General features: G+C 39.3%; 1 protein-coding gene and 1 pseudogene across 2 annotated transcripts; one reads left to right on the top strand and one right to left on the bottom strand.

Moving 5' to 3' along the window:
* The first annotated feature begins 223 nt into the window (after nucleotides 1–223).
* TENT4B (terminal nucleotidyltransferase 4B) lies at nucleotides 224–60,540 on the top strand. Of its 2 annotated transcripts, none has more exons than XM_061172653.1 (12): nucleotides 224–956; nucleotides 46,226–46,349; nucleotides 48,049–48,095; nucleotides 49,520–49,640; nucleotides 50,751–50,858; nucleotides 53,482–53,610; nucleotides 54,363–54,576; nucleotides 56,098–56,224; nucleotides 56,326–56,429; nucleotides 56,666–56,712; nucleotides 58,407–58,571; nucleotides 59,732–60,540. In XM_061172653.1, exons 1-12 carry the CDS (start codon nucleotides 328–330, stop codon nucleotides 59,906–59,908), a joined length of 1,992 nt encoding a protein of 663 aa, XP_061028636.1. In that variant the 5' UTR covers nucleotides 224–327; the 3' UTR covers nucleotides 59,909–60,540. The 2 variants fall into 2 exon arrangements, with proteins under 2 accessions (XP_061028636.1, XP_061028635.1); XM_061172652.1 differs by having other exon boundaries at nucleotides 56,525–56,712.
* Nucleotides 29,788–30,266, bottom strand: LOC133078403 (large ribosomal subunit protein eL21-like; annotated as a pseudogene).
* Nucleotides 60,541–60,948: the final 408 nt, after the last annotated feature.

Here is a 60,948-nt window from a genome sequence, read left to right as displayed (position 1 = left end):
CGATCGCCTTTCTCCAGAGCCGCCGCTGCAGCCGCCATTTGCACGGGGACCCCGGTGACAGGGGCTCGGCAGAGGGGCGGAGGGAGGGGGGGAGGGCCCGCGGAGCCCCCGAGGGCGGGAGCGACGCCGCCGGCGCCGGCCGGGCTCACAGCGCGACCGCGCCGCCCGTGGCGGGCCGGGAGCAGCAGCAGCAGCAGCAGCAACAGCAGCAGCAGCAGCAGCAGCAGCAGCAGCCGCCGAGGCCGGGCGTGCGCCTGAGGCGCGGCGGCGGCGGCGGCGGCCCTGCGGGCAGCCAGGAGGGGCGGGGGCAGCGGCCGCCGCCGTTTGATGGATCCGAGGATCGCCTGGTTCCAGCCAGAGCAGCTCGGACCGTCCAACAGTCTGTGGATGCAGATCTGGGAGACGACCCAGGGACTGAGGAACCTCTACTTCAACCACCACTGTCACAGCAGCGGCGGCGCGAGCGGCGGCGGCGGCGGCAGCAGCACGGCCACCGGCGGGAGCGGCAGCAGCACCGGCAGCCCGGGCGGCGCGGCCCCGGCCCCGGCCCCGGCCGGCATGTACCGTTCCGGGGAGCGCCTGCTGGGCGTCCACGCGCTGCCGGCAGAGCAGCGGGACTTCCTGCCCCTGGAGACGATCAACAACAACAACCACCACCACCAGCCCGCGGCCTGGGCCCGCCGGGCTGCCGCGGGCCCCTCGGCGTCCCCGGCCCCCTCGGCGTCCTCGTCCCCGCACTCCTCGGCCGCCGTCCCCGCCGCGGAACCCGCCGACCCAGCTTCGGGCAGCAGCAACAAGAGGAAGCGCGACAATAAGGCCAGCACCTACGGACTCAACTACAGCCTGCTGCAGCCCAGCGGAGGGCGGGCCGCGGGAGGCGGCCGGGCCGACGGCAGCGGGGGCTTGTACAGCGGGACCCCTTGGAAGCGGAGGAACTACAACCAGGGAGTCGTGGGGTGAGTGGTGGCCCTGCGGCCTGGCGGCCTGGCCCTTGCACACGCGCAGCCGGGCACACGCCCACAGAAGGGGGATTGGGGGGGGAGCCTGGGTGAGGCCACCCCCCTCTGCTTGCCTTCGTTACTGGTCCTCAGGGGGCTGATGGCTATCCCTCCATCCCTCCGCCATCCATACCTTCTCCCAACCTTCGTTAGCGGTCCACAGCCTTCCCCCCTCCCCCTCAGCTCCACGCCTTTTCTGGACATCCCCTCAGCCATCCACACCCTCCCCTCACCTCCCTTAGTCATCCACATCCTCCTTACCTTCCCTGGACCCCCCGTTATCCATCCACTCTTTCCTCCCATCCCCCCTAGTCAAGCACACCTTCCCTCTATTCCCTCTCCAGCCCTCTAGCCCTCCCCACCCTGCTCCCCATCATCACACCCCAAAATGAAGTCGCTTAGCACAGGCAAATCATTCATTCCCTGAGAACGTTCCTGTGTTAATGCCTTTTGACGGTACAGGACTTGGAGGTGCTTTCCTTGCCAAGAATAGAAACATCCAGAAAGCTCCTCCCCCTCCCCCAATCCCAAACAGGAATCGTGTCAGCCCTGAAAGGCTTTGCCTGCTATTGACCCTTTGGCCCATCTCTTTATTTTTTATTTTTAAAACTTTCCTATATTAGCGATGCCTTGCTCTGTGGGGAGTGAGGAATGGGGTGACAGTTAAGTTTAGGCTGATGGAGATGGTGAGCTCTTCTTCTCAGGCGGATAGAACTTTCTAGGAGTTCATGGTCCTTGGCCCCAGTTTCTCCCTGTAAAGTTGTCATCCTGGCAGAGACAGCCAGTGCTTTTCATTCTAGGGGGTAACTTTATGCTAATGAATGAATGTTGCACCACTAATGACTTTCTGTTTAAAGTTCAGCTGTTACAAAATGGAATCTTACCTGACCCCTAGTGAATTATGTACATAAACAGGGACTGTTTCCAGCTAGATTTCCCTTCTGGAAGAGCCCCTGTGCTGGAATAGATTATAGAGTCTTTTCAAAAAATTTTTGTAAAATAAAGCTTTTGGGCCGTGTGTGTGTGTGTGTGTGTGTGTGTGTGTGTGTGTTTAGCTTGAGTATGGAGGATGAGCTTTAAAATTGCTTTTCATTTTTCAGATCCTATTTTACATTGTGGGCTACAGTAGGCAAATGAAATCACCATTAGTAGTCCCTTGTGAAACCTTTTCTTAGATTCATCCATTCAGATCTACCCTGCTTTTTGGCAAGCAGAGAGAGTTCTGTGTACCTTTTTGAAGGTCTGGGTAAAATGAGTTGGTGGGTTCCATCTGCTTCTAGTGGGCTGGTGTCTGCTGTATGCTACTATTACAACTCCCACCTTTTATGGAAAATGCAGTCAAGCATTTTAGGACTGGCATTGGGGTACATATAAACCTGTCCTCACTTTCCAGAGGGGACCCTTTTTGGGTTTAGTCCTCTGTTGCTAAGCTTCAAGGGCGCTCTCCATGGTCATCTCGTTTTAATAAAAGGCTCATGGTTCCATCCTGTTAGCATTTCCAAGATGAAGCATAAACCTGTGGTTTAGTGACAAGCAAATTGATATTGAGGGATTCTGGTAGTTTCATTTCACAGGAATAAGCTCCAGTTAAGTAATCACTGTCAACTAAAATCTTGAAGTTTCCTAATTTCATTTTACTGAAGCTTCTGCATATGTATGTAGCAATGATACGTTATAAATCCAAAATGCTGGCTGCCTCTCTTTTCGATAGATTAGAAATTCTCCTCTCTTTTACTTGCTATTTAATGTTGAGGATACTGTAAAAGGCTCACATTTGAACTTAGGTAGAAGCAAGATGTTCTTGTTCCTGTTTCAAATATTATATTGTCCTCAAAGGGATTAAGGAGAGGAATTTCCATTTCCCAGAGGAATTACTGTTTAAAAACTGATTGTAAACCTGTCTTAAAACTGCTTATCACTTCATCAGACTTTCCATTCTTTTGCCTCCTTCTTTAGAGGATGTCAGCAGTTAAATTTTTTAAATTTTATTAAGCGGTTCCTAAGAGTGTTTTTGTAAAAGTGTCTGGGTGCTTAAAAATTCTTGTTGTGATTTATGGATCCCTATTTCTTGACTTTTACAAAAGTTTTGCTTTTTTTAATACAGGTATTTAAAAAAATCTGAGTTCAGAGTGCACCTCAATGTTACGCTATTCTGAGATTAAATACAGTAAAACTATTCCGAGTTCTTGGGATGACTGACATTTAGCTAACAGATTAACAAATCGTGGTGGTCCCTGGCCTCTGAACTGACATGACTGTCCAGATAGGGAGAGGAAGAAAAAGCACATGAACAGTGGTCTGGAACTGTGGGACAGCTGTATACACACTCTGTCTCACATGTTTGATCTCTCTGTGTTCTTTGTTTTGGCCAGACTGGTTGACTTAGTCCCTGAACACTCCAAGATCCAGTTCAAAATCCTGACTTCGTTGCCCAGGTTCATGATTTTTTTGGTTCTTCCTCTGAAATCTTGTAGTGCTTGTTTCATGCTCTTGGTATAGCTTGCTTATGTTTAATTTTCCTTTTATGTATATGTTTTCTCTTACCCACTAGATCACTAGTTAAGATGAAATTTCTTTCTTTCTTTTTTTTTTAAATTGAGGTAAGATGGAAATTTCTTAAATGTAGAGTAAGATGTTTGGATTTCATCCTGAAGTCTCCATAGTCCTCTTTCAAAATTAAAACTCACCTGGGCTTACCATCTCAGCCTTCTCTGTGTACCCCAGATCCAGGGAGTTTGTTTGCTTTTCTTTTTTTCTTTATAAAGTTGCTTTCACTTATTGTTTCTTGGAATTCATTCCCTTTCAGTGCTGGCTATGGTGCTCCTCCTGGTTGTCCATGAAAATGAGCTTTAAGCCCTTTTCTTTTCAGAGATTTAATTGTTGATCAAAATGGAGAAAGAGGAGATGCCAAAAGGTAGCAAACATGGGAAACTTTTGGAGATTCAGAGTCCTTGGTCCTGAGCCCAGGTGTCCAGAAACTTCTTGTGGAAGGTGCTTGGTGCTTGTCCAAGCTCATGAGGATAGGCTTGTGTTGGCTGCACTGCCAAATCTGTAGATATTTTTTCAAGGCTTGGATGACTTGTTCAGAACAACGTTTTAGAGTATGAATTTGACCGTGGGACATCAAGAAGTCCCTGCTGGGAAACTTGGGTTTAAGGAATAATTTCTTGAACTGGGATGATGGGTATGGGAATGGGAGGGAGTGAATGTGAGAGGTACCACAGAGTAAGAATGGAAAAGATTCTGACTCCCTTCATGGATTTAATAACAGCTTTGAATTTGAGTGACTAGGGTAATGTTAGTGTTATTGTTGAAAATAAGGGTTATGACTTGGTTTGGAGCAAAAGGTATGGTGATGTTTAGATAGAACTGTCTAGCAGGGAGATGAAATTTTGGGGCTGAGATACAGTCATCTTTACTGCAGTGGGGCAGTGTTCTTTCTTATGTGTGTTGTACACTGTATCATAGTAAGTCCAAGATGTTGACGCTATTCTTCGGCACTGGCCTTATGGCCTCTTTCTGACTGTTTCTACACAATATGATCAGTGGGATTGGTGTTAGTGCTGGGCTCCAAAGCGATCAGGCAGATTAACATGAAAGAATTTAGAGGCCTTATTCCAAGGGTTTGCTCTAAGTATAATTTCTGTGCATTTGCAAATGTAGCCCACAGTAATTCTTCAGTGAACTAGGACCTTCAGGTTATTGAATTTTACTGCATTTGGGTGCTTAAATGTACTTTCAAGAAGACATTAGGTTTTCTGCAGTGTAGATTCTACACTAACAACGTAATTCATATTTGAGAATTTCAAATCTAGTATACTGTGTTCTAGCTGTGAACTAAGCTGCTTCCATGCCACAACTCATCTTCTGTCTAAAATCTGTGACAATGAACACTGTCACACCGTCAGAATCATTGGCATTTTAGCGTGTGGAATTTTCTTCGACACCCATTAAGTTTTTTTTTTAAATATTTATTTATTTATTTATTTGTTTTTGGCTGTGTTGGGTCTTTGTTTCTGTGCGAGGGCTTTCTCTAGTTGTGGCAAGCGGGGGCCACTCTTCATCGCGGTGCGCGGGCCTCTCACTATCGCGGCCTCTCTTATTGCGGAGCACAGGCTCCAGACGCGCAGGCTCAGTAGTTGTGGCTCATGGGCCTAGTTGCTCCGCGGCATGTGGGATCTTCCCAGACCAGGACTCGAACCCGTGTCCCCTGCATTGGCAGGCAGAGAATCATTGGCATTTTAGCGTGTGGAATTTTCTTCGACACCCATTAAGTTTTTAGGTGCCGAAAGGCAGAAAGAAACAATGACTAGAGCTTTTTGGAATCTACCGTGGGGTCACACAGAAGGTTTAGTTTTTTTCTGGAAAGGAACCATGGGAAAGGGATACTAGGAAAGTCTAAGGTAGGGAGGAGGAGAGAGTGTGGGTTACAGCAGTTCTGGTCCTGGTGTGGTAGATGGCCTTACATCCCAACTTCTTCCATGAAACCGCTACCGGTAAATCCTAGTGTTAGGAGTCCAGAAGGGTCCATGGGAAGAAAATTTCAAGGGCTCCCTTGCTGGTATTGGACTGGTCAGACAGTTGCGATTAGGTATTCTTATACCTGAGAAAAATTTAAGCCACTTTTCTATGGAAAGTAGAAAAGCAAGATGTTGTATGATTTTACTCAGCTTTCTTTTTGTCCTTTAGAGTAAAATTTAGTGGAGGAAACTATTTCAGGATCACACCCACTGCACTGGAGACTGTATGTATTAATCATTTATACACACATAGGTATGGAGTAGTCTTGAAGGGGCTGTAGGCCAAAGAGGATGCTCATTTGAAGAATTAGGGTCCAGTTCCCAGCAGCTGGTCTGAGACTCCTATTTTGACTCTTTCCTACAGAGCTGGCTGGACGGCTCAGCCTACTTCAGGGATTCAGAGGATGGCCAGTAGAGTGTTCTTCCTAACCCTCTGAATATTTGTTAGGGACTCAGCTGCTACAGAACACCAAAAAGACTTTAAATTCATTTTTACCATTTTTAACATGACAGGAAATTATTTTTTTCTAAGAGAATATTTATCGAAGTTGAGGATGCCCTTGAACTAGGCTTTTCATTAATTTGAACCCAAACAGCAGGTGTTAATTTATTTCCATCTTATAAGTTACTTGATGATATTATGATATTAGAGACTTTTTTTATACTAAGGGCTTTGGGTTATGTGGAAATTTGAGTTAAAGATTTTGGGAAAAAGCTGAATGTGGAGCTGGTTTTGTTGTGTACTGGCTCCTTAATCACTTGAACGGTTTCAGAGTATGGAAAAGAATCTTGCCGTGTGCATAAGAGATTTCATGTAGTATCTGGTAACTGAACTCTGGAATTCTAGCTCAAGTCATGCTTTCTGCTGAAATAGTTTGAATAGTATACAGAAACCTGTGTTTTCAACTTAGTTGCTTTATTAAAAGTGCTCTATAAAATAAAAGTGCTCATGGAGCCTTTTTACCATGTTCCATATGCTCTGTTAAACCTTTTGTATTTCTTATATTAACCTTCTCATGCATAGCCCCATCTGATTTTTTAAAACTTTTTATTTTGAAATATAGATTCACAGAAAGTTGCAAAAAGTAGTACAGAAAGATCCCATGTTCCCTTCACCTAGTTTCGTGCTGTGGTAACATCTTACATAACTATAGTTTAATATCAAAACCAGGCAATCAACATTGTTATAATCCATAGCCTTATTCAGATTTCACCAGTCTTATGTGCACTCATTTGTGTAGTGTGTGTGTGTTTAGTTCTGTGCAATTTTACACGTGTAGGTTTGTGTAACCACCACCACCGTCTTTAAGATGCAGAACTATACCATCACCTCAAAGATCCCTCATGCTGTCCCTTTATTTTCATGCACACACCCCCTCATCTCTAACCTCGAACAACCACTGATCTGCTCTCCATGTTTATAATTTTTTCATTTCGAAAATGTTATATAAATGGAATCATGTAGTACTTTACTTTGACTTTTTTCCATTTACCATAATTCCTTTGAGTTCTTTCCAAATTGTTGCATGTTTAATAGTTCCTTCCATTTTAATGCTGAGTAGTGTTCCAAAATTTGGGTGTACCACAGTTTGTTTAACAATTTACCTGGTGAAGGACATTCCGGAAGAGTTTATATGGTTTTTGGCTATTGCAAATAAAGCTGCTATAAACGTTCATGTAGTACACATTTTTATGTGAATGTAAGTTTTCACTTTGGGGGGAATAAATGCCCAAAAGTGCTGAGTCATTTGGTAAGCACATGAAACTGCTAAACTCTCTTCTAGAGTCGCTGTATCACATTACATTCCTACCAGCAATGTATGCGAGATCTGGTTTCTCTGCATCCTCGCCAGCATTTGGTATTATTACTGTTTTTTATTTTAGCTGTTCTCATATGAATAGCAATAGTTTATTATGCTTTTATCATATTAACCTTCTCATAAATAACTCCACCTAATTTTAACTTTAATTTTTATTTTAAAAACTTCTTGACAGTATTGAGAATGTCTGCAATTAAAAATCTCTAAATAAAATTGACTTAAAAGGGCCTTACTTTTCGATTTGCTTTGCTTTTATGCTTAGCAATATCACTTTAACTCTTTTATCGTTGAATTACTTTACAGTGTTTCCTTTACATGTTGCTTTTTCTTAGAAACTAGTATGAAGTAGAGCTTTATTTTCATTTTCTAAAAACATATAAAAGGATAACTGCAGAGTTGATTTCAAAATTTAGAGTCCTTCCTTTCATATGCTATGAATAAACTTTATTTTCTGTTGGCTTGGCTATATTTTGGGGAGTAAACCCTGTGGTTAGGGGTGATTTTTTTTTTTTTAATTAATTTATTTTTTGGCTGTGTTGGGTCTTTTTGTTGCTGCACGCGGGCTTTCTCTAGCGGCGAGAGGGGCTACTCTGTTGCAGTGCACGGTCTTCTCACTGCAGTGGCTTCTCTTTGTTGCATGACATGGGCTCTAGGCGCGAGGGCTTCAGTAGTTGTGGCGCGCGAGCTCAGTAGTTGTGGCGCACGGGCTTAGCTGCTCTGTGGCATGTGGGATCTTCCTGGATCAGGGCTCGAACCCATGTCCCCTGCATTGGCAGGTGGATTCTTAACTACTGTGCCACCAGGGAAGTCCCTAGTGGTGATTTTTTTTGTTGGTGGTGGTAGTAAGGTTTTTTTTTTACAGTATTTTTACATCTGAACAGTGCCTTCAGACTGTATAGAATAAATATATTATCTTCATATCTATGCTAGAATAAACCATGTTTCATTGGAACCATTTTCTGGGCTGAGAATTAGGACCTGGTCTCTTATATTTCCCTTACCAGCCCCTTGAAGTCACTGTTTTGATTTTGTCAAAATAACATAACTTTTAGCACTGTCAAGTTTGTATTATAAATCGTAAATTTATTGTATTGTAAATTTCTGCCAAAGCAAGAGTAAGGATGCATTAGGATTGTGGTTGTGGAGTTTTAAAAGTTGTCTTCTAGTAATTTGGATTTAATAAAGTGTTAGGTCTGTGATGAGGTTTTAAATTTGATGTCTTTATTCTTTTTTTTTTTAATAACAAGATGCTTATTTATTTATTTATTTAAAATATTTATTTATTTATTTATGGCTGTGTTGGGTCTTCGTTTCTGTGCAAGGGCTTTCTCTAGTTGCGGCAAGTGGGGGCCACTCTTCATCGCGGTGCGCGGGCCCCTCTCACTGTCGCGGCCTCTCTTGTTGAGGAGCACAGGCTCCAGACGCGCAGGCTCAGTAGTTGTGGCTCACGTGCCTAGGCGCTCCGCGGCATGTGGGATCTTCCGAGACCAGGGCTCGAAGCCGTGTCCCCTGCATTGGCAGGCAGATTCTCAACCACTGCGCCGCCAGGGAAGCCCAATGTCTTTATTCTTAAATTTAGTTATTCACCCTTGGTTTTCTTCTTTGTTTGAGGTGTTAATACCACTGTTCCTTAGAATACTTGTTTTTTGGCCGTGTTGGGTCTTTGTTGCTGCGCGCGGGCTTTCTCTAGTTGCAGGGAGCGGGGGCTACTCTTCGTTGCGGTGCGAGGGCTTCTCATTGCGGTGGCTTCTCTTGTTGCGGAGTTTGGGCTCTAGGTGCGCGGGCTTCAGTAGTTGCAGCAAACGGGCTCAGTAGTTGTGGTACGTGGGCTCAGTTGCTCCGCGGCATGTGGGATCTTCCCCGACCAGGGATTGAACCCGTGTCCCCTGCATTGGCAGGAGGATTCTTAACCACTGCGCCACCAGGGAAGTCCCAGAATACTTGTTTTTAAAATCAACATATGTTTTATATACTACTACTAAGTGCTAATTGTCAAAAAGTTAGAAAATACAGCTAAACCAAAGGAAGAAAAAATAGCCCCTATAATACTACTACCAGAACATAACTATTGTTAGCATATTTTGGTGTAGATATTTTTATAATTTTATAATTATTAAATATATTTAATATACTTACTGTATTTCCTTTTTTCTGTCTATCAATATGGACTCCACTATGGGTATACTTAAAATTTTTTTCCAATTTAAAGAAAAAAAAATTTTTTTTTTTTAAATTAATTTATTTTTTTAGGCTGTGGTGGGTCTTCGTTTCTGTGCGAGGGCTTTCTCCAGTTGCGGCGAGCGGGGGCCACTCTTCATCACGGTGCGCGGGCCTCTCACTAGCGTGGCCTCTCTTGTTGCGGAGCACAGGCTCCAGACGCGCGGGCTCAGCAGTTGTGGCTCACGGGCCTAGCCGCTCCGCGGCACGTGGGATCTTCCCGGACCGGGGCGCGAACCCGTGTGCCCTGTATTGGCAGGCGGACTCTTAACCACTGCGCCACCAGGGAAGCCCGAAAAAATTTTTTTGAATAATAGAAATTTATTCTCTCACAATCTGGAGGCCAGACCTTAGAACTGGCTTTTATCTTAAGATTGTTTTCTACTTTGGGAGAAGGGTATCAGACTACTGTGGGCATACTTTTTTGACTTAAAAAACTGTATTAATATGACAAATATCTTGCATATGAAATACATTTCTACAGCATTTAAAAATACCCCATTACCTTTAGTATGACTCTGTGTACCTACTGTGTGTGGACATGGTATTCCAGTGATTGAATGCACCTTAATTTATTTCACCAATCCCTAGTTGAACATTTAGTTTGTTTCCAATATTTTGTTTTTTAAAAGACATGTTTTTAGCTGAGCCTGTGTCACAGTGAGGATTATTTCTTCTATTTTTCTACTTATTTTTACTGAGATAAAATTCATATGCTATCATATTCACCCTTTTAAAGTGTACAGTTCAATGGTTTTAGAACATTACAAGATTGTGCAACCATCACAGCTATCTAATTCCAGAACATTTTCATCACCACAGAAAGAAACCCTGTACCCATTATCACTCCACTATCCCCTTCCCCTTCAGATCCTGGAAGCCTCATACAGACTTTCTGTCTCTGTGGATTTATGATTCTGGACATTTCATAAGAATGGAATCATATAACATGTGGCCTTTTGTGTCTGGCTTCTTTCACTTAGCATGTTTTCAGAGTTCATTCGTGTTGTAGCATGTATCAGTACTTCATTCCTTTTTATGCCTAAATATTCCAGTGTATGAATATACCACATTTTGTTTACCCATTTATTAGCTGATGGACATTTGGGTTGTTTCCACTTTTTGGCTATTATAAATAATGAACATTCATGTACAGATTTTTTTTGTGGACATGTGTTTTCATTTTTCTTGGGTAAATAACGTGGAGTGGAATTGCTGGGTCATATAAAGTGGCTATAATATTTTTCATTCCCACCAGCAATGTCTGAGGTTTCCAGTTTATCCATGTTCTTGTAAATACTTTTCATTAACTGTCTTTTTGATTATAGCCATCCTAGGGAGTGTGAAGTAGTATCTCATTGTGGTTTTGATTGCATTTCCCTAACGACTAAGGGTGTTGAGCATCTTTTCATGTGCTTGTAGGCTGCGTGTATATCTTCTTTGGAGAAATGTCTATTCAAGTTGCTTGCCCATTTTTTTCTAGTGGACTTTTTATTGTTTATGGTAAGAGTTCTTTATATATTCTGGATTGTAGACCCTTATCAGATAGATGATTTGCAGATATTTTCTCCCATTTTGTGGATTGTCTTTATATTATCTTGATATTGTCCTTTGAGGTACAAAGTTTTGTTTGTTTGTTCTATTTTATAAATTCCAAGTTGTCTATTATTTTTTTTCTGTTTCTTGTGCTTTAGGTGTCATATCTAAGAAACCATTGCCAAGATCACAAAAATTGACCCCTATTTTGCCTTTTAAGAGTCTTACAGTTTTAGCTCTTAAATTTAGGTCTTTGATCCATTTTGAATTCACTTTTGCATATGGTGTGAGGTAGAGGTCCAAGTTCATTCTTTTGCCTGTGGATATGAGGTTGTCCCAGCACCATTTGTTAAAGACCATTCTTTCTCCATAAATTGTCTTGCCACATGGTTATTTCTTGAGGATAAAGTTTTAGATTGGAGAATGTTTATATCTTTTAAGGCTTTTGCCAAATTTTCCTGTGGAAAGATTGGATCAGTTTACCCTTACGTTAGCAGTGTGCAGGAGTCCGAATTTTCCCTAAACCTTCACCAATGCTACATGTTACAAATAAAAGCAAATACCAATACAAAAGAAAACATTTTTTTGCCAATTTTATAGTTAAAAAATAGTATTTTACTGATTTCATTTGCACATGCCTTCACATTAATTGGCTATTTATTTTTCTTTTCAATTTCTTATTTCCCTTGCCTATCTTTTTTTATTGGAGTATAATTGCTTTACAATGTTGTGTTAGTTTCTGCTGTACAATGAAGTGAATCAGCTATATGTATACCTATATCCTCTCCCTCTTGGACATCCCTCCCACCACCCCCCCATCCCACCCATCTAGGTTGTCACAGAGCACCGAGCTGAGCTCCCTGTGCTATACAGCAGGTTCCCACTAGCTATCTGTTTTCCATGTGGTAGTGTTTTTATGTCAAACCTAATCTCCCAATTCATTCCATCCACCCCTTTTCCCCTCTGTCCACATGTCCGTTCTCTATGTCTATGTCTCTATTCCTGCCCTACAAATAGGGCGTTTGTACCATTTTTCTAGATTCCACATATATGCGTTAATATACGATGTTTGTTTTTCTCTTTCTGGCTTACTTCACTCTGTATGACAGACTCTAGGTCCATCCACATCTCTACAAATGACCCAGTTTCGTTCCTTTCTCTTGGAGACGTTTGTCTTATTTATAAGAGCCCTTGTTCTGTCCTATTACAAATACATGTAATTTTTAATTCTAATTTTATGATTTATAAATAGTTTTTATTAGGATATAATTTATATATAATAAATTCACCCATTTAAATTGTACAGATAGGTGACTTTTGGAAATATATACAGTTGTGTGACCACAACAATCAAAATGTAGGAAGAAGATATAGAGCATTTCCATCACTCAGAAAGTACCCTCATGCCCGTTACAGTCAGTTGCTTCACCCCATCGCTTCCCCTGAGCAACCACTTTTGCCTTTTCTAGGATTTTGATTAAATGGAATTATATATGCTGGGTAGTCTTTTGTGCCTGACTTCTTTCTCTTAGCATGATGTTTTGGAGATTCATCCATATTGTGTGTAATATAGTTGTTTGTTACTTTTTAATGCCGAGTAGCATTTTTATTGTATGGATCTATCACAATATGTTCATCCATTCTTTATGACATATAGATTTTGTAAACATGTCCTCTGCTTTTGGTTCTTTATTACTTGTTGATTTTGTGACTCATCTCCAAACAGACCAGAATGATCCACACGGTTTTTTGGTTGGATAATCTACTGCTGTATGCAAGCCACTGCGCTAGGCTTTTTGTGGGAAGTAAAGACAGTAAAACATTCTCTGCCTTCTAAGAAATTATGGTCTGGTTGGATAAACTGGATAAGGTGGAGAGGTTGCTTTTGACTAGTGAGGTAAGGGCAAACTTTGAGAAGAGTAGAGATGTTTTGCTAATGTTTTGAAAGATTGGTTACGTTGTGGAGGGTTGGAAAGGAAAAATTGGTTGTATTGGTTTCATATGATAAGCCCTAAAGGGATAGGTTGGATATACAGTGGTCCCTGGGTATCCATAGGGGATTGGTTCCAGGATGGATACCAAAACACGGGGATGCTCAAATCCCTTACATAAAATGGTGTAGTGCAATGAATACAGTTGGTCCTCCGTATCTGTGGGGTTTGCATCTGCGGAATCAACCAACCTCGGATTGAGATTTTGATCTGTGGTTGGTTGATTGTTTGGATGTGAAACCCATGGATACGGAGGGCTGACTGTGTAGTATTTAGCATAATTGAGATAGATGGGGAACAGGATCTACTATGATGGACTATAATGGTTGACCTTTCTTAGAGGAATTTGAGATCTGAAATTACTCTACTTCATTTTTTAAAACATTTTTATTATGGAGAATCACAAACAGTATGAAAGTAGACAGAATAGATAATGAACTTCCACGTACTCATCACACAACTTCAACAGTCATCAACCCATGGCCAAACTCATTTCACTTGCGTGCCAGTCCATTTCCACCCCACGTTATTTTGAAGCAAATTCCAGATGTCGCACCATTTTATATAAATGTTTCTGTATGCATGCGTCTCTAGATAAGGACTTAAAAAGAAACCATAATCATGATACTATTATTACACCTGAATAAATTAACAATAATTCCTTAGTTACGTCAAATACCCAATGTTTATATTTCCCCAGTTGTGCCATAATTATTTTTTTTAACAGTTTGTTCAAACCAGAATCCAAATGAGTTTCTTGCATTGCTGTTGGTTGAAATGCCTTTTTAATCTTTTAATCAACAGCTTTCTCTGCCGTCTGTTTTCCCCCCATTAATATATTTGTTGAAGAAGCTGGGTTGTTTTTCCTATAGACTCTTCTGCTTTCTGAGTTTTGCTAATTGCATTCCTGTGGTGTCAATTTAATATGTTCTGTGTCCCCCTGTATTTTCTATAAATTTGTAATAAGATCTAGAGGCTTGTTTAGATTTGTTGTTGTTGTTTTTTGCAAGAATACTTCATAGATGGTGGTGTGTACTTTTCCAAGGAGACATATAGTATGTGAATGTCTTTATTTTTGTGATATTAGTAGCCATTAATGATCATTGCCTATAAATATTAGTTCATTATTAGAGTTGTAAACTTGGGATCTTCTTATTCTCTTGATCCTTTATCATTTATTAGTTGAAACACTCCTAAAAGGAGAAACTTTTCCTCCTCAACCATTTGGTTGTCCTGAGGGTACAGTTCTCATAGCGAAAACAGGATAAGAGTGAGAAAGGGGATATAACTTTTAACTAGCTCTGTTAATGAGCTGTCATCCCTCAGGAAAGAGAAGCAAGGTGGGCTGCAGGAAGCTGAAGTGGGCTTTGGGCCGACTAGTGCCTGGTGTGTGGAAGAGGCAGTAGTGAACTGTACGTGGCCTTTGATCGGTGGCTGGGACTGTCAGGGGAGCCCTTGGCCCACAGGCACACCTGACCTTTGCTTTCAGCTTGTGGTAGCTGAAGAAAACCATGATGGATGTAGTGGCCTGTGAGCCTCTGCTCAGGAGAGAGAATTCTCACAGCCTTAACTTGACAACCAGAGTAATACATTTATTTTTCCTTTAAATTAAACTTGGATTATGTTTCTTCTTTTTGTGCTAATATTCTTTAACCTTAGGCTAAAGAATGCTGTAACCCATACAGCATTATAGGAAGGATTCCTACCAGGTGTAAATGTTTAACACTTTACCTCCAATCAAACACTTATTTTAAAGGTTACTATTTACGTATAAAAACCATGTAGCAAGGTGTGTAAAGGAAGGGCAGTATGACCTCTGTAAAGGAAGGCTCCAAGAAGATGACCTGAATCGAGCCTCTAGATCATGGTTTGGCTTCAGCTTCCTTAGGAGTTTGTGGTCGCCCCTTCTGGGGAGTCAGTAGGCAGGGAAAACTGTGAGACCTGGGCAAAGTGGAGATATTCATGGACATTTCTGTTCTGAAGTAGCTGGTTCCTCTTTCCTTCCCCAATGTGTGTGTGTGTGTGTGTGTGTGTGTGTGTGTGTGTGTGTGTGTGTGTGTTTTATGTATATATGTGTGTGTATTTGATTTTTTCTTGAGCAGTTTTACGTTTACAGAAAAATTGGACAGAAAGTACAGAGTTCTCATATACTCCCTCACTTCCCCACTCCCACCCCAGTTCCTCTATAATGAATATATTGTACTTGTTGTATTTGTTACAATTGATGGGCCATATATTGATACATTATGACTAATTAAAGTCCATAGTTTACGTTAGGTTTCACTGTTTGTGTTGTACATTCTGTGGATTTGGCAAATGTATATAATGACTTGTATCCATCATTATACAGAATGATATCACACAGAATAGTTTCACTGCCCTAAAAATCCCGTGTTCTACCTGTTCATCTCTCTCTCCCCCTGAGCCCCTGGCAACCACTGATCTTTTTATTGTCTCCGTTGTTTTGTGTTTTCCAGAATGTAATATAGTTGGAATCATACAGTATGTGACCATTTCAGATTGTCTACTTTCACTTAGCAGTATGCATTTAAGGTTCCTCTGTATCTTTTCCTGGCTTGATAGCTCATTTTTATTGCTGAATAGTACTCCATTGTATGGATGTACCACAGCTTATTTATCCACTTACCTGTTGAAGGACATCTTGGTTATTCCAAGTTTGGGCAGTTATGAATAAAGCTGTTATAAACATCTGTATGCAGGTTTTTGTGTGAACAGAAGTTTTCAGCTCCTTTGGGTTAATACCAAGGAGTGTGAGATTCCTGGATGGATGGTAAGAGTATATTAAGTTCTGTAAGAAACTGCCAAACTGTCTTCCAAAGTGGCTGTACTACTTTGCATTCCTACCAGCAATGAATAAGAATTCTTGTTGCTCCACATCCTCTCCAGCATTTGGTGTTGTCAGTGTTTTGGATTTTGGCCATTCTAATAGGTGTATAGTGGTATCTCATTGTTTTAATTTGCAGTTCCCTAATGACATATGATGTCAGGTATCTTTTCTTATACTTGTCATCTGTATTTTCTTTGGTGAGGTGTCTCCTCAGATATTTTGCTTTTTTTTTTTTTTTTTAAATTGAAGTATAGTTGACTTACAATATTGTATTAATTTCAGGTGTACCACATAGAATTTGATATTTTTATAGATGATACTCCATGTTTTGCTCATTTTTAAGTTGGGTTATTTTCTTATTGTTGAGTTTTAAATATTTTGGATACCAGTCCTTTATTAAATATGTATTTTTAAAAATTTATTTATTTATTTTATTTATTTTTGGCTGCGTGGGGTCTTAGTTGCAGCATGCGGAATCTTCATTGAAGCATACGGGATCTTTCGTTGTGGTGCGCGGGCTATTCGTTGCGGCACTCGGGCTTCTCTCTAGTTGTGGTGTATGGGTTTCCTCTTCTCTAGTTGTGGTGCACAGGCAGGCTCCAGGACACGTGGGCTCTGTAGTTTGCAGCCCACAGGCTCTCTAGTTGAGGCACGCGAGCTCATTAATTGTGGTGCGCGGTCTTAGTTGCCCTGCAGCATGTGGGATCTTAGCTCCCCGACCAGGGATTGAACCCGCATCCCCTGCATTGCAAGGTGGATTCTTTAACACTGGACCACCAGGGAAGTTCCTTAAATATGTGTTTTGTAAAAATTTTTTTCCCAGTCTACGGCTTGCCTTTTCCTTCTCTTGACAGTGTCTTTTGCAGAGCAGAAGTTTTTACTTTTAGTGAAGTCCAATTTAGCAATTTTCTTTTATGGATTGTGCTTTTGGTATTGTGTCTGAAAAGTCGTGGCCAAACTCAAGGTCACCTAAATTTTTTCTTAGGTTATCTTCTAGGAATTTTATAGTTTTGTGTTTTACATTTAGGTATATGATCCATGTTTTAGTTAATATTTATGAAAGATGGACGATCTGTGTCTAGATTCATTTTTTTGCATGTGAGTGTCCAGTTGTTCTAGCACCGTTTTCTAAAAAGACTGTCCTTGCTCCACTGAATTGCCTTTGTTCCTTTTTCAGAGATCAGTGGACCATATTTTGTGTAGGTATATTTCTGGGCTTTCTATTCTGTTCCATGTCTAGTCTTTCGCCAGTACCACACTGTCTTGATTACTTTAGCATCATAGTAAGTCTTGAAGTCAGGTATTGTCATTCCTCTGACTTTATTCTTCTTCTGTATTATTTTGGCTATTCTGGATCTTTTGCCTTTCCATATAAATTTTAGAATCAGTTTGTTGATATGTACAAAATGTCTTGCTGAATTTTGATTGGGATTTCATCAAATCTGTAGATCAAGTTGCAAAGAAATGGAATAGATCTTTGATTTCTTTCACCAGAGTTTTGTAGTTTTCTTCATATAGATCTTGATCATATGTTGTTACATTTATACCTAAGTATTTCTGTTTTGGGTTTTGTAAAATGGTATTGCATTTTAAATTTCATATTTCATTTGTTTATTGCTGGTATATAAGGAAGCAATTGACTTTTTTTTTTAACATCTTTATTGGATATAATTGCTTTACAATGGTGTGTTAGTTTCTGCTTTATAACAAAGTGAATCAGTTATACATATACATATGTTCCCATATCTCTTCCCTCTTGCGTCTCCCTCCCTCCCACCCTCCCTATCCCACCCCTCTAGGTGGTCACAAAGCACAGAGCTGATCTCCCTGTGCTATGCGGTTGCTTCCCACTAGCTATCTATTTTACAATTGGTAGTGTATATATGTCCATGCCACTCTCTCACTTTGTCACAGCTTACCCTTCCCCCTCCCCATATCCTCATGTCCATTCTCTAGTAGGTCTGTGTCTTTATTCCTGTCTTACCACTAGGTTCTTCATGACCTTTTTTTTTTTTTCCTTAGATTCCATATATATGTGTTAGCATACTGTATTTGTTTTTCTCTTTCTGACTTACTTCACTCTGTATGACAGACTCTAACTCCATCCACCTCACTACAAATAACTCAATTTCGTTTCTTTTTATGGCTGAGTAATATTCCATTGTATATATGTGCCACATCTTCTTTATCCATTCATCCGATGATGGACACTTAGGTTGCTTCCATGTCCTGGCTATTGTAAATAGAGCTGCAATGAACATTTTGGTACATGACTCTTTTTGAATTATGGTTTTCTCAAGGTATATGCCCAGTAGTGGGATTGCTGGGTCGTATGGTAGTTCTATTTTTAGTTTTTTAAGGAACCTCCATACTGTTGTCCATAGTGGCTGTATCAATTTACATTCCCACCAACAGTGCAAGAGTGTTCCCTTTTCTCCACACCCTCTCTAGCATTTAGTGTTTCTAGATTTTTTGATGATGGCCATTAGGACCAGTGTGAGATGATATCTCATTGTAGTTTTGATTTGCATTTCTCTAATGATTAATGATGTTGAGCATTCTTTCATGTGTTTGTTGGCAATCTGTGTATCTTCTTTGGAGAAATGTCTATTTAGGTCTTCTGCCCATTTTTGGATTGGATTGTTTGTTTTTTTGTTATTGAGCTGCATGAGCTGCTTGTAAATTTTGGAGATTAATCCTTTGTCCGTTGCTTCATTTGCAAATATTTTCTCCCATTCTGAGGGTTGTCTTTTGGTCTTGTTTATGGTTTCCTTTGCTGTGCAAAAGCTTTTAAGTTTCATTAGGTCCCATTTGTTTATTTTTGTTTTTATTTCCATTTCTCTAGGAGCTGGGTCAAAAAGGATCTTGCTGTGATTTATGTCATAGAGTGTTCTGCCTATGTTTTCCTCTAAGAGTTTGATAGTGTCTGACCTTACATTTAGGTCTTTAATCCATTTTGAGTTCATTTTTGTGTATGGTGTTAGGAAGTGTTCTAATTTCATACTTTTACATGTACCTGTCCAGTTTTCCCAGCACCACTTATTGAAGAGGCTGTCTTTTCTCCACTGTATATGCTTGCCTCCTTTATCAAAGATAAGGTGACCATATGTGCGTGGGTTTATCTCTGGGTGTTCTATCCTGTTCCATTGATCTATATTTCTGTTTTTGTGCCAGTACAATACTGTCTTGATTACTGTAGCTTTGTAGTATAGTCTGAAGTCTGGGAACCTGATTCCTCCAGCTCCATTTTTCGTTCTCAAGATTGCTTTGGCTATTCGGGGTCTTTTGTGTTTCCATACACATTGTGAAATTTTTTGTTCTAGTTCTGTGAAAAATGCCAGTGGTAGTTTGATAGGGATTGCATTGAATCTGTAGATTGCTTTGGGTAGTAGAGTCATTTTCACAATGTTGATTCTTCCAATCCAAGAACATGGTATATCTCTCCATCTATTTGTATCATCTTTAATTTCTTTCATCAGTGTCTTATAATTTTCTGCATACAGGTCTTTTGTCTCCTTAGGTAGGTTTATTCCTAGATATTTTATTCTTTTTGGTCCAGTGGTAAATGGGAGTGTTTTCTTAATTTCACTTTCAGATTTTTCATCATTAGTGTATAGGAATGCAAGAGATTTCTGTGCATTAATTTTGTATCCTGCTACTTTACCAAATTCATTGATTAGCTCTAGTAGTTTTCTGGTAGGATCTTTAGGATTCTCTATGTATAGTATCACGTCATCTGCAAACAGTGACAGCTTTACTTCTTCTTTTCCGATTTGGATTCCTTTTATTTCTTTTTCTTCTCTGATTGCTGTGGCTAAAACTTCCAAAACTATTTTGAATAATAGTGGTGAGAGTGGGCAACCTTGTCTTGTTCCTGATCTTAGTGGAAATGGTTTCAGTTTTTCACCATTGAGGACGATGTTGGCTGTGGGTTTGTCATATATGGCCTTTATTATGTTGAGGAAAGTTCCCTCTATGCCTACTTTCTGCAGGGCTTTTATCATAAATGGGTGTTGAATTTTGTCGAAAGCTTTCTCTGCATCTATTGAGATGATCATATGGTTTTTCTCCTTCAATTTGTTAATATGGTATATCACGTTGATTGATTTGCGTATATTGAGGAATCCTTGCATTCCTGGGATAAACCCCACTTGATCATGGTGTATGATCCTTTTAATGTGCTGTTGGATTCTGTTTGCTAGTATTTTGTTGAGGATTTTTGCATCTATGTTCATCAGTGATATTGGCCTGTAGTTTTCTTTCTTTGTGACATCTTTGTCTGGTTTTGGTATCAGGGTGATGGTGGCCTCGTAGAATGAGTTGGGGAGTGTTCCTCCCTCTGCAATATTTTGGAAGAGTTTGAGAAGGATAGGTGTTAGCTCTTCTCTAAATGTTTGATAGAATTCGCCTGTGAAGCCATCTGGTCCTGGGCTTTTGTGTGTTGGAAGATTTTTAATCACAGTTTCAATTTCAGTGCTTGTGATTTGTCTGTTCGTATTTTCTATTTCTTCCTGGTTCAGTCTCGGCAGGTTGTGCATTTCTAAGAATTTGTCCATTTCTTCCAGGTTGTCCATTTTATTGGCATAGAGTTGCTTGTAGTAATCTCTCATGATCGTTTGTATTTCTGCAGTGTCAGTTGTTACTTTTCCTTTTTCTTTTCTCATTCTATTGATTTGAGTCTTCTCCCTTTTTTTCTTGATGAGTCTGGCTAATGGTTTATCAATTTTGTTTATCTTCTCAAAGAACCAGCTTTTAGTTTTATTGATCTTTGCTATTGTTTCCTTCATTTCTTTTTCATTTATTTCTGATCTGATCTTTATGATTTCTTTCCTTCTGCTAACTTTGGGGTGTTTTTGTTCTTCTTTTTCTAATTGCTTTAGGTGCAAGGTTAGGTTGTTTATTTGAGATGTTTCCTGTTTCTTGAGGTAGGCTTGTATTGCTATAAACTTCCCTCTTAGAACTGCTTTTGCTGCATCCCATAGGTTTTGGGTCGTCGTGTCTCCATTGTCATTTGTTTCTAGGTATTTTTTGATTTCCCCTTTGATTTCTTCAGTGATCACTTCGTGTGTATTGTTTAGCCTCCATGTGTTTGTATTTTTTACAGATCTTTTCCTGTAATTGATATCTAATCTCATAACGTTGTGGTCGGAAAAGATACTTGATACGATTTCAATTTTCTTAAATTTACCAAGGCTTGATTTGTGACCCAAGATATGATCTATCCTGGAGAATGTTCCATGAGCACTTGAGAAAAATGTGTATTCTGTTGTTTTTGGGTGGAATGTCCTATAAATATCAATTAAGTCCATCTTGTTTAATGTATCATTTAAAGCTTGTGTTTCCTTATTTATTTTCATTTTTGATGATCTGTCCATTGGTGAAAGTGGGGTGTTAAAGTACCCTACTATGATTGTGTTACTGTCGATTTCCCCTTTTATGGCTGTTAGTGTTTGCCTTCGGCGTTGAGGTGCTCCTATGTTGGGTGCATAAATATTTACAATTGTTATATCTTCTTCTTGGATCGATCCCTTGATCATTATGTAGTGTCCTTCTTTGTCTCTTGTAATAGTCTTTATTTTAAAGTCTATTTTGTCTGATATGAGAATTGCTACTCCAGTTTTCTTTTGATTTCCATTTGCATGGAATATCTTTTTGCATCCCCTCACTTTCAGTCTGTATGTGTCCCCAGGTCTGAAGTGGGTCTCTTGTAGACAGCATATATACGGGTCTTGTTTTTGTATCCATTCAGCCAGTCTGTGTCTTTTGGTGAGAGCATTTAATCCATTTACATTTAAGGTAATTATTGATATGTATGTTCCTATTCCCATTTTCTTAAATGTTTTGGGTTTGTTATTGTAGGTGTTTTCCTTCTCTTGTGTTTCTTGCCTAGAGAAGTTCCTTTAGCATTTGTTGTAAAGCTGGTTTGGTGGTGCTGAACTCTCTCAGCTTTTGCTTGTCTGTAAAGGTTTTAATTTCTCCATCAAATCTGAATGAGATCCTTGCTGGGTAGAGTAATCTTGGTTGTAGGTTTTTCTCCTTCAGATCAGCTGTTAACCTTATGGGGATTCCCTTGTGTGTTATTTGTTGTTTTTCCCTTGCTGCTTTTAATATGTTTTCTTTATATTTAATTTTTGATAGTTTGATTAATATGTGTGTTGGCGTGTTTCTCCTTGGATTTATCCTGTATGGGATTCTCTGCGCTTCCAGGACTTGATTAACTATTTCCTTTCCCGTATTAGGGAAGTTTTCAACTATAATCTCTTCAAATATTTTCTCAGTCCCTTTCTTTTTCTCTTCTTCTTCTGGGACCCCTATAATTCGAATGTTGGTGCGTTTAATGTTGTCCCAGAGGTCTCTGAGACTGTCCTCAGTTCTTTTCATTCTTTTTTCTTTCTTCTGCTCTGCAGTAATTATTTCCACTATTTTATCTTCCAGGTCAGTTATCCGTTCTTCTGCCTCAGTTATTCTGCTATTGATCCCTTCTAGAGTATTTTTAATTTCATTTATTGTGTTTTTCATCGTTGCTTGGTTCCTCTTTAGTTCTTCTAGGTCCTTGTTAAATGTTTCTTGCATTTTGTCTATTCTATTTCCAAGATTTTGGATCATCTTTACTATCATTACTCTGAATTCTTTTTCAGGTAGACTGCCTATCTCCTCTTCATTTGTTAGGTCTGGTGTGTCTTTACCTTGCTCCTTCATCTGCTGTGTGTTTTTCTGTCTTCTCATTTTGCTTATCTTACTGTGTTTGGGGTCTCCTTTTCGCAGGCTGCAGGTTCGTAGTTCCCGTTGTTTTTGGTGTCTGTCCCCAGTGGCTAAGGTTGGTTCAGTGGGTTGTGTAGGCTTCCTGGTGGAGGGGACTAGTGCCTGTGTTCTGGTGGATGAGGCTGGCTCTTGTCTTTCTGGTGGGCAGGTCCACGTCTGGTGGTGTGTTTTGGGGTGTCTGTGGCCTTATTATGATTTTAGGCAGCCTCTCTGCTAATGGATGGGGCTGTGTTCCTGTCTTGCTAGCTGTTTGGCGTAGGGTGTCCAGCACTGTAGCTTGCTGGTCGTTGAGTGAAGCTGGGTCTTGGTGTTGAGATGGAGATCTCTGGGAGATTTTTGCCGTTTGGTATTTCGTGGAGCTGGGAGGTCTCTTGTGGACCAGTGTCCTGAAGTTGGCTCTCCCACCTCAGAGGCACAGCCCTGATGCCTGGCTGGAGCACCAAGAGCCTTTCATCCACACGGCTATTCGGCAGCTCCAGACCTTTTCCCGGACTCCCTCCCGGCTAGCTGTGGTGCACTAACCCCTTCAGGCTGTGTTCACGCCGCCAACCTCAGTCCTCTCCCTTTTGGGAGGTCTGACATCTTCTGTCAGCATTCAGTGGGTGTTCTATAGGAGCAGTTCCACGTGTAGATGTATTTCTGATGTATCTGTGGGGAGGAAGGTGATCTCTGCATCTTACTCTTCCGCCATCTTCTCCTCTCCTCAGCAATTGACTTTTGTTTATTAACTTTGTATCCTGTAACCTTGCTATAATGGCTTATTAGTTCCAGGAATTTTTTTGTTACTTCTTTGGGATTTTCTACGTAGATAATCATGTCAGTAGCAAACAAAGGCAATTTTATTCTTCCTTTCCAATATGTACACTTTTTATTACCTTGTTTTGTTTTATTGCATTAGGACTTCCAATATGATGCTGATTAGGAGTGGTGAGAGTGGACATCTTGCCTTGTCCCTAATCTTAGTGGGAAAGCATCTAATTTCTCACCATTAAGTAGCTGTAAGATATTTGTAATATATTCTTTATCAAGTTGAGTAACTTCCCCTCTATTTCCGGTTTGCTGAGTTTTTTTTCTTTTTTGGGGGTGGGGGGAGCTGCACCACGAGGCATGGGAGAATATTAGTTCTCCAACTAGGGATTGAACCCGTGCCCCCTGCAGTCATAACCATTGGACCACCATGGAATTCCCTTGCTGAGTGTTTTTGATTGGGTGTTAGATTTTTTCAAATGCTTTTTCTGTCTATTTGATATGATTATAGGATTTTTCTTCTTTAGCCTGTTGTTGTGATGGATTACATAAATTTATTTTTGAATGTTGACTCAGTCTTGCATACCTGGAATAAATCCCACTTGGTCATGGTGTATAATTCTTTTTGTACATTGTTGTATTTGGTTTGCTAATATTTTGTTCAAGATTTTTACATCTGTGTTCAGAGATACATCAGAGATACTGGTCTGTAGTTTTTCTTTCTTATAATGTCTTTGGTTTGGGGATTAGGGTAATTGTCTCAGAGAATGCATTAGAAACGATTTCCTCTGCTTCTATTTTCTGGAAGAGATTGTAGAAAATTAAGATAATTTCTTCCTTAGATCTTTGGTAGATTTCCGTAGTGAACCCATCTGGGGTTGTTGCTTTTTATTTTAAGAGTGTTATTAGTTACTGATTCAGTTTCTGTAATAGACATAGGCCTATTCAGATTGTTCTTTTCTTCTTGTATAAATTCTGGTAGATTGTCTCTTTCAAGGAATTGGTCTATTTTATCTAGGTTATCAATTTGTGGGTTCATAATATTCCTTTATCTTCCTGTTAATATCCATAGGATCAGTAGTGATGGCCCTTCTTTCATTTCTGATGTTAGTAATTAGTGTCTTCTCTCTTTTTTCTCAATTTGGCTAGAGGTTTATCCATTTCATTGATCTTTCCAAAGAGTCAGCTTTTGTTTCACTGATTTTTCTCTATAGATTTCTTTTTTCACTGATTTCTGCTCAAATTTTAATTATTTTTCTTGTCCTTACTTTGAACATAATTTGTTCATCTTTTTCTAGTTTCCTAAGGTAGAAACTTAGATAATTGATTTTTAGATCTCTCTTCTTTTCTTTCTTTCTTTTTTTTTTAAATAAATTTATTTATTTTATTTATTTATTTTTGGCTGCACTGGGTCTTCATTGGTGCTCGCGGGCTTTCTCTAGTTGCAGCAAGCAGGGGCTACTCTTCGTTGTGGTGCGCGGGCTTCTCATTGCGGTGGCTTCTCTTATTGCGGAGCACAGGCTCTAGGCACGCAGGCTTCCGTAGCTGTGGCATGTGGGCTCAGTAGTTGTGGCTTGCAGGCTCCAGAGCGCAGGCTCAGCAGCTGTGGCGCACGGGCCCAGCTGCTCCACGGCATGTGGGATATTTGCGGACCAGGGCTCGAACCCACATCCCCTGCATTGGCAGGCGGGCTCTCAATCACTGCGCCACCAGGGAATCCCTCTCTTTTTTTTTAATATTTGCATTCAGTGATATAAATTTTACTCTATGTACTGCTTTCCCTGCATGTCACAAGTTTTGATAAGTTATATTTTCACTTTCATTTAGTTAGGACTATCTCTTGAGACAACTTCTTTGACCCAAGTTTTATTTAATTTCCCAATTATTTAGTCTCCAAGTATTGCATATTTAATCTTCAAATATTATATTTGGGATTTTCCAGCTATTTTTAAATTACTGATTTCTAGTTTAATTCCACTGAGGTCTGAGAGTATACTTTGTATGATTTAAAATTTTTTAAGGTGTGTTTTATGGCCCAGAATGTGATCTGCTTACAGGTCTTTTTTTATCCCCCCTAGAAATGCGCTGATGTAAAGTTCTCTCATTTTTATTGTATGTGACTTCAAAGTAACATACAGTTAAAAAAAAGAAATCAGAATGAAGCAACCCAAGTGTTCATTGATGGATGGATGGGTAAACAAAATGTTGTAATATACACACAATGCAATATCATTCAGCTTTATAAAGGAAGGAAATTGACCCATGCTACGACATGGATGAAACTTAAGGACGTGCTAAGTGAAAAAAAAGCCAGTCACAAAGGACAGAATTGAATGAGATTCTACTTCTATGAGATATCTAGGGAGTAGTTAAATTCATAGAGACAGAAAGTAGAACAGTGATTGCTAGGCGTTTGGGGGCGGGGGAGAAGAGAATGGGGAGTTAGTGTTTAATGGGTACAGAGTTTCATTTGGGGAAGATTAAAAAGTTCTGGAGCACACACTGCAACTACGAAAGCCCATGTGCTTTAGGGCCTGCATGCTGCAACTACTGAGCCCGCGAGCCACAGCTACTGAAACCCGTGCGCCTAGAGTCTGTGCTCTGCAACAAGAGAAGCCACCGCAATGAGAAGCCTGAGCACCGCAACGAAGAGTAGCCCCCGCTCACCGCAACTAGAGAAAGCCCGCACACAGCAACGAAGACCCAACGCAGCCAATAAAAAGAAAAAAAACAAGTTCTGGAGCAAAGTTTCAGTTATGCAGTATAAACAAGTTTTGAAGATCTATACAGCATGGTGCCTATAACTAATAGTACTGTATTGTATACTATAATATGCTAAGAGGGTATGTCTTTTGTTACGTATTCTTACCACACACATTAAAAAAGTAAATAAAGGGGGCAGGAGGAAACTTTTGGGAGGTGTTGGATATGTTTTTGGCCTTGATGGTTGGTGATAGTTTTACAAGTATGGTTATATACATTAAATATTTTATGTGTCAGTCATACTTCAGTAAAGTGGTTTAAAAAAAAAGTTCTATAGATGGATAGTAGTGATAGTTTCACAAGATGTGTATGTCTTTTTTTGTTTTTTTACCGTCTTTATTGGAGTATAATTGCTTTACAGTGGTGTGTTAGTTTCTGCTTTATAACAAAGTGAATCAGCTATACATATTCATATATCCCCATAACTCTTCCCTCTTGCATCTCCCTCCCTCCCACCCTCCCTATCCCACCCCTCTAGGTGGTCACAAAGCACCGAGCTGATCTCCCTGTGCTATGCCGATGCTTCCCACTAGCTATTGGTTTTACATTTGGTAGTGTAAATATGTACATGCCACTCTCTCACTTTGTCCCAGCTTACCCTTCCCCCTCCCCGTGTCCTCAAATCCATCCTCTGGTAGGTCTGCGTCTTTATTCCCGTCCTGCCTCTAGGTTCTTCATGACCATTTTTTTTTTTTTTAGATTCCATATATATGTGTTAGCATAACAGTATTTGTTTTTCTCTTTCTGACTTACTTCACTCTTTATGACAGTCTCTCAGTCCATCCACCTCACTACAAATAACTCAATTTCGTTTCTTTTTACGGCTGAGTAGATGTGTATGTCTTAATGCCATAGAACTGCATACTTAAAAATGGTTAAAATGGTAAATTTTATGTATATTTTACCACAGTTTTTAAAAATGGGAAAAAATTTCTTTAAATCAGAACATTGACAAAGAAAAGGTTGAATTATTTTTAAAATTTCTTTATTCCAAATGTTTGTATTTATTTTTATAGTTTTATTTATTTATTTATATCTTTTTATTATTTTTTAAAATAGATCTTTATTGGATTATAAGTGCTTCACAATACTGTGTCAGTTTCTGTTGTACAACAAAATGAATCAGCCATATGCATACATATATCCCCATATCCCATCCCTCTTGAGCCTGCCTCCCACCCTCCCTATCCCACCCCTCTAGGTTGTTGCAAAGCACCGAGCTGATCTCCCTGTGCTATGCGGCTGCTTCCCACTAGCTAACTATTTTACATTCGGTAGTGTATATATATGTCATGCTACTCTCACTTCACCCCAGCTTCCCCCCACACCCCGCCCCGTGTGCTCAAGTCCATTCTCTATGTCTGTGTCTTTATTCCTGCCCTGCCACTAGGTTCATCAGTACCATTTTTTTTTCTTTAGATTCCATATATATGCATTAGCATATGGTATTTGTTTTTCTGTTTCTGACTTAGTTCACTCTGTATGACAGATATTGAGCTCCATGAGCTGTTTGTATATTTTGGAGATTAATCCTTTGTCTGTTTCCTTTGCAAATATTTTCTCCCATTCTGAGGGTTGTCTTTTTGTCTTGTTTATGGTTTCCTTTGCTGTGCAAAAGCTCTTAAGTTTAATTAGGTCCCATTTGTTTGTTTTTATTTTCATCACTTTAGGAGGTGGGTCAAAAAAAATCTTGCTGTGATTTATGTCAAAGAGTGTTTTTCCTATGTTTTCCTCTAAGAGTTTTATAGTGTCTGATCTTACATTTATGTCTTTAATCCATTTGGAGTTTATTTTTGTGTATGGTGTTAGGTAGTGTTCTAATTTGATTCTTTTACAAGTAGCTGTCCAGTTTTCCCAGCACCACATATTGAAGAGGCTGTCTTTTCTCCATTGTGTGTTCTTGCCTTCTTTGTCATAAAGTAGGTGACCATATGTGCGTGGGTTTATCTCTGGGCTTTCTATCCTATTCCATTGAGCTATATTTCTGTTTTTGTGCCAGTACCATACTGTCTTGATTACTATAGCTTTGTAGTATAGTTTGAAGTCGGGGAGCCTGATTCCTCCAGCTCCGTTTTTCTTTCTCAAGATTTCTTTGGATATTCGGGGTCTTTTGTGTTTCCATACGAATTGTAAAATTTTTTGTTCTAATTCTGTGAAGAATGTGATTGGTAGTTTGGTAGGGATTGCATTGAATCTGTAAATTTCTTTGGGTAGTATAGTCATTTTCACAGTATTGATTCTTCCAATCCAAGAACATGGTATATTTCTCCATCTGTTTATGTCATCTTTGATTTCTTTTATCAGTGTTTTAGTTTTCTGAGTACAAGTCTTTTGCCTCCTTAGATAGGTTTATTCCTAGGTATTTTATTCTTTTTGTTGCGATGGTAAATGGGATTGTTTCCTTAATTTCACTTTCTGAATTTGTGTTGTTAGTATATAGGAATGCCAGAGATTTCTGTGCATTAATTTCGTATCCTGCAACTTTACCAAATTCATTGATTAGCTCTAGTAGTTTTCTGGTGACATCTTTAGGATTCTCTATGTATAGTATCATGTCATCTGCAAACAGTGACAGTTTTACTTCTTCTTTTCCAATTTGTATCCCTTTTATTTCTTTTTCTTCTCTGATTGCCATGGCTAGCACTTCCAAAACTATGTTGAATAATAGGACATCCTTGTCTTGTTCCTGATCTTAGAGGAAATGCTTTCAGTTTTTCACCATTGAGAATGATGTTTGCTGTGGGTTTGTCGTATATGGCCTTTATTATGTTGAGGTAGGTTCCCTCTATGCCCATTTTCTGGAGAGTTTTTAATCATAAATGGGTGTTGAATTTTGTCAAAAGCTTTTTCTGTGTCTATTGAGATGATCATATGGTTTTTATTCCTTAATTTGTTAATATGGTGTATCACATTGATTGATTTGTGTATATTGAAGAATCTTTGCATCCCTGGGGTAAATCCCACTTGATCATGGTATATGATCCTTTTAATGTGCTGTTGGATTCTGTTTGCTAGTATTTTGTTGAGGATTTTTGCATCTATGTTCATCAGTGATATTGGCCTGTAGTTTTCTTTTTTTGTGATATCTTTTTCTGGTTTTGGTATCAGGGTGATGGTGTTTTCGTAGAATGAATTTGGGAGTGTTCCCCCCTCTGCAATCTTTTGGAAGAGTTTGAGAAGGAGCGGTGTTAGCTGTTCTCTAAATGTTTGATAAAATTCACCTGTGAAGCCATCTGGTCCTGGACTTTTGTTTGTTGGAAGATTTTTTTTTTTTTAACCTTTCATTCATTTATTTTAAATCCTTTGTTCATAGGAATTTAGAGACTATTTTCAAACTAGTACAAATATTTTATAAGTAATATCTAGCAGTTTATTAACCAGTGGAGTATACTGCACAACAAACTACCTTACATCTTTCAGGAAGAAAAAATCACTAAATTTGAAAAGTAAAAAGATGTCACCCACTGAATTCGGATACAATTAAAATGTGCTTTAAATATTTGTTTGGGGGAGGGGGGTCACACACTTCTACTCAATTAAGAGAAACATTTATACAGTCCAGGTCTTCTATTTTCTTTACACCCATCATGCCATGAATTCATAGGGAATGGGCTCCAACAGTTCAGGATCCTTTCCACTGGTTCTCACAAAGTGTGCTTCTCTGGGTGGAGCAGGCTGGCGCTTCAGTTGAACCCAAGTACCTTTCTCTTTGTCTTTCTTCTTTTTCTGATCATTTTCCTTCACCCGTTTCAGGAAGCTGTCTCAGCTGTTAGAGTGCTTAATATGCTCGATACGCACATTAATTCTCTTGGCAAGAATCTTGCCCTTAACTTGTTTGTTTACAGTGATGCCAAGAGCATGCTGGGTAACATTGTAGACTCTCCCAGTTTTGCCATGGTAACATTTCTGGGGTATTCCTTTTTGAACAGTGTCCAGATATCTACAGTATCACCTTTCTTGTAGATTCGCATGTATGTGGCCAAAGGAACAACTCCATGTTTTCAAAAAGGCCTAGAGAACAGGTAGCGGGTGCCCCTCCTCTTTCCCTTTGTGTTGGTCATTTTGGCGAATTACTGGAAGGTGGTGGTTCCGGCCGAAAAGCTGTTGGAAGATTTTTAATTACAGTTTCAATTTCATTGTTTGTGATAGGTCTGTTTATATTTTCTAATTCTTCCTGGTTCAGTCTTGGAAATTTGTACCTTTCCAAGAATTTGTCCATTTCTTCATGGTTGTCCATTTTATTGGCATATAGTTGTTTGTAGTAGTCTCTTATAATTCTTTGTAATTCTGCAGTGTCAGTTGTGATTTCTCCTTTTTCATTTCTAATTTTACTGATTTGCGTCCTCTCCCTTTTTTTCTTGATGAGTCTGGCTAAGGGTTTATCAATTTTGTTTATCTTCTCAAAGAACCAGCTTTTAGTTTTATTGATCTTTGCTATTGTTTTCTTCGTTTCTATTTCATATATTTCTGCTCTGATCTTTATGATTTCTTTCCTTCTACTGACTTCGGGGTTTTTTTGTTCTTTCTCTAGTTGCTTTAGGTGTAGGATTAGATTGTTTATTTTGATAGTTTTATTTATTTATTTATTTAATTTTTAAAGAAATATTTATTTGGTTGCATTGGGTCTTAGTTGCGGCTCGCGGGCTCCTTAGTTGCAGCTCCAGGGCTCCTTAGTTGTGGCTCACGGGCTCCTTAGTTGTGGCATGCAAACTCTTAGTTGCAGCATGCATGTGGGATCTAGTTCCCCAACCAGGGATTGAACCTGGGCCCCCTGCATTGGGAGCGTGGAGTCTTATTCACTGCGCCACCAGGGAAGTCCCTATATTTATTTTGAGACTTACGTGACTAGTTTAATTTTCATTTGTGATTGATCTGATAGAATCTAATTGTGTTCAGTTAGGATTTCTTATGGTGTGATGATGAATAGAATTTTTATGTAGATTAGCACAAAATTATATGTATGATGAATCTGATACTCGCACAAGATATTCATGCATTTATTTAAGGACACTCTGCTTATGGACTTGATTGATTTGTGGCCACGTGGTAGAATCATCATGGGGTTTGAGATCAGAGGATCTTCGGAGGTCATTTATTCCAGTCCTTTAAAAAATTGATAATTTGAACCTCAGAGAGGTTAAATGACTTTACCAAGTTTCAAGTTAGTGGAGTGGCTTTATCTTTAGTTGAAACCAGGACTTCTTACTAGCCCTAGTCTATAATTGATCTTAGTTATAGAGAATCTGGTCCTGTTAGCCTAACTCTGTGATTTCAAATAAAACTGGGGGTTGGTGTTTCACTTCCTCTGCTGGCTGCCACTGTGTTTCCTATGGCCCATGCAGATAATGGTGTTCTGCTTAATGAGCTTGATAAGAGCAACGCCTAAACCAGTTACTTCAACACAGGGTTCTCAATCTGAGGAAGTTAAAAAAGAGAATTCTGATGACTGGAACCCACTCCGCAGAGATTCTGATTTAATAGGTCTGCAGTGGGTGGTGGCTCTCACGTCATATTTAAAAAATAATAATCATATGCAGCACAGATTGAGAAGTACTGCTTAAAACCCACTTTTAGAGCATGGGTTCCCAAATCCGGTTAATTATCAGAATCCCTTGGACCCCCTTGCTATAAGAGGGATTCCTTGCTGAGGTAGGAGATGAGATGCTGGAAGTCCTCCGAAGTTATGCTCAAAATGGAATAGCTTTGCCTTCCCACTAACTTTTCTGTATTGACTAAAACCAGACCAAGTGAATGAAACAACTTCAAAGTAGTTATGTGGGCAACAGACATCATGTTAATGAGGTGAAGTTTGGCTAAGGCTTTGTAACACTATCGTTTTTGGGATGAAAAGTAAAAATGCTTATTAAGGAGTTTGAGATTATGTGTAAGAATTTTTAAAAATTTGGTCTTGTACTAAAAGCGCTTTTTTTCCTTTTTTTTTTGGCGAGGAGGGCGTCTGGGGTTGTTTTTAAGGAAGGAAACATGTTTACATTGTTGGAGAGGTGCAGAGGGAAGTGTGTTTTTGTATTTAAATGTGAAGACAGGGCACCTTCAATGCCCTTTATCAGTTAGACTCAAACCACCTGTGTTCATATAGATTTGAATTCCCTTAATGGAATATTAGATAAATCACATGCAATTTATGATCCAGAGATTTTTCTTAAATTATAATTATGGAAATAAGGCATGAATTTATTCTCTTTGTAAAAACTCAAAACATTACAGAAAAGTCAGGAGTCTCCTTTGACCACCATTCTTATTTTTAGCCCCAGCCTCTTCTTCAGAGGTAGTGATTGTTTCCAGTGTCCTGTGGATCCTCCCAGAACTTTTCCTACTGGGTGGACTGTATTTTGTAAATTTTGTTTTTTTCCAAATAATGTATCTTGGAAATTTTTTCGTGTTGGTTCACGTGCCATGTAGAATTCAACTGTATAGTTGTACCATAATTTTTAAAGCCATTTTCCTACTGGTGAACACAAATGTTGTTTCCACTGTTTCCTATTCCAGTGCTGCAGTGAACATTCTTGTGGATGCCTCTGTGTGCACATGTGCTGTGATTGCTGGGGCAAAATGCTAAATTGTCCTCCAGCCAGGTCATGCTGCAGAAGTGTTGAGGAGGGGAACTCAGGAGAATTTTCTGGACTTCATTGAATTTGCAAATATTTCAGTGAAGACACAAGAGTAGCAGAGCAATTTTTTTGTTTATAATTGTCAAAAATTTGAGGAGTGTTTTGGGTTTGCTATGCAGACCCTGAATGTCTTCATGCCCAGTGCCATTGTGCTGGCTGCTGACTTGGAAATAGTTTATAAAAAATGCTGAATTAGGTTAGTGATGTGAAGATGATTAAGAGATAATGGTAGCCAGAATAATTGTGTCAAAACAGCAAGAAATATCAAGAGAATTTGATGAGTTCTGCATTTTCTTTAGTGCTTGCCTTTCATAATAGTGTTAGAAACATTACATTGTATATTCAATAGTTTTTATTGTATATTTGATCAACTTGACTGTAAAATAACAACAAATATACCATTTCAAAGAAGCTCTTCATTAAAAATTATCGACTAATATTAGTCTCCATAAACTCTTATTTGTGTCATTGTAAAAGATCCATTTAAAAAAATACAATTTTCTTCTACTTGAAAGATCTTACTGCTTCTCCTAGTTTACATTTTGCATGGTCTTTTCCATGTATTTACATAGTCTACGATGCAATGTTTTTTGGAGAGGGTAGAACATATTTTCCTACATGACTATACCAGGGTTTACTAAAGCACGCCCCTGTTGTTGGACATCTAAGTTGCTTTTTATTTTCTGTGGTGAATAAAGCATGAGAAACATACTTATAAGTGTTGTTTACTTTTGAGCCAGTTTCTCCATCTGTGTTCCTCAAAGTAAAATTGCTGGTCTCATGTGTTAGAAAGACTGTGAAGGTTAATGGTGAATGAGGGAAACTGTTACCACTTTTCTGAAGGCTCCCAGGCTTCTACCCCCAAGTAGATTTGGGCTTTATCCGTTTACTTATTTTTGTCATGGAATAGTGGTTGTGAGATTTTTGCCCCATGGGTTTGTTGGTGTGTGTGTTTGTTTGTTGAGGTATGTGTAAATGTGTTGGCTGTATTATTATTCTACTTTGAAGTTTCTAGTGTGTTAATGTTCTGATTTTTCTCACGCGTATCACTTTCTTATCTGAAAGTGAGGTAATAGTGAACTTGGCACCACTGAATTAGAACATTGGCAGTTTGTCCTTGACCAGAAGATCATATGCCCGGGAAAGAGGTAATTACATGAGGGATTCAGCAGTTCCAGAAATGGGTGGTTGTGTCTTCCAATGGAGAATGTCAAAGAGTTATTCAGATTTATATAACTTTCCATAAAATGAGACAAGACTCCCTAAGTAATGGTAAATTTAAGGACATATAATATATGCTCATTGTTAGGGAAGTTAATGGTGAAAAGAGTTTTTGTTTTTGATTTTTTGTTTTTGACTTTCTATGGATGCTTGAGGATTATCCTGTGAAACCAGCAGTGCCCAGGAGGGAGCTGAGGTGGGCAGGCGCAGATTCATAGACTCTCTAATGACATGTGGAGGAGCTATTGGGACTCTCGGATTAGATTGATGTTGCGTTAAAAGTTCTGAATGCCTTAGATACATGTTGACCCTGGGATCCCTAGGTCCTTTTTGGGTCTTTCAGTATTTCAAAAAGCGTAACAATTTGCCTGTTACCGTGGTCCATGTGCTAAGTAAAATGTCAAGTTGTTTTGTTTTGGGTTTGTGTTAAGTCATTTACTACCTGGATATACAAGTCTTCTTTCTATTGACTTATAGACTCTCCTATTCCTCTTATTTTGCTTTATGGTAACATACAAGTTAAGGCAGAATCTTTTGGGGTCTGTCATGGCAGCTTGTCCTTTCTTTTTCTTTTTTCCCAATAATAGCCTCATTGAGATATGTACAGTTCAGATGTTTTTTAGTATAGTCACAGAGTTGTACAGCTATCATCAGAATAAGTTTTAGAATATTTTCATCACCCCCAAAACAAACCTCATATCCACTAGCAGTTACTTTCTGTCTCTACGGATTTGCTTATTTTGGACATTTCATATAAATGGAATTATATAGCATAGGTGTCCTTTTGTGTGTGCCTTCTTTCACTTAGCATGTTTTTAAGGTTCATCCATGTTGTAGTATGTATCATTCCTTTATGTGGCTGAATAACATTTCAATGTGTCCACATTTTGTTTATCCATTCATCAATTGATGGACACTTGGATTGTTTCCACTTTTTTGCTATTGTGAATAATGCTGTTACGAACAGCTTTTGCGTGGGTATACGTTTTCATTTCCCTTGGATAGATACCTAGGAGTGTTCCCTCTTTTGGTTCTTAGTGTCATTTTGAGCCTGGTGTACTTTTACATCTCCCATACTTACATGGAAATAGTGTTTTGGCTAAAAGAAAAAAAAAGATCTAATTGTGTGTTGTGTGTGTGTGTGTGTGTGTGTGAGAGAGAGAGAGAGAGGGAGAGGGAGAGAGAAAAAGAATGACTATGAATGGCTCTAGGGTTATTTCTACCCTGATCTTATTTGTACAGTTTTGATATAACTGGCAAAGTTGCAAAGCTCCAAGTTGCAGTTGCTTCCAAGTTCTGGCTTATTTGGGAATTTTTGCCTTTTACTGACAATTTTCAGTTACCTGCAGTAAGTAATTATGAACCAATCGTAACTGTATTACTAGCCTGGTATGAATTTAATTGTATGTAGAAATGCTGCAGTTTTTACATTAATTCTAATGGGAATTAGTGTTTTTTTAACTTGCAATTTTGGAGGCAAGCAAAAATTGTAAGACCAATTATGGTCTCAGAGTGAGAGATAGAAAAGTCTGGCTAGTGAATGCTGATTGACAACTCTGACTGCTTGTTGATGGCAGCTTAGATCTATGGGGAGAGGGGAAGATGGGAAGTAGAAGGTGCTCTTGATGGTAAATTGGGAACATGGCCTGTGTCTGGGCTGTCTGCTCATTCATTGTGTAGAATGGCTAAAGGAAGTTTTAATTCCTTATTATGTAAACTTTTGATTCTTAGTCATTTCAAATTTTTATTATTAACTATTTCAAACATGTGGAGAGGATACAGAATAACAATGAACCCCTGAGTGCCCACCATCTGGATTTAACAAATTTGACTTTTTCCCTTTTTTTCCCTCCCTCCCTCCCTTCTTTTCTTCCATTTTTTTTTCTTTTTTTCCTTTACATAAGGAATATAACTTTTCAGATACACTTGAACACTGTTTGGCATACCTCCCATTTACCTCCCTCCTTTCCCAGAGGTAACCACTCTTGCAAGGCTGATGTTTTTATGCTTCTATGTTTACATCCATAGCAATATATACCATTGGTGTCTATATTTTTAAACATTACATAAATGGTTTAATTTTTAATTCTAACTCTGTAGCAGTGTTTCTCAAATTAAGATCTTCATAAAATATTTTTGGCAGATATCCAGTGTTAGCTTAAGTTTTTCTTATTGTGATAAAATATACATAACATAAAATTTACCATTGTTAAGTATACAATTCAGTGGCATTAAGTACATTCACATCATTGTCCAACCGTCACCACTATCAGTTTCCAGAATTTTTCGTCATTCCAAGAAGAAACTATCTACCCATTAAACTGTCACTCCCCATTCCCCCCTCCCCTCCAGCCCCTGGTAACTAACCTCTGTTCTGCTTCCGCTCTGAATTTGCCCATTCTAGGTACTTCATATAAATGGAATCAGGCAATATTTGTCCTTTTGTGTCTGGCTTATTGTTTCACTTAGCATAATGTTCTTAACATGCATGTTATAAACATATATCAAAATATCCTTTGTTTTTAATGCCAACTAATATTCCACATTTTGTTTATCCATTCATCTGTTGATGGACATTTGGTTTGTTTCCACCTTTTGGCTATTGTGAATAATGATATGAACATTGGTGTATAAGTATCTTGAGTTTCTGCTTTCAATTCTTCTGGGTTTATACCTAGGAGTGGAATTGCTGGATCATATGGTAATTCTACTTTTTAAGGAACTGCCACAGTTTTCCACCTGAGCTAATCATTTTATATTCCCACCAGCAATGCAGGAGGGTTCTGATTTTTCCACGTCTCACCAACACTTGTTAATTTCTGTTTATTTGCTAATAGCCATCCTAATGGGTTGAAATAATCTGATGGTACTGATTTGCATTTCTCTAATGACTATTGATGTTGAGTATCTTTTCATGTGCTTATTGGTCATCCATAGATCTTCTTTGGAGAAATGTCCATTCAAGTCCTTTGTCCATTTTTGAATTGGGATTTGATTTCGTTGTTGAATTGTAGGAGTTCTTTGTATATTTTGGATATTAATCCCTTATCAGATATATGATTTGAAAATATTTTCTCCCATTCTGTTGGTTGTCTTTTCACTCTCTTAATAGTGTCCTTTGATGTACATAAGTTTTCAATTTTGATGAAGTCTGATTTATCTATTTTTTCTTTTGTTGCCTGTGCTTTTGGTTTTATAGCCAAGAAGTCATTGCCAAATTCACTGTCATGACTCTTCAGCGTTTCTTCTAAGAATTTTATAGTTTTAGCTCTGAAGTTTAGGTCTTTGATCCATTCTGAGTTAATTTTTGTATATGGTGTAAGGAAAGAGTACAATTTCATTCTTTTGTGTGTGGATATCCAATTTCCCCAGCACCATTTGTTGAAAAGACTGTCCTTTCCCCATCGACTGCTCTTGGCACCCTAGCTTGAGTTATTTTTATTATAATGTAAGAATGCACACAAGGATAAATTTCTTATGCTTAAAAAAGGTTACAAAAACAAAACAACCAGTTAAGTATAGATAAAATGACAGAATCAATAAAATTAAAATTAATTTATGGGACAGATGATGTTTTACGCAAATCAAATTGCTACTCTCAATGTAAATATGATATTGCCTGCTGTGGTCTTGGGAATGCACTGGAAATGCCTTTAGTACCTTGCCATGTGACAGCTCAGTTCTCTCACCATTTTTCTCTATTCTGAAAACTGTAGAAATGTTCAGGGGTGCCATTTGACCTTTACTTGGCATATATGTGTGATACATGTATCAGGTCTTACCCTGTTCTTGACTGTTAGTACAGACCAATTAAAATCCTATTCTTTGGCCTTAGCTTGATGGTAAACACAACAGCACATGTGGGCTGGGGGAATCCCTGGGCAGCTCTCTGTTTCCAGAGAAGCATCTGGATGATCCAGAACAAGCTCATGCTAATGTTATTAGAGTAATATTGAAGTGAAAACACACAATTAAAAAATTCTCATAGAGAACGTATGGACTTGGAAGAAGTATCTACAGGGCCAGTTTGAGACACATTTCTTTCTTCCTTTCTTCCTTTCTTTCTCTCTTTCTCTCTCTCTCTCTCTCTCTCTCTCTCTCTCTCTCTCTCTCTCTCTCTCTCTCTCCCCCTCTCTCCCTCTCTCCCTCCCTCCCTCCCTTTCTTTCCTTTCTTTCCTTTTCACGCCACACGCATGGCATGTGGCATCTTAGTTCCCCGACCAGGGATCAAACCTGCGCCCCCTGCATTGGAAGCAGGGGAGTCTTAACCACTGGACCACCAGGGAAGCCCCAGGTTCAGTTATTTTTATTATAACTTCAGGGTTTTTTAAATTGCTTATCTTTAGTGCTTTTATATATTATTGTTTTTTCTCTTGATTACAACCAAAATAGAAGCTGGTATTCTTAATCTCAGGTCCTGATGTATGTGTTTAAATATAATTTTACTGCCAAAAATCTGTCAAATTTGGTTTTTATTGCGTTAGTTTTGTTTTTTGTGGATAACATGACCCTCGAATACCATGTCTTCTCACTGTTAAATTCTCAACTGAGTTGTCCCTATTTGAAGTGTAAGACTGCCAATTTGATTTTAAAATATTGGAAGTGAATTATGGTGAGATAGAGCTGTGAAGAAAGACGCTTCATGTTCCTCTGGTTATAAATGCCTTTGGCATTTGTTTCTACTTGAAGGCAACTTTTTCCTAATGCTTTTTTGAGGGAAGAACGTCTCACCTCTTCAGATAGGTCTGGGGGCAAATGGCTAAGAGACATGAACCAAAGCCCTGCGCTGTCTCCTGACAGGAAATCCCTTTCACACTCTCTCTCAAGTGTTTTAGTATGTAAGTGTGTTTCCTATTTGTGTGAACTCCTATATTTAGCGCCTAAAATCAAACTCTTATCTTCTATGCCTGACATGAAGTTTTATGACATGTGGACGTGGGTGTGGGTAGATGTACATATGTCAGCTGAGGGTCCCTTCCTCGAGAAGTGCTTTTCTGTACTGCGTCCTGGGTCTGGGGACACAGAGCTGAATCGGAGAGTCGAGTCGGAGCAGGGAGGCCTGTGAGCAGGGCATTTGCTCTGAACTCGCTTGGATTGACTGCTGGGCAGGAGCACTGAGGAGGAGCTAAAGTAATACTGCGTCTGGGACTTGACTGAGGAGATGCTAGCTGAGCTCTCAAAGGCTGCGTAAGAAGGTGTTCCAGGCACAGGGTCTGCCTGTGCAAGGGCGGGGCTCTTGAAGAGGCCTGGCGTGTTCCAGCACAGTTCTTTGTGGCTGTACTGGGGGGAAGAGGCATCAGGAAATGACACAGATAGCTTGAGGAAGGGCGATCACGTGGAAGATGGCCCAGAGAAGGGAAAAGCTAGGGGCAGGGAGACCAGTTTGGTTTCCATTTTGGGGAAACAATAACTCAGGGAAGAAAATGCAAGCAGGAAGGCTAGGTTTTGGAAAAAGACAAGGAATTTCATTTTGAACTGAGTTTGAGGTGACATCTAGGTAGAGGAGTCTAGCCGGCAGCTGGAAATATAGGACGTGTGTGTGTGTGTGTGTGTGTGTGTGTGTGACAATTTCTTTGTAAAAATCAAATTCTAGAGCCTCCTGAAGATGTCACTCAGACTGCGCTAGGGACTGCCCCAGGGCTTGCTGTTATTCACTTCTCTTGGTGCCTACTTGCATTTGAAAAAAATCAAACCGTACAAAAGGCTATATAAATCCCTATACCTCAGACCTCAGTCCCACCCCCTCCCCCCAGAGGAAACCACTGCAAGCAGCTTTTATGTATTCTTCCAGAAATTTGTCTTGTATATACCCACACATTTAAGTCCCTAGAAGGGGTGAGTCAGACAGCAGCAGAAACTTACTACTACACTCACTGCATCGTGCATGCAGTAACTTCCCAACTGTGTCATGTGTCAGTTGCTGCGTGCCCGGGTTTGGGGTCCCTCTCTGCTCAAGTCTTCCAGCTGCCTGGTGTGTAGCCTTTTGGTCTGCAAAGCTCGATTATTAGAGTAAGTTGAATCTTTTTCCTTTAAGTGTTAATTTTCTTTAATATTTTTCCTTGTTATAAAGATCTTGTTATAAAAATATACAATGGTAATTAACATGTATGCATTTTAAATGATAAACTATATATATCAGTGTATACTTTAAAAAAAGTGAGTCTCTTCCCACCCCCAAATTCACTCACCAGGTTTAATCACCATAAACAGTATGGTATATAGACCATGTTCTGTGGGGTGAAGCTTTGGGGAAATACACACACACGTGTATTTTTCACATGGAAAAATATAAAGAAGATGACAAGTGACCTGTAATCTCTCCAAGCAGATAATGATGATTCCTGTTAGAAAAGCAGACAAACAAATAAACACTAGTGGTTTAAAAAAAATTATAAGATTATACAGAGTGATATGAAATAAAAAACTAAAGTGTCCCTACCTCTCCTGCCATGCCCTGTCCCTACAGTCATCACTGTTAACAGTTCTCCTTCCAGAAAACTTGTAATGCAAATAGAAACATATTGTGACTCTCTCTCTCTTTGTGTGTGTGTTTTTAGTTTTTTATTTTATTTTTTAAAATTTATTTTATTTATTTATTTGGCTGTGCCGGGTCTTGGCTGCGGTGCGCGGGATCTTCGTTGCGGCATGAGGGATCTCGTTCCCTGACCAGGGATCGAACCTGGGCCCCCTGCATTGGGAGCATGGAGTCTTACCCACTGGACCACCGGGGAAGTCCCTGTGTGTGTCTTTTTAATGTACATGAAAGGGATCCTTTCTTTTAAACATAACAAATCTTAGATCTTTCTCTCTCAGCTCATATAGCTCTTCATCATTCTTTTTAATGGAGTATTGGCTATAGTTCAAGGGAAGGTCAATGAGTACTCCTATGATTATTTAATTGGATCCCATTGATGGACATCGAGGCTGTTTCTCAATTATTTAGTATCCTAAATCATGCTGTGGTGAATATCCTTGTTCCCTCATGGAAATATGTCTGAAGGGTGAAAAGAAGGGGATTTGTTTTTAAACAGCTTTACAAAAAACTGCACATATTTCATGCAGATATTCAACTTGATGAGTTTGGACATATGCATACCCCCATGAAACCATCACTACAATCAAGGTAATATATATATCCAGCACCTGCAAAAGTTTCCTTGTGTCCCCTGCCTTGTTTTGTGGTAAGAATACAACATGAAATCTACCCTCTTAACAAATTTTTAAGTGCATAACACAGTATTGTTAACTGTAAACACTGTGTTGTACAGCATATCTATAGAACTTATTCATCTTGTTTAACTGAAACTTTATACCCATTGAACAACTCCCCACCCACACCCCCATGCCAGCCCCTGGCATCCACCATTCTGTTCTCTGCTTCTATGAGTTTGTTTTAAATATTGCATATAAGTGGAATCATGCAGTATGTGTCTTTCTCCGATTGGCTTATTTTTCTTAGCATAATGTCCTTCAGGTTTGTCTATGTTGCAAATGGCAAGATTTCCTTTTTTAAGGCTGAATATGAATAATATGTCATTATAGGTATAGACCATGCTTTCTTTATCTGTTCATCTGTCAATGTACATTTGGGTTGTTTCCATATCTTGGCTATTGTGAATAATGCTGCAGTAAACATGGGATTGCAGATAAGACACTCTTCCAGATCCTGATTTTAATGAAATAATGGGATTTTAAAAATTATTTATATAAACATTATTTATCACTAATTAATACAACAACCTCTGGAGAGGTTGTAGTAATTTATATTTTTACACACAGCATGTGAGTGCCTTTTCCATATGTCCTTGTCAAAATTGGTTATTATTAATCTTAAAATTTGGAGGGGGAAGTAATTGACAGTAATTGAATAGAACTTTGTCAATGCCTTCATGTAAGTCTGAAGTTATAATTAATGAGGACTTCAGTTATGGAAACTGGAAAGCTTGACCTTGATGTGGCAGTATTCTCAGGCACATTGCAAGCTGGGCAGGTGTCCCTCAGGAAGCAGGGTTACCCCTGAACAGATTTTGGCTGAACTGCAGGGGGCAGTGTTGAGCAGAGGGGCCAGCAGTGGGTGATCTGCCTGCCTTGGCCTGGAGGCATCAGGGAGACTGCCATGTTGCCTCTGGTTTTGAGGGTACAGAAGTTCCTAAGAGACTCACACCGCCACCCTGGGCAACTGGGCAGCTGAAAGGGTGTGAAGCAGTTCTTCCCTTTGATAGCCAGAGAAACTGAGCCTTTGAGGGCCATTTTGAAAGGCTAACATTTCTCCCTGGTGGAACTTCTCTCAGAGCAGAAGCAATTTTTTTTTTTCCATGTCTCTGTTTTGACCTAAATTATCTGTGGGGTTGTACTTTTTAAAATACAGAAGCTATTTTTTGTTGATATTTCTTCCTTGTCACTTTAAATTTTTGTATTATCATTAATTTTGAGATTAACATAAATTTTACCCCAGCAAATTAATTTTGATTCTGTTTTTTTGTGTTTTTTGGGGGGGGTGGTATCCTCTCCAGTTGTATAGTAGCACCTACTTTATCATATTGCTTTTATATTATGTACTTTTCCTTTAAAAACAGGGAGTGGGTGTGCTTTCTTGCTCACTTTATCTTTTAAAAAGAAAACATTGATATCCTGATAGAGGGCACTGTATTTTGATCACTCAGGAATTTTGATCACAGGAGAGTTGTATTTTATAATTTAAGATGAGAAACCGTAAGGCTGCGTATGTAGCATACAGCAATATTTACTAATTAATCATATTGAGTTTTGACCCAGATGTGGGAGAAACTAAAGTTTTCTCTGAGTCGTTGATTTCAGAGGCATAAAGTTGCATTAATATGTGAAAGCAAACTTGCAAAGTTTCTCTAGTTTCCAGCCTTTATTAGGTCATCATGTCACTCAGAAGTGTGCCAGGCATGTAGTAGTTACTCCAAAAATGGGATTCAGTTCCTTCAGGATTTTTGAAGCCCCTAGATATATATGGCACCATGCCAGTAAAATTATGCAGTCCACAGGGATAGAGCCCCTCAGAATTATTTAAAAATCTTTACTGGAAATTTATTTCCTAAATATACCAACATTTCTCACTTAGTTCTTTAAGCATTTTACAAGTAGCTAGTTAAATATAGATGAGATATAGGTAGTGATGCTTGTGTTTGGGGTGGGTAAGGAGATGACCCAGGCAGGCTTGAGATGGGTTCCCTTGTTCTTACTGTTCCAGTACGTTTTTGTTTTAATAGCCCTCCCTTTTTCCTTTATTCCTCTTTCCCCCTTCCAATATGGCAAATGCAAATCTACAGATAAGCTGTAGAACCATATTTTCCTAAATGGGAAGATGGTTCCATGGATTTTTAAAGTTTAGGGTAGTCTTGATTTAAGGATTTGTCATGTAAAACTGTAATACCTTGTCTCCAAATTAATGTGCTAATTAGAAACCTAAAAGCCTAGTGATAAACAGGAATTTTAGAATCTTCTCCACTTTTTACCAAGTTCAGAAATCTCTTATAAGACCTTTGTTTGCTTCATGGTCATCTAGTTTTTTTATTTATACTTGTAGTGACGGGGACCTTACTACCTTGCAAGGCAACCCCTTTCCATTTCCCGAAGCTATCATCATTGGAAAGCACTCCTGTTCATCTGCAATCTGCCTGTGGTGGAACAGTACGGAATATATATACATTACGCATCACAAAACTACTTCAAATGAGTATTTCTTTTCATCATTAGATGGAAACTACCCAGGGCAAGGATCATGTGTGACTAGCCTTTTTCCTTGTAATGCCCTGAACATAGGCACTCGGTAGTGTTTAGAGGATGAATTCTTACTTAGTTTCGTATGACTTGAAGATTAACTGGAAGACAGGCTAAATATTTTTTGCCTGTGTTTGAATTAGAAAATATGTAAGTGGGCCTTTGTAGAATAGATAACAGTCAAATTTAGGAGGTTTTTTCCATTGGTTAAAATGGAAGTATTCTACAGTGATGTGCTTTCGAACCACAAATAAACTCTGATACATAGCGAATGATCCAGTTAGATAAGAAGTCCATTTATTTTGTTGTTTATTTGTGGTCCTCATCCCTGCCAAAAGTGCAGAAGAGTAAAGCAAGCTGTAAACTCTGTAATGACTAGTCATTTTAGATGTTGTCTTTAAGAAGCCAAAGGGGATGACCTTAGAGAATATATTAAAACCTGGGAAGCTTAAAAAAAAAATCAGAAGATCCTAGGGTACCTAGAAGCATACCAAGGAAGACTTGATTGCACCTGCAGAACTCCCTGGAGTTTTAAAATCCAGTTTTTCTGTGGTATTGCACAGTGAACAGGCAGAACACTGCTATAAATCATTCCTTACCAAGTGGCCCAGGGTTTGAAACTAAGGGGCGGAAAAGGCTCCCTGTTGCCAACCCCTTGGTTGTGCCTGAGGACACCGAGGCCAGAAAGTGCCAGTCGCTTTTCAGAAAGAACATAGCTGCCCTCAGGCAGAGCCTGAGTCTGGAACTCAAGTTTTTTTGACTCTGTCTAAAAATAAAACATCAGAAGAGGCAGAAACTGTTGATTGCTTACTCAGCCACATTTTAAATGTTATAGCCAGTGGAGGTTGGGACTTAGACATTTTTCTTTCCTTTCTTTATAAACCATTTTGGATCTCCTGGTGTTTCTAGCTTCCTGTGAATCCTGTACCTCTGGACCTGAATGGGCTTACCGCTGCGGGCACACCCCGCCTTCCAGATTCTGTTACTTCGAGGCTGCACTGCCTACCACTGCCCCCCAGCATGCTCCCCTCTGGCACTTGGCACCCATTGCTATTTAACGAGTGCCCTTCTCCTGGCTTCCTGGTCCATCACAGCTGTGCTAGACTGAGACACCACGAATACAACCTCACGCCGGCTTACCTCCAGCGACCTGGAGCCGGGCCTCCCACCTTGTCTGCGTCCGACACAAGTTTAGCAGATTTCCTCCCATTTTATATTCAGTTTTCCCTCCTAAAGGTAGCTCTTCACAGTTGCACCAGCTTGTTAAGGAATGCTATTTTCATTTTCTTCCGTTCTGCAGTAGTAATTGACTACACCCAGCCCCTTAGCCAGCCTAGGTTTTCCTTTCATCTTGTTCATTGATGCCCCCAGCCCCTCAGGCCTCAGCCCTTGCAGGTGTCCTCACTCCTGTCTTTCCATTGCTGGTCATGCCCTGCGGCCCAGCCATTGTGTCTGTGTGTGTGTGGCATTCCTGGAGCCCATTTCTTTCCTTCCACCATCCTCCAGGCCTTCAGCTAGTTCTTCTACAGTTGCAGTAATTTATGAACCATTCCTCCGCCTCCAGTCTCATCTCTTTCCCAATCCATTGTTTGCACCACTGCCAGATGAATCTTCTTAAAATGCTCCATTTTTTAAGTCAGTCTTTCCCTGGTCCCTCTCAGGAACATTGAAATAGTTCCGTTACCACCGGGGAAGGTCTGAACTTCTTAGCTTTTTGTTCAAAGCCTGCTGTCATCAGGTGCTGCTCCTCCCTTTACTCCCCCCTCTGCCACAGGCTGTGCCCTTTGCTCGGGGCTCCCTGAGCGTGCCTCGGTCTCTGGAAGTCTTCTTAGCTCCTTCCTGGAGCCTTGTCTGCCAGCCATTCTTTTCAGGTCTTTGCTGATACTCACTGGCTGACGTATTAATTTGACACTTAATTCACTAAGCAAACATTATGAAAGACACGCTGTTTTGCTCCTGTGAGGAATGGATTACAGAGGGGTTAGAGGGTCATCCCCACTGCCAGGAAGCTTGTCTTCGTCACCTAGATTCTGTATCTTCTTGTGTTTATATCTACTGGATCAGAAGTGTAAAGGCAGAGGCCAGGCCTTACACTTGAAATTTAAGAAATTTAAAAATCACCAGCACCCAGCAAATATTCTGCCCAGGCAGATAATATGTGCTGTGAGAGCTGCTAGTACACTTCTATTAAGGCTTCTTGGCATTTGGAATTTCTTGTTTTATTTATTTTGGCATTTTGATTAAATTTTGTACGTTCCCATTTTAGCATGAATTGTAACTTTAAAATTAAGGGGAGAAATCTATGAATGTAAAATCATCAGCTGAGTTATCTTATAGACTTAATTAGGTAAGATTATTTAAGCTAGTGATTTCTCATTAGTTTGGCCCTGCTCATATTAACTTTCCTGCTTTTTTTTCTTCAGTCTGCATGAAGAAATAAGTGATTTTTATGAATACATGTCTCCAAGACCAGAGGAGGAGAAGATGCGGATGGAGGTGGTGAACAGGATCGAGAGTGTGATTAAGGAGCTCTGGCCCAGTGCTGACGTGAGTACCTGTCTGGGTAGAAGGGTGCTTAGGTGGTAATATCCCTGTGTATGTGCATCTGTAGAGTTGTGATCTAATGAAATTTTAAAAGCAAAGAATTTTCTTCAGCCTTTAGAATTTTGGGCTTCCTAATTATTTGCATTGAATTGGATGACTTACTTAAAACTATTTCTTTGCAGTACTGAATAGCAGCTACTAACTGCAAACTATTTTTAGGAATCATTACTATAAAGAGAAGAAAGACAAATAAAGCCTCCTTGTAGTAGTGGGTTATTTGGATGTGCTGTATCAAAACGCTGTTACTATTTTGTTCCAGCTTGTCAGTATGAACATTACATAATTGTGTATAGCTGAATGAAGATGTCAAGTAGGAATTTCTTATGTCATTTGAAATTCGTTTTCATAGGCTAATGCAGGTGTGTGTTCTACTTTCCTGAAACTGTTGTTTTCTTCTCTTTTTCTAATCACTCCTTGTCTCCCAGTATAGCTCCCACCCAGTGAACAAAACTTTTGCCCAAGATTTCCTCTGCTTATTTGTGGTTCTTATTGTTGATGCTCACTTTTTAGGGCTCCTTTGAGGGTCTGTTGTACAATTTTGTGCATTCGAAGAAGTAACTTATTAGAATCCATTACATTGTACATCGTGTTATACAGCTTTTCTTTAGACTCCGTCATGGGCTGGTAAAGGTGAAGCCAGGGAAGTTTTTCTGGTCCAGTTGGCAAAACAAAGAAGCTTCAGATAAGGTACAGGGAAGAGGGGAGGACACTAATAATATTTTATTGAGCAGCCACTGTATGCCACGTTGTTTCTCCTATGTGATCTAGGTTGGCAGCTTTCAACTGGGGACACGTTTCTCCCCCAGGAGGCATCTGGCAATGCCAGAGACATTTTTTATTATCGTGACTGGTGAGGTGCTCCTGGCTGGCATATAATGAGTAGAGGCCAGGGAGGTTGCTAAACATCACACGATGCACAGGGCAACTCCTCAACACGAAGAATTATCTGCCCCGGATGCCGGTAGTGCTGAAGTTGAGAAACCCTGATCTAAATCAGTCCTCCTCCTTCCGAGGTGGGGGATTTTATCCACAATTTTTTTTGCAGATGAGGAGCACGAGGCTGTGATGAGGTTCCTGGGTCCATCTCGCCTCAAAAGTTGAACTTTTTTCATTGTTCATCCTTTATTGCAATTACTTGCAGACACATATTTGCCTGAGTCTTCCACTGTTCTCTGTGGTTTGAGATAGGATGTGTCCTGATTTTATGCCATGGCATGGTGTTATAATGACAGTGCCTGGCGTTCTCTGTGGAGATGGCCTACTGGCTGGCACTTGTCCTGGAACTGAAGTAGTCTGACCCGAATTCAGTAATCTATGAGAAGATTCCTTTTGAGAGAACAAAAGTTAAGGATTTGTGATTATATCTCTAGATTATCAGGGAACATTAGTGACCTGAACATTACTTTCGAAAGGTGTCTATTTAAGTCTACGTATTTGATATTTGAACCTAATAAGTTTAAGCTATATTCCGAATGTCTGCCTATAAGCCACGGGATCCCACTTCATGAAAGCATGGTGTTAGAAAAAAAATGCTCTTGTAGTACTAAAAATTACCAGTAGAGGGTGGCAAAACCCTGCATTTCTCCATAGCTTGGTGGCTTTTCATCTGATATTTTAATATAACAATTTTTTTCTATTTTAGGTCCAGATATTTGGAAGTTTTAAAACTGGCCTGTATTTACCTACGAGGTTAGTACATTTATGGCACTTTTAAGGGATTGTACTTTTTTTAGAGTGTATGCGCTTTGACTGTTGAATGTGTAAGAGTTGAAACAAAACAGATTTATGAAACAAAAATTCACTTACCTGTATTTTATTTGAATTATCTTGAGGTAGAATATCACTGCAGAGAACTGTTCAACCCCGTAACTTAACCCACTATCACAGATGTTAATGTAATATTACGGTAAAACACCTGATTATGCTCTAGAACTTTGTATTCTCTTGAACGCCAGGTCTCTCATTTTTTATTAAGAACTCATACTATTAGCTCCTGCTCCAGTGTTCTGATTCAGAAAATCAGGGTACAAACTCTTCTCTGAGGGAAGTCTTGGTCTTTTCAGGCCTCTTGTTTGTTTTGGTCTTCTCAAATGAGGGCTGTCTTGGCCCATAGCTGGGGGTGGGGCGTGTGTGTTGGGGGTGATTTTGGGGGTTAGTAAGACTTCCTTGAGGAATGAGTACCTGCTCTCTAAGAATTGAAATGCTGTGGTCTTTACGAAGCAAAAACATTTCATGATGTTTTTGTCATTATTGTGGTAAGAGCGCTCAACCTGAGATTTACCCTTTTAACACATGTTCAAGTGCACTATAGGCGTCCATCGTGTTTTTCATTTGAGTTTGATTCAGTCTACTTTACCCAAACTTAAAATGTGTTAAAGTGGTTGGATCCTAGCAATTTCCATTCTTCCCATTGCTGTCTTAGGCCTACAAAAGCCATAAAATATTCAACTTTGAGTCCGTTAATATTTTTCCTTATTTAGGTTCTGAGCCTCAGCAAAACCTGAGTCACTCTTTCTAATAATTTAATTAAATTTTATGAACAGTACTACATTTACCTAGCTCAGATTTGAAAAGAGCACACCCATAATTACAATGAAAAGTCTGGATCCCACCTCTCTCCCCCAGTTTCTCTCCTTGGAGGAAGTGCTATTACCAGTTCTTTGCATATCCTTCCAGAGATATTCTATGCATATAAAAGGAAATGTGTGTTTCTTCCTTTTGTACACAAATGGTAGCATACTAGATACACTGCCTGCATCTTGCTTTTTATACTTAATAATGTAAGTCACGATCAGTTAACCTCATTCACTTGGAAGGTCTTAAGTTTTTTAGTAGCAGAAGCCTTTATGAACAGGAAACGTTAACTGGTGTTTTTGAGGTGTTACTTCTTTTAAAATCACGCCGGGAAATGACCAGGAGAAGGAGAAGGTTGTTAAAATCACCGGTTTCCACTTCCTGTCTAAGAACAGTCCTCACCAACACATTTAGTCTTCACTGGGCAGGGTGAGAAATAGAGTTCCATTGTACTGACCTGCTGTCTGTAGCTTGAATGAGTTAAAGTAAGTACAGTTTCTCACTTCTTGAAACAACTCTTGTGTGTGCTCTGTGTTCAGTGACATCGATCTTGTGGTGTTTGGGAAGTGGGAGAACCTACCCCTCTGGACCCTGGAAGAAGCTCTTCGGAAGCATAAGGTTGCAGATGAGGATTCGGTGAAAGTTCTAGACAAAGCAACTGTAAGTTCTTCAGCATTTCATCTTAAACTCTCTAGTTACTTATGCATGAAACTTGTAAAATTAAGACTTAATTTTGGTGAGCACCGTCGGACTGTGAGTGAATTATTCCTTCCTTTTGTTAATGATCACGGTGCTTGTACATAAAAAGTTGTGTTTGTGAGACAAATGAATTATTCTGGTTGTACATTTCTTTAAAAAATATTATTCAGTTTATCATACATAATACTGTAGAGATTTTTTAATATAAAAAACGTAAGTAAAAATGTGGATATCTGATAAAGTTTATAGTTGCACAGCTGTTGCTTTTCTATCATATTTTGTATCCTTGAAGAATTGTATTAATTGAAATTTTGTAAATCAAGTCATATTTTAACTAATGGAATGGACATTAAAGAATTTTCACAGAAGCTCATTAGAAATAAGTATGTCTATTTTAGAAGTTTGGATTTTTGCATATTAGGTTTTATTAGAGCAAAACAACATGTATTGTTTTTTATTAAAAGCTGTTAATTTGGAAATCCAGTTCTGTACACAAAGTTTGCTGGCCTGAGTTTTCTAATGTATGGTAGAAATAGAGCTTTTTTTTTTTTTTTTTTTTTTTAAAGAATTCCTGATATCGCATATAAATCATCCTATCATTTTTCATTTGAGAATAATTCTTACATTTTAAGTTCTCTTGTTAGGTTGTTTTTTGGGCTGTTTGCAAAACTGACCAAAAAGGCCAGCGACTTACTGTGTGTGACTTAAGAATCTAGCAATTTTCTTATTGGAAACAGTTTGGTGCTGTGGGCTGACATTCATAATTCTTGATTTTCTTGAGTTGGAAACTGTTCTCCAAAGTATATTAATGTTGAGAAAGTTTTTGTTACCTGATTTCAAAACTCTCAGTTAGTAGAAATTACAAAATATATTGCATGAGGTTAAATGCTAAATATGTAATGTAAAATATCTAGAAGGCCAAGTCAACTATGGTATGGAGTGTTCAGAATACTCAGTGTTTTTATGTCCTCATGAGGAGGTCAAGACCTCAAGTCTGATAACCTTCCATCCCCTGATTTTGTCATTTAATTTGGTTAAAGTATTTAAATTTTACCTGTCTTCTCTTTCTAGGTACCTATTATTAAATTAACAGATTCTTTTACCGAAGTGAAAGTTGATATCAGCTTTAATGTACAGAATGGTGTGAGAGCAGCTGACCTCATCAAAGATTTTACCAAGGTCAGAGAAGTTATAGTGTTTATTCAGTGAAAATATTAGAAATGGAGTTGTGTTTTGAGATTCTGTTGTGGTGGTGTTCTGATATACTTGGCTAAAAAACTATTTTTATATGTGTATCGCTGACAAATGCTTCTTTTCTGTGCAGTGGTTTTACTTTCCTTGAATCTGCTTGTAATAATCAGTAATTTATAATGTGACCTCAAGTAAGAATTAAGGGTTGAGGAAGCTTTTGAAGAGCTTATCTCCAAGAGTTCAGATTAAGACCCTCTCTAGGGAGCCTTTTCTAGATTTTAATCCCCAAGTCACCTGTAAGATAGGTCCTGCAGGTGTCCTTATCTTATCTTGAAGTGGTTTAAGTCTGTTTCTGCTTATTCTGTTTTCTTCCCAGATAGGGCAGAATTTGTCTACATCATCTTCAGAACATTTCACATGCTTAAACCCATCAGCTTTTTTCTCCCAAAACTAAAAACTGTGAACTGCTTTGGCTTATGTAGAATATCATTTCTCTCCATTCACAATGTTGTTTTTTTTTTTTTAAATAAATGTATTTATTTTATTCATTTATTTAATTTTTGGCTGCATTGGGTCTTCGCTGCTGCACGCGGTTTTCTCTAGCTGCTGAGAGCGGGGCCTACTCTTCGTTGCAGTACGCGGGCTTCTCACTGCAGTGGCTTCTCTTGTTGCGGAGCATAGGCCCTAGAGCACGCGGGCTTCAGTAGTTGTGTTGCATGGGCTCAGCAGTTGCAGCACGCGGGCTCTAGAGCGCAGGCTCAGTAGTTGTGGCGCATGGGCTTAGTTGCTCTGCGGCATGTGGGATCTTCCTGGACCAGGGCTCGAACCCATGTCCCCCGCATTGGCAGGCGGATTCTTAACCGCTGCGCCACCAAGGAAGCCCCCACGATGTTTTGTTTTTTTAGCAGCTCTTCAGGTTCACCTTTTTCTTTTTATGTCAGAAAAAATTTTAACTCTCCTGTGGTAAACATTATATTCTTGTGTAAATGAGCAGAGTATAGAAAAGCAGAAAAAGAAAAGAAATATTATCTGTAATCCCACTCTTTTGGAGGTATTGGGTGTGTATAAAGTTTCTTTTTACCAGAAAGAAACTTTTTTAAAAATTGAGAATAATACGTATGATAAAAAATCTTACCAGTATAAAAGGGTGGTAAAAAGTGAGTCACCCTTATACCTTATATGCTTAGATCAGCTTCATAGGATGTGCCTTCATCAGCTTTTTTTCTTTGCTTGTTTATCCTCTTCTTGAAATTTTTAACAAAAGGAATATAGCACACTATATACAAGATGTCTAATACTTTTTTTTTAACTTAATATTTTGGTGGGTTTTTCTGTATCAGCACAGTCAGGGTTCCTTCATTCTTTTCACTGACTACATGGTTGTCCCATGTCAGGATTATTGTGCTTTGTGTAGCACTTCCCTGGTGTTGCTTCCAGTGGTTTTTTCTGTTACAAAAAGTGCTTGGTGAACATCCTTCCATGCCTACATCTTTCTTTACACTAATAAATTGTAGGAAGATTCCCAGAAGTGGAATTTCTGGATCAGAGGATATACGCAGAAAAAATTCTGTTGGAAATTTGCCTAGTTGTTCTTTAAAGAGACTATATTTCTGAGTTCAACTGTAGTGTTTAAAAATGATTATTTCTCCATATTTTTGTTGTTTCTCATGCTTGCTTACTTTGACATGATTTGCAAAAGTATCAACTTTTTTCTTATGGAAGCAGTTTGTTTTCATTGTAAGTGTCAAGAAAAGAGTGGAAATCACTAGTAATTCTACCACCCCTAGGTAATGGCTGTTGACTTCTTTCTCGACGTTTGTGCCTGTTTTGTTCCCCTCAGCGTCCCTAGCCTAGGGCCTGGCTTGTGGAGAGTACTTAACGAGTGTGTGCCTGAGTGAAAGACAGACTCACACTGTCCGTATTTGCCAGCATGGATGCTCTCGCCCTTCTTTGTAAAGCACGGAAGGTGGGTCTGTGTGTTCACCTGCCCACATGGAGAGCAGCAGGCAGGATGGCTCCTGCTCCCGGGCCCTGCAGAATCATCTGAAGGACCCTGGTCTGCCTGTGGAGTGCCACCTGCAAGAAGTGATCCTTTAAAATCCCACTGACTTAGTGCTTTAAGAGATGGGAATTCCCTGGTGGTCCAGTGGTTAGGACTCTGCGCTTTCACTACATGGGGCCTGGATTCGATCCCTGGTCGGGGAACTAAGATCCTGCAAGCTGGGAGGTGTGGCCAAAAAAAAAAAAAAAGAATTGAGACGTTGTCCTGTACTGTTTCTGTTACCTATTTACAATTGAATGTTATTCGGTAATGGTCATAAATGAGTGTCACAAAATATGTATTGCTAGCGTTTCTGTCCTGTAGTGAGTGCTTGGGTGCTGTCATTTACGTCTACATGTTTTAGATCTTAGATGTGAGGAGACAATCCTTAATTACTTATAGCTTACTTTTTTATAGCTTGTTCTTAAAATAGAAAATTAAGTATATTACATATGTCCATCAAAGTTTGTAATGTAAGGACCAGTTTATACTTAGAGACCATATATGCTGTTAATGCTTAGAGCTATTATTGATGTAGGAATTCATTGAAAATACAATTTTCTTTTCCAGAAATATCCTGTATTACCATACTTGGTATTAGTATTGAAACAGTTCTTATTACAGAGGGACCTTAATGAAGTATTTACAGGTGGAATTGGTTCTTATAGTCTCTTTTTAATGGCAGTAAGTTTCCTTCAGGTAAGTTGTACCATACTAGTGTACACTAAACATTTTTTAAAATAAATCAGTTGGGAATCATTTTGGAAAAAATTTAAATCAAGCTCTAATTAGAGTGTTTCCCTTGATTACTTATGACTTTTCCCTTTAAACTAGGTACCTTTTTATAATTTAGCAAATAAGTACTTTAAAATCCCTAGGGAAGAATTTTTTTTTTTAATTTTTAATCCCGTGTGCTCTAGTATTTTTGAGACTTTTCACTGCAAATTTTAGCATGCAAAAGTATGGTGTGGTTTCCATAGGTGTAAATAGTAATACAAATGCCAAAATTAAGAATGTCTTCTAAGCAACTACTCTTGTAAGTTTAGCTGGAATTGAGATTTGCTGTCTGGTTAAGATGAGTTAGAAGTCTTAATCTCGTCAGTGAGCGTATTTATGTGGCGTGGTGTTGCCAACTGCGTGAGTCTGCTGGTGAGTCAGAATGACTTCCCTGATGTTGGGCCAAGCCCGCGCTCTCAGCATCGTGGAGCAGCTGTAAAATTCAGCCTTATAAATTGTCCCCCACCAGGTCCCCCCACGCCCGTGGGGCTTTAATTTAGGTTGTCTATAACAGAAGTACTATTACGATTAGCCTGCTCTAACTCCATGACCTATTGGCTGCTATGCTAAACCAAAATTATAATAATACTGTTTATAGAAGTTAGAATGTCATTTATTATCCTCACCTTGAATTTAGAGAAAGTCCAATATAATTTTTTTTCTTCTCATTTTAGTTACATCCCAGGGAAGATGCTTGCATCCCCAATACAAACTATGGTGTTCTCTTAATAGAATTTTTTGAATTATATGGACGACACTTCAATTATTTAAAGACTGGCATCCGGATAAAGGATGGTGGTTCCTACGTGGCCAAAGATGAAGTACAGAAAAATATGCTAGATGGCTACAGGCCATCCATGCTTTATATTGAAGATCCTTTACAACCAGGTATTGAATTTAGGTAAATTTATGGACATGCAAAGAAAAAGGCCTTGGGAATTCCCTGGCAGTCCAGTGGTTAGGACTCCGTGCTTTCACTGCTGAGGGCCTGGGTTCAATCCCTGGTCGGGGGAACTGAGATCCCGCAAGCCTCGCGGTGCGGCCAAAAAAAGAAAAAGAAAGAAAAAGGCGTTGTCAGTCATCATATTGTACTTTAAACTCTCTCCAGGTGAAAAATTAAGGATTAACTTGTAATTGTAGTCATTTTTTTTCCTCAAAATATTTTATAAGCAAACACATGAACATAAACACACACACACAGCAGAAAAACACATTGCATGCTTCCAAATGAGTTGAGTTGGGAGTAGAATCCATTCGACTCTTAAGGGCAAAGGAGAATGGGTATTAACTATTTGGGTGGGTTTGTGCATCTCCAGTTTGGTGCCATTTTTCTTCTTTCTTGAGTCCTCACTGCTCCTGATTCTAACCAGTTGTCAGCCGGCGCTTTAAGTGAGGATTTTGAGGTCCTTAGAGGGAGTGAGCACGCTCATATGTCTCAGAATTCATGAGAAAAAGGGTACCAAGAGATAGTTTAGTTTCCCTTTGGACCCCTTCTTACCTCTTTAATTTTGCATAGTCTCCCTGTGCTTTTTCCAGCTCTATGTTGGCTTAAAAGTGAGCAGAAAATGAATTCCTCCTGTGCTTTCATGATGCTGTGTTTGCTTGCTTGTATCCTAGTTTTTCTGGGCAATATTTTTTCCTGATATAATTGTAAAATATTTAGATTCCGTGTTATTGGACTTCAATGGAAATGCTTTTAGTTATTTGCTTTAATGTATTGGCCTTGAAAATGAGTAAGGAAAGAGAGTTGAGAGAGTAGTTGCCTAGGAGCCCTTTTCTGGCTTGATGAGCCATCTTATAAACATTAATAGTTCTGTGTGGTGATTTCCCTGGCGGTCCAGTGGTTAAGACTCCACGCTTCCAATGTAGGGGGCTCAGGTTCGATCCCTGGTCGGGGAACGAGGATTCCATATGCCGCACAGTGCGGCCAAAAAAAAAGAGAAAGTTCTGTGTTTATTCATTGAGGAAATGTTCACTGGGAGCCTACCCTACATAAAGGACACAAAGGTTTTTTCAGCAAGATGGTCCTTGCTTTTTAGGAGCTTATAATTTAGTGCAGGAGATGTCTGTATACCTACCAAGCAAAAAATAAGTATTTATAATTTAGCTTGGTTTCCCTCTTAGGGAAAAACAGGCAGTTACTTCTTTTATTTGCATGACTGTGTATGGGATAGTCCTGTTGGGCCAGAAGACATTTAGGCAATTTATATGCCATAAGAACATATTTATGCGTGATGCACACGTTTATAGAGTCTGGGGAGCTGTGGGACCGACTGACAGCTCAGATTCTGAGTGCAGCTCTAGCAGGATAGTGAGTGCCCTTGCTCTCCCAGAAGAGGGCTCACAAACATTTAGTTCATATTAAGCCACGGTAGGTTTTAATATCTTATGTATATATTTCTTTTAAAGGTAATGATGTTGGAAGGAGTTCATATGGGGCCATGCAAGTGAAACAGGCCTTTGATTATGCCTACGTTGTTCTGAGTCATGCTGTATCGCCAATAGCAAAGTACTATCCCAACAACGAAACGGAGAGGTAAAAGTTTAACTAAAATCATCCCATTGGGTCAAAATTGGTTGTGGCTTCTTATCTTCAAATTAATGTACCTCCCCTCTTTTTTTTTTAAACACTTGCAGCATATTAGGTAGAATAATTAGAGTAACAGATGAAGTTGCCACATATAGAGACTGGATATCAAAGCAGTGGGGCTTGCAGAATAGGCCTGAGCCTTCATGCAATGGTAAGAGTTTTTCATCGATTGAGTATTAGAGGCTTTTCTGTGTTGTGTGTGCTTAATGGGAAGAAACGTTTTCCAATCTTTTGCCACTCTTTCAGGAAATGGTGTTACCTTGATAGTAGATACTCAGCAGTTAGATAAATGTAATAATAATCTATCTGAAGAAAATGAAGCCCTTGGAAAATGTAGAAGTAAAACTTCGGAATCTGTTAGTAAACACTCTTCAAACTCTTCATCAGGTCCAGTGTCTTCCTCTTCTGCTACACAGTCCAGCTCTAGTGACGTCGTAAGTATGAAGACATCGTTTTCTAAACCTAGACCCTTAGGAGTTCTGCTGGGGGTAACTCTATCTAGAGAGCCAAGGCTAACTCATTTTCTTATTTGTTCCTGGGAAATTTTAATAACTTTATGATTGTACTTTTTCTCAACATGGTGTTCAAATTTTCAAGCATACAGCCAAAAGTGAAAGGATTTTAGTGAACATCCATATACACCACCACTAGATTCTACCATTAACATTTTACTGGCTTATCACAGAGCTGACCCTTCATTCACCAGTTCATCTTATTCTTTGACACATTTCAAAGCATTGCAGACATTAGCACACTTCCCACCAAGTACTGTTGTGTGCTCGTCATTAACCACAGTTCAGTGTCTGTCCGGTTTTTTCTTTTGATATAAAATTAACGTATAAGGAAATCTTAATTATACATTTACTAAATTTTAACAAGTGCATACACATGTGTAACCCCAAATCCTAACAAGATACAGACTATTACCATCACCCCAAAGAGTTCCCTCATGATGTTTTCAAGTAAATTCCCAATCTTACCCTCAGAGGTAACCACCGTTACGATTTTCTAATACCATAGATTAGTTTTGTCTGTTTCAAAATTTTATATAAATGGGATATATACTCTCTTGTTCACCATTAAGAAATGTACAACTTAAGCATTTTTTTTTAGCATATTTATAATATTGTGCAGCTATACCACTATCTAATTCCAGGACATTTCCATCACCCCAAAAACAAACCTATTAGCAGTCCCTAATTTCTTCTCTCCCCCTGTGCCCTGGAAATCCCTAATCTACTTTCTGTCTTATCCTGAGTTTACTTAAAATCAAGATCTATTAATAAAATGGGCTTTATTGGCTTCATTAAGTGTATAACATAAAATAATCTAAATATGGAAGAGGCATAGTTTTTTGTTGTCGACGATGACCATTTATCATAATGGAGTCATAAATGCTCACATGCAGGATCTACCGGTGTGCAGTTCTGGTTCCTAGAGCAGAGCTGTGGAGGACAGAATGCTGAGCTAGATGTCACAGACACAGAGGGGCGAAAGCAGACACGGCCTCGAGAAGGGAGCCTTAGGGACTGAGAGTATGTGTCTCTGAAATGCTGGGCAGAGTGTGAGGGCGAAGGGTAGAGCTGAGGAAAGAGTAGCAGTCATGGCTCGAGCAGCCCAGAAACAGGTGGGCTCAGACCAGTGTCTCTGGGAAGTCTGATCCACTCGGTGTGTTTGTTTGGAGGGAGCACTGATTTGTCATCGCAGACTCTGAGAGATTGAGCTTTGTAAAGTGACTGTTTTGTATTTGGTTGAAGACATTGAATCAGGGACTGGGACCTAGGTCCTCACTCTTTACCGTGCTCGTTCCACTATAGTTCATTTTCTGTAAATAAAAATGCAAATAAACTTGGACCTCTATGAGCTCCGTCAAGGCCGATTAACAAGGTCAGGCGTGGGCAGTGGATTTAACAATGAACAGAAACCCTCTGATAGAATAAGCCACTTTAAATGTTTGGAAGAAAACTTAAGCAGTTAATTTTATAAATTCCTCAGTGTGCTTCCTTTAACTCCCAAATATTTATTAGACTTAGTCCAGAGAGTGCTTAGCTGAAGTTGTTTTCCTTTCTTAATATTGAATGTCTAAATTATTACTGTGTCACATTATAATTCATGTGACTTGTGTTAGGATTCCGATGCGACACCGTGCAAAACCCCGAAACAGCTGCTCTGCCGCCCGTCCACTGGGAACCGGGTAGGGTCGCAGGATGTGTCCTTGGAGTCCTCTCAGGCAGGCGGGAAAATGCAGAGCACCCAGACCACTAACATATCCAACAGCACCAACAAATCCCAGGTGTGTGGAATTTGTGTTTTTGATTGTTTAGTATTCAGTATAGAATATTTAGAGTTTTGTACATGCATATACATACATACATATGTATTCATACACATTATGGGTTTAAAGAAAGCTTCTAGGTTAAAAAACAAACATATTTTGTTCTAAGAGGTGCCAAAGCATGACAGTGCTTCTAGTAACAGGATGTCCTGAGGATCTTTGTGAGACACCATTGTAACATAAACCTTTGTGGGAATCTAGCACCTGGTCCTTATAAGATGTCCCAGCCAACTCACCTTATTACAGATTCAGCATAAAAAAAATTGCTTCAAGTTATAAAAAGTTTCAGCTGTACTTGAAGTAAACTCACGTGAAGTTTTTGCATGACCTCATTGCAGTGTTGTGCACATCTGGGAATAACATATCCTTTTTTATTTTAAAATTCAATACCTAGTTGCCTGTGTTGAAATGATCAGACAGCAGTCAGCCATGGTCCGCTGATTAGCTTTAGCTTTGACTTAAAAAGGCCACAGAGACACTCTATTGTAAGTTTTTCAGTTGCCTGAAATTTTATTCATCATGAGTAATGAATCAAAATGAGGAGAAGAAGTCATTTCGTACTAGACTGTGGCCTAAGGCCATCACACCCTCTCCCAGTACATCAGGGACCCGGGGGAAGGCCCCTTGGCAGTACAGATTGACTGTTATGTCAGTCACCTCATGTGTGACTTGACTCGCAGAATCCACTTTACCTATAGTCATGTGCACCAAACACAGACTCGTTTAGAAATGGCAATTAAAGTGACACGTGATAGCAGGAAAGGAGTGGCCAGCTGTGGTGACCCCTGACATGGCAACACACCTGCATGTCTGACAGCTTCTTCCAGTAATGCCATTTGTTATGTGGTGTACTGGTTGATAGGTTCCTTAAGAAAAGCCTTACATTCCATATACTCTGTTAAGAAGACAGGGCTTCTTCTTAACAGAAGAAGTGGTCTATGTTTTTTGATATTTAAAAGTTTTAGAGCCCGAGAGAGTTAACCCCTGTAGCATCGTTTTCTGCCTGCTAGATAAGTCAGCATATTCCTAGTTATGAAAGCTCCCCGAGGCAGGTCTTAGCAAGTGCTCTGTTGAATCTGCAATACTGATGTCTTTTTGACCGCTTTCCTTCTCTGCAGCATGGATCAACAAGGCTCTTTCGTTCTTCCAGCAAAGGCTTCCAAGGTACAACCCAAACAAGCCATGGTTCCTTGATGACAAACAAACAACATCAAGGCAAATCAAATAATCAGTATTACCATGGCAAAAAGAGGAAACACAAGAGGGACGCCCCCCTCTCAGACCTTTGTAGATAGTCGGCGTTGTACGATGGACTGTCTTCTGTGTGCAATGATCTCATGCTCAGGACAGTTGGATAGGGACTCCTGGGAAACATTCGGGAGCCTTACACTGTTCAGACGTTGATTTAGCAACTGCGTTTTTTCCCAGCTCGCCACGGAATGGATCATGAAGACTGACAACTGCAAAAACAAAAAGCAAGCAAAAAAGGGGAAAAAAAAGGCTGCTCATTTGATAAGTCATATGCTATAACAGGGTCATTTTAAGATTTAAAGCTTGAATGTAAAATAAATCTATTTCTCATTGGCTTTATGCAGAGTTATAGGGAATAGTATTCAGTGTGGGTAGGGTGATAGAAACAAGAAACAATTTCAGAGGATGGGGTGGGGAAGGAAAACACAGGTATCTTATAGGAAGTCCAGATTTCAAAGGGGAAAGTGATCTGTGCATGTTTTTTTTTTTTTAATATTTTTGCATATATTTACCATTTTATTGTGTGTATATATAGATGACCATATAGGAAATTGATATTTGTAATAGTGGATTTGTTAATACTTTTTACATAACATTACTGTTTAAATTGTAAACAGATTTTTCTCAGGATTAGTTTGAAAAATAATCTGAATTGTCATCTTAACATCCATCTATAGGGAAGTGATTAGTTCTATTACTCAATTTGTTTCCTCAACATTGAAATGACTTAATAGAACCCTTGTTACCTGCTGCAAAAATTTTCCTCTCTAAAGAAAAGGTTATGGTGGCAAATGACGTTTATTTTGTAAAAAAAAAAAAAAAAAATATGTACTATGTACTTTTGTGTAAACACTGAAAAATCTCTAGTCATCTCTAAGAATTAACTTGCAACTGTTTTCTATAGTGCTGTCGTCTTGGGCAATGGGCAATTACATGACTTTGTGTTTGTTTCCTTTGCAGTCTTTTTTTTTTTTTTTTTTTTCTTCCTAATAGGAAAAAAAAAAAAAGGCCACCCACGTCTGGTCCCATTCCTGTTGCAGTGAAACCTCGAGTTCCACAGACGTTGCATGCTGGCTCCTCTAAC

Source organism: Eubalaena glacialis, chromosome 18 (assembly GCF_028564815.1).
Source record: "Eubalaena glacialis isolate mEubGla1 chromosome 18, mEubGla1.1.hap2.+ XY, whole genome shotgun sequence".
In the NCBI taxonomy this organism is placed as follows: Eukaryota; Metazoa; Chordata; class Mammalia; order Artiodactyla; family Balaenidae; genus Eubalaena; species Eubalaena glacialis.
Note: the sequence above shows the minus strand (reverse complement) of the source record. Positions and strands in the feature narration are given on the sequence as shown.

Excerpts from the sequence above, each read along its gene's own strand:
- TENT4B (XM_061172652.1), top strand. The coding sequence starts at position 328 with ATGGATCCGAGGATCGCCTGGTTCCAGCCAGAGCAGCTCGGACCGTCC. Across the intron at positions 46,350-48,048 it reads AGCTCTGGCCCAGTGCTGAC|GTCCAGATATTTGGAAGTTT; the intron begins GTGAGTACCTGT and ends TTTCTATTTTAG. Across the intron at positions 56,225-56,325 it reads CCCAACAACGAAACGGAGAG|CATATTAGGTAGAATAATTA; the intron begins GTAAAAGTTTAA and ends AAACACTTGCAG.